The sequence below is a fragment of the Callorhinus ursinus genome, unplaced genomic scaffold (assembly GCF_003265705.2).
Source record: "Callorhinus ursinus isolate GAN/ISIS: 27379988/994484 unplaced genomic scaffold, GSC_fseal_2.0 scaffold109, whole genome shotgun sequence".
Lineage (NCBI taxonomy): Eukaryota > Metazoa > Chordata > Mammalia > Carnivora > Otariidae > Callorhinus > Callorhinus ursinus.
Window position 1 is genome coordinate 523,669 of NW_027397171.1, and position 64,797 is coordinate 588,465.

General features: G+C 44.4%; 1 protein-coding gene and 7 non-coding genes across 11 annotated transcripts in view; 3 read left to right on the top strand and 5 right to left on the bottom strand.

Annotated features, from left to right (window-relative positions):
- Positions 1 to 2,363, bottom strand: part of SCAND3 (SCAN domain containing 3) — a 17,401-nt gene extending 15,038 nt beyond the window's left edge. Inside the window, exon 1 of one of the 4 annotated variants that reach the window (XM_073889545.1) lies at positions 1,652 to 2,329. In XM_073889545.1, coding sequence (XP_073745646.1) covers positions 1,652 to 2,071 — 420 coding nt within the window. In that variant the 5' untranslated portion in view covers positions 2,072 to 2,329. Of the gene's footprint in view, positions 1 to 1,651 lie in introns of all 4 variants that reach the window. The other 3 variants (XM_073889546.1, XM_025858561.2, XM_073889547.1) reach the window with 3 other exon arrangements.
- LOC112813519 (U2 spliceosomal RNA) lies at positions 736 to 918 on the top strand. The gene has a single exon (XR_003205541.1). It is a non-coding gene; the product is annotated as a U2 spliceosomal RNA (small nuclear RNA).
- A 6,280-nt stretch (positions 2,364 to 8,643) lies between the features above and the next one.
- Positions 8,644 to 8,725, bottom strand: TRNAS-GCU (transfer RNA serine (anticodon GCU)). Its single transcript has one exon. It is a non-coding gene; the product is annotated as a tRNA-Ser (tRNA).
- Positions 8,726 to 19,156: 10,431 nt separating this feature from the next.
- TRNAA-AGC (transfer RNA alanine (anticodon AGC)) lies at positions 19,157 to 19,228 on the top strand. The gene has a single exon. It is a non-coding gene; the product is annotated as a tRNA-Ala (tRNA).
- Positions 19,229 to 28,400: 9,172 nt separating this feature from the next.
- On the bottom strand, positions 28,401 to 28,472 carry TRNAA-UGC (transfer RNA alanine (anticodon UGC)). Its single transcript has one exon. It is a non-coding gene; the product is annotated as a tRNA-Ala (tRNA).
- A 4,545-nt stretch (positions 28,473 to 33,017) lies between these two features.
- On the top strand, positions 33,018 to 33,089 carry TRNAA-UGC (transfer RNA alanine (anticodon UGC)). Its single transcript has one exon. It is a non-coding gene; the product is annotated as a tRNA-Ala (tRNA).
- Positions 33,090 to 48,855: 15,766 nt separating this feature from the next.
- On the bottom strand, positions 48,856 to 48,929 carry TRNAT-CGU (transfer RNA threonine (anticodon CGU)). The gene has a single exon. It is a non-coding gene; the product is annotated as a tRNA-Thr (tRNA).
- A 10,725-nt stretch (positions 48,930 to 59,654) lies between these two features.
- Positions 59,655 to 59,726, bottom strand: TRNAA-AGC (transfer RNA alanine (anticodon AGC)). Its single transcript has one exon. It is a non-coding gene; the product is annotated as a tRNA-Ala (tRNA).
- Between the last annotated feature and the right edge of the window lie 5,071 nt (positions 59,727 to 64,797).

Here is a 64,797-nt window from a genome sequence, read left to right on the forward strand (position 1 = left end):
CTTCATCAGTCAAATTTCTTAACACTGGGGGAACTGTCTACACTTCTCTCATCTGCACTCACAGCTTCACGAGAGTGAAGTGAACATTGCGGAAGGCATGGTGGTTCTTGAAGTCACGGAACAGACACTACCCCTAAATAAAGGCACATCTGCAGGATCTCCAGCTTTTTTCTTAAGGTCTTCATGTCCTGCTAAGACCTTCTCTTTATTCTGAGAAAGGCTGCCTCTGATTGCTTCTGTGTTTGGTATTCAATCCACACACTTGACAGATGTGCCATTTCTTCCATTTCCTCACGCCTTGTTCTAACAAACTTTGTAGCACTGATTCCAGCAAGGTAACTTTCTTTCATTTTCCCAGCAGTCTCTGACTCCTTTATGCCAGGTGCACAATTAGTGTCATAGGTTCTTCCATTTTTTTTGAAGCATTTTCTAATTTCGAGCTTTTCTTCAATTGTTAAAGCTTTTCTTCTTTTATGCTTACTAGCAGAAATTTTATCACCAGCACATTCCTGTGGCACTTGTAAACCCGTGCTTGCTCATTTTCTGGAATACACAAAAGTTTAACAAAAAATGCACAAAGATGGGAGGGAACCATACAGATAAGCATTTCCAAAACACAGAGTGTGGCCAAGAGAGCCCAGAGGAAGGGTGTGGAGGTGAATAGGCATTTGGCACAGTACTGTATGTCTTCACAACGTGCCGCCTCCACTATTTGCATTCAGCTGCTCTTACCTGATCGCTTCTTGGCCTTTTGGCTAAGATCAAGTGCAGCTGCTCTTACCTGGTGGCCCAAAACATGTACGTGCTGGTAAAATTCATGTATGAGTCAGCACAATTGCAGCATTATATGGACTCATGTGCCTATTTATCAGTCTCATAGGAAACACATGCATTTCAGAAAAATGTGTTTTAATAGATCAGACTGTATACATATAATGTTCCTATTTAAAGGGTTCAGATAAATGTATGGATAGTGTCATTATAGAAATGTAAGAGTGTTTGGCAATATCCATCACAGTCTAAAATTACTGTCCTAGAAGGCAAGTATACTCCCTTAAAAATAATCTCTAGTGCGATGGTGAAAGACCAAATACTGAGCTCGACACACTTCCCATACCAACAACTCCAAGTAATGGAAAGTATCTAGAAAATGATGCAATGAATCTCTTTGTTGTACTGATGAAGACATTAAAGCTGAGGGAAGGTGTGATATGTCCAAGGTTACACAGCTCGTTGGTGACAGAGCCTACTATGGAATCCAAATCTCATCACTCACCGTTTCCGGTATTTCTATTACAGTTGGCTACTTCTCTATTTGTCTCTCCTAGATGGTATTCCTTATATTCTCACACCAATTTGTTTTCATACATGGTTACCGTAGTGGGTACCATAAGAAGAGACAGCTACTTTAATTTCACAGTCACTAAATAAGATATAATTCTTACTGGTAAGCAACAGATCAAGGTTTCCCACGTGGTTAAATCATCTACTTATTTGGGTCAGCTATCACTCACATCAACAGTCATCCCACAATTATGAATGTGTTCCAACAATAACGCAGCTACCCGCGGGAAGTTGATGATGGCACGTACTCCACCTTGGACCCACGCACTCAAATTCTCCAGGGAAGCTGGCACCTGCCATCTCTCACCTGCTGTCGAGGCTCATCCAGCTCCCTCTCCAGATCCTCCAGCACAGTCACCGCCTCCTCCCCGCTCTCCGGGTGCTGCTCCCGCACCCAGGCCTGCAGCTCCTCGGGCAGGATGGTCAGGAACTGCTCCAGCACCAGCAGCTCCACGATCTGCTCCTTGCTGTGCGTCTCGGGCCGCAGCCACTGACGGCACAGCTCCCGGAGCCGGCTCAGCGCCTCGCGGGGCCCAGGAGTTTCCTGGTAGCAGAACTGCCGGAAGCGCTGGCGACAGAGCTCCCGGGTGGGAGCCACATTCTTCTGTAGGCAGGGCTCCTGATCCCAAACGTGGTCTTCTTCTTTAACCTTCACCCTGATAATCTCCGCCTGTTCCCCCGCAGCCTGGCCAGCCGGGGCCGGGAAGACGCCGGAGGCCGCGGCCATCCTGAGCTCCGACAGCTCCGACCCGGGTCCGGGCAGGTGCGCGGTCGGCCTCGTGCGCCGCCCCCCCCCGCTGGGCGGGAAGTTCTCGTGAACACAGGGCGGCGGCCGCGGCGCAGGACTTGCGTCCGAGACAACACAGGGCACTACTGGAGCGAGTCCCTGGGACGGGAAGCCAGGCTCCGCGCGCACCGCAACGGCGAGCACAGGACCGCGCGCCGCGCAGCACGGGCCCCGCCACGCCGAAACCCGACGTGACCGAGGCCGCTTCGGGCCTCCTGACGCCCGGGAGCCGGGCGGCCACGGCGCGGGCAAGGTCACTCCGGAGCCGAGCCCGGCGGCCAGCACAGCGGCCGCTTGCACACCCGCTGCCCTCAGCCGCAGCTCCCGCCTCCGAGGAGCGCAGGTCGGCCGCGCGACGCCCCAGCCGCGGGCCCAGGGCCACCCTCCCGGCCAGCCGGGCTCCCCGACGCGCCCGCCGCCGCCCGCGCGCGCGCGCACTTCCGGTCCGCTCTAGGACTCCGGGCGGTGCGAGCTCTCGGTGGTCGTGGCCGCGGGCGGCTGCGCCGCGGGCCTAGGGCCACCCTCCCGGCCGGCTGGGTCTCCGACGCGACGGCTGCCACCCGCACGTCCCCGCCGGCCGGGCGCGCACTTCCGGTCCGCTCTAGGACTCCGGGCGGTGCGAGCTCTCGGTGGTCGTGGCCGCGGGCGGCTGCGCCCCGGAGCGAGCGCTGAGGAAAGCGGGCGCCGGCGCCGTCCGCGGGGCGTTCCACCGGCTCCAGGCGGCTCCGGGTTTTCTTGGCAGTCGGACGCGGGTGCGAGGGCACCCCTGCGGCGCACGGCACGGCCGCGAATTTGCGGGCTGCACCCCCGTCCCTCCCCGGTCGCCGCAAGCTTGAGAAGGCACTGGAACACCCCGCGTCATCTCTCCGTTTTACGGGTGCGGAAGCCGCGCGACCCACAGACACGGCGCTTCCCCCGGCGGCGGCGGGTCCGCCCTGAGCCGACGCCCGAGCCACCGTGCGCGTTCCCAGAGCGCGGGACGTCCCGCCCGCCGCGTGCTCCCTCGGGCCGCGCGCTCCGCGGCCACGGCGTCGGCAGGTGCGCGCAACGGCGCGGCTGGAGGAAGGCCGGGCGAGCGCGCGGCGCCAGGTCCGGGAGCAGCCGCAGCACCGCCCGCACCGCGGTGCCCGCCCCGGTGGCGCTGCCTCCTCCGCGCCCAGCCGGCCGGGCCAGCAGCCGCGGCGCATGATACACCGCGAGGGGAGTTTGTTGGACGGCTGCATGGCTCCCTCTCCCGGTTCTCGCTTCCCTTCTACTTCGGTCCCTATTGATGATTCACATTTTGGCATTTCCGATTCAAGAGGCTTTGAAGAATCAGGACATTTCTTTTGGAAATCTCTAAACTAAAAATTGTTGGTCTTGGGTGAGTCGCTAAATCCGGTGAAATTGTATATAAATTTTTTGCTGTGTGCCCTCGTCAGTGGATCTTCAAAGGAGCCTCCCAGGTTCCTCCCGCTGTGAACGCGCGGCATTTATCTTCGGTGGTTTTCCCCGCGCCGATGGCTCCCCTCTGCAGTCACGGGTCCATCTTCTATCCCTTTCGTCTTCTGAGGGCTCTGATCGCGGCCGCGCTGCGCACAGGACGCGGCCAACATGGACTAAACAGGACTTCTAAGTCCTCTCTGGAAGGCTGTTAATTTCTTGGTAGATTGTCACTTTTAGTATCAAAAGTGATAGCACCTGTAAACAAAAGAAAAATTGTATCGCAAAGGTGAACATGGCAAAAAAATGAAAAACTCCTTTATTCCCGAATTCCATTTCTCAGAAAAATTCAGACCGAGTTCGGTGTATATTCCTCAAATCTGTTTAAAAATGAATATATAAACTCACAAATTAAGACATAAAAATTACATCATGCTATATTACAATTGAGAAATTGCTGGGTTTTGTTTGTTTTAAAGTAAATCCTCTCCCAAAACTGCCAAGCCAACATGTCAGTACCTACCTCTATTCCAGTCTTTTTAGTAGCAGCTATTATTTCCGTTAAGTGGATGGGCACATTGTCAAATTTCTGATACTGCAAACTGTTACAATGAACATTCTTAAGTATTTTTATTTTTAATTTTTTGTACTTAAAGGAAAAAATTGTTGAGGGAGATTATTTTGAAAGATATTGCCAAACAGCCTCTCAGAGAAGTATTTATCATGACCCCTCACTTGCACACGCTCTTTGCAAGACCCTGGAAGGGGTAGCCCTGTATGAAACATGTTTTGTAAAAGTGCCAAAGTATATTATAATGGAAATTAGTTAAGACTGCTGTCTCTTGGGCGCCTGGGTGGCTCAGTTGGTTAAGCGACTGCCTTCAGCTCAGGTCATGATCCTGGAGTCCCGGGATCGAGTCCCACATCGGGCTCCCTGCTCGGCGGGGAGTCTGCTTCTCCCTCTGACCCTCTTCCCTCTCGTGCTCTCTATCTCTCATTCTCTCTCTCTCAAATAAATAAATAAAATCTTTAAAAAAAAAAAGACTGCTGTCTCTTTCATCAAAATGAATATAACCTAGGAATAGGTGTTTGATTAGAAAATGCAACTTACTGTGTTATTAGGGGTGTTAAGAAAGTCTTATTCTTTACTTTTTTGATTGTCATCATCTGTGCAAATCCTGAAAACCACTAACTTTCTCAAACTTAATATCTGAAAGTCTCATAAAATCAACCTAAATAATTACCTTATTAAGACAATTTATGAAACTTTAATAGGGTCTTACAGTGCCAAGGGTGTGTATTATTGTGAAAGTAAAGCCTCACAAAGCTAAATAAATTTTTTTCCATACCTTGAAAAAAAAAATTAAGACTGCTGCCTCTTTCTACGGCATCTTATCCTCAGATACATCATATACACCTTAGAATGGCTGTATCTAATTTTGTGTTGATAACGTCTATTCTTTTTCTTAAACAGGACCGGCTAAGTTGTGTAGGCTGCAGACCTCACAAAATCTGGATAGCAACAGAAGCGGGGTGGAGAGTGGCCCAACTGCCTTGACTTAAATTTTGCTCATCACCTCTTCAGCAACAACACAGCGTCAGATTTCATTATCAGCTTGGTCCCATGGAAGCCTGACCGACCTCTGGGTTGGAGCTACTGCATTTACTCTGAGGAGATACTTAACCACGACTATGGATAGGTGTCTGTCCCAACTAGAATCAAACAGAAGAACCAGGGACTTAAATTCCATTTTCAAAAGTTCACCTTCCCTGGGGCACCCATCACCTTCAACATCTCCAAGTACAAAGGTGTCCCCCGGAGCTCTCAGCCTGTGCCCTGCATAGAGGCAGAGACGCCAAGCCCCGCACCCAGGGAATTTCTCACTCTCGCAGCTAGGAACACTCATCCACCCTCTCTGCTTCCTCCTCATTCCCACCACCTACCCCACATTCCTGGAGGGCAGCCTGGAGGTGGCAGGACACTCCGCACTGGTGCCCCAGTCTGACACAGGCAGCACAGGGTGGGGTGTCCTCGCACCAACAAACATGACAACTGAACCATCCTAGCTGAGACTCAGAGACAGAAAATGTGCTCGAGGAACATTATTCTCACTGTGTAGACAGGATAGAGTTGGAAGTAAGGATCAAACCTAGAAAGTCCGTATACTCATTTTACCTTTAGGATGAAGACAGAAACAGGCCACAGGAAGAAAAGATTTCCTTCCAACAAGACAAGAGCTAAATTAGGAAGAGAGAGGTATTAAAAAAAAAAAAAAGGAAAAGACAGATATCTGTTTTGTACAGGTGAATCTCTTCTATGTCATAAGGGGCAACCTTTAAATCCAGTGACCTATTTTCAGATTCCTTTTTATTTCAACATTTTAATGTTCTCCTAACAAAGTCAAGCCCTACTCTCCCCAACTCCGGTGATTCGTTAGACTACAAATATTTATCAGCTCCTATGATGAATTACCATTGGTTACACAGAAATTATATAACAAATGAAGGCTACTAAGCTTATGAGAACATCATTTTGGTTCCCGCTGGGGGTGCTTGATGGCACCTCCACTTACGTGGTCTGTGATAATGCTATCTGCAAAGGGAAATAACCTCTCTGCTCGGGCTGCTGCCACAGCAGGTGTGGCCCTGCCTTCTTTCCACCTTGTGGATGCTAGTGTGATGAGACCTCCCCCAAAGTGTCTTCTCTCTTGTGAAATGGCCCGAAGGCCTTCCCCGTCTGGGAAGTCTGTACCTGCAGTCCCTCTCCGAACCAGCACCACCGCCAGCCTGTGGTGTCTCAGCCATGCAGCACCGACATCCTCACCAAAACACACTCAATAGCACAAACAGACCCCAGACTTCCGACTGCCCTCCTGGAACTTTATGAGTGACAGGAACAGAAGGAAGAAATACTTCTTAAATATTGAAAGAGAATTTAATGACATAATCATTGTGATCATATCCAGCATCACGGACCCACTTGTCTTAGCTCAAATCCATGAATTCAGACTTTATTCCAATCCTCTAAATTCAGGTAATGGAAGAGGCCTGGGTGGAGGGGTGTCTGCGCCTGAGTGACCCAGGCCTGGGGAGAAGGCCCCGGAGCAAGTGCCACAGGGAGGCAGAACCGGCCAGACACACAAGAGAGGCTGGGAGGGCATGTGGATACTTAGGCTGGTACCTCACAGGTTCCGTGGCTCTCCTGTGCCTTTAGGAAGCTGAGGGAACCTCTAGGGGTGTTGACAAGGACTCCCTCCTTGACCAAACAAGTGAGGTTCTTCTGAGCCTTCTTCTGAAAGAGGCTCGCTCCACCCTTGGCTGTCAAGTCCAGGTTAATAAAGAATCCTATGGAGTCCAGTTTGTGCAAGAATCCTGCTAAACCAGTTTAGGTGGGAAACCCCTACACTTGATATCAAATCAAGTTCCATCTACTCCACTAAATATTTAATCAAGTTTTTTTGTTTTTTTAGCAATTTTCCATCCAGTGACTCTCTGTCCCTGCCCACTGGCTGTTAAGAACCTAGCTGCCCCAGTTGTATTCCAAGTTGAGTTCAATCTCTGTCTTCTATTGCAATAGTCTTAACTTAAGCCTGTTTAACTCCATCTGGTGCAATTTTTCTTTGATAATTCCCTCAAAGAACTTACAGACACATCCTGGGAAAATGTGTTTTCCAGAGAAGAGACCTAACTCAGGATTTGAGGATGCAATCAGCTATGTAGAGGTGTGTCCAGAGTAGAGTGAATGAATTAACGGTGGCCAGTCATCTGAGGATATGAAAACAGCTTTTAAAATCTGAACAAAATAGGAGAGATGTGGCTGGAAAGACGGAAGATAGGAGCAGCTTTCCTGGGCTGAACATTTACAGAAATAGAATTCTGGGTGGTTAGATGTAACATGTGGACACCTAAGCCAGATACAAGGCTTTAAGGTCAACAGAAAAAACATCTGAATGCTTTATTAAATCACAGATTTGAAAGCACACTCCCGGAGATCATAATTTTTTTTAATTTTTTTATTGTTATGTTAATCACCATATATTACATAATTTATTTTGGTGTAGTGTTCCATGATTCATTGTTTGTTCATAACACCCAGTGCTCCATGTAGAATGTGCCCTCTTTAATACCCATCACCAGGCTAACCCATCCCCCTACCCTCCTCCCCTCTAGAACCCTCAGTTTGTTTTTCAGAGTCCATCATCCCGGAGATCATAATTTAATAGATCAAGAGTGAGGCCCAGAATTCTTCATTCACAACAAGGACTTGAAGCAGCCCAGAGATCATACTTCAAATATTGCTCTCAGCTCAAATACATAAATAAATAAATAAAAATTCAGATGAATTAAAACAAAAACAATTCTATATTTTTTATAAATGTGAGAGGTATTCTGACATAATAAGTGAAATGGGAGTTAAATTGTACTGTAATATCACTTTCACCTACTAAATGAACAGACAACTGAAAGTTGACAACATACCATATTGGGGAAGGTGAGCGGACAAAGACTTCACTCATTATTGGTTGGGAGTGTAGACTAATAAAATTCCTTTGGTGGGCAATTTGGCACTATGTCGAAATATTTCAAATGCATATATCCTAGGACGCAGCAAACTCATTTCTAAAAACATGTTCAACGTTTTACAGATAAACACATTCAAAATTACATGTTGGGGGCGAGGGGACACTTTAAATTAGCAAACCTGTTGAAATTGCAGTACAGTTAAAATCTGGCTGAAAATATCGTGCAAAATACAGTGTAAGCAATTTATTTTTTTACCTATCTCTGTGGATGACTTTATCATTTAAGTTAGGCAATGTTTTTCTATCGCCTTCAGTTAAGTATCCAGCTGCTTCTTCAGAAGACCTGGGGACTCCTGGGTGAGTGTGAATCTCTCTCCCGCCCTCCAGAAGCTCGGAAGTAAAGACAAGCGACCCGCTGAGATAGCCGTGGTGCTGTGCTGCTGGGAGGACTGGCTATGCAGGGAAACTCCGCCGCCGCCAACCACTCACGCGGGTGAGGGGCGAACCGGGAACGAATACCGGCGGCTCTCCCGGAGCCACCCCGCCCGGAGAGCGAGGAAAACCTCTCGACGAGGGTGGGATTCGAACCCACGCGTGCAGAGCACAATGGATTAGCAGTCCATCGCCTTAACCACTCGGCCACCTCGTCGGGCGCAGGCCGGGCGCGCTCAGACTCTTCACCCCGCGGTCGGTTCTGCAGTGATCCGCGAGACTGCGTTTCCTCTGGCCTGGTGCGGACTTGATCCTCACGACCGTACCCCCGGTCAGGTGTTTCCAGGTCCCTTCACGGCACCCGGCGGGCTGAGGGGAGCTGTGCGTGCACCTGTCGGCCGCCCCGCCTGCGCGCCGCTGCGCCCTCCGCTCCGGGAAGGGCTGGGACCCCCTAGGATGTGCCCCAAACGCGTGAGCGGGCGCGCCGCGCCTGCCTGTCTCTCCTGTTCGCTTCCTGGGGCTTGGCACCTGCACGGGACAAGTCGCCTGCAGCAAAAGCTGAGCGCAAGCGCCCGGACGAGCCCGCGCTGGCGCCGGAGTGAACCGGGATCCTAGCGAGGCTGACTCCGCGTGGCCGCCTCCGCACCGGGGACGGCGGGGGTCGGAGACCCGGGATCCGGGGTGCAGCGTGCCCCGGGCGGGTGCCCCATCCCGCTCCCCGGGGGCTTCGGGAGGCCACCTCGCCGGCTCCCTCTCCAGCGCTCTCCCCACCTCCGTGGTGTTTCTTCCCAAGGGAAACTTGACAACTCCGGTAAACCCAGCATCAAGAAACCCCTTTCACTCACCAGGCTTCTGTGCTTTTCTGTATGTCGTGCAGGATTCTGGAGAGAAATGGGAAGATGAGATTCTTACTTGCCAAGATGCTCTCTTCCTTCCCATGAAGCCTCTACCTCTATTCTTAGCTTTGGCACAGGAGACCCTCTTCTCTCCCTGTCATGTTCCTTTACTGAATTTCATAAACTCACCTCCAGCATACACCATCCATCATGGGAAACTCACCTACAATCCACAGATTAGAGCACTAAGGATTTATTCATTTAGTGAGTCAAACAACCATATTATCGGTTGTTATGATTTTCCTTAAGCCTTGAGTTAGGACTCCCGTTTTGTTCAAATCAATTAGGTTCACTTCTTGTGTGTCCCTCTTTATAGTTCCCAGGAAACCCAATTTATACCGGTGACTTCAGAACTATTTCTCAATACAAATTTTGAGTCGGAAATTTCCCTGTTAGATTAACAAAGGTTATTTATTTATTTATTTATTTTTTACTGTTTTCCCTCCGATGCTCCCCAGGGGGCAGGGATCATAGTTCATTATTCATCACATTACATCCGGAGAGTAGTAGGCACAGACAATAGCTATTCTTGAGTGAATGAATGAAACAAATCTGTATTTTAATAAAAAAACTACTAAACATCAAAAAGCAAGGTACACAGAGAGACTGTTTTCAATTATTTCAGTTTGTTGGACTCATAAGTAACACTGCAGGGCTGCTGTAAGGATTGAATGAATATGCAAAGTGCTTTAAAATGCCTGGCACTTGGAATCACCATTGGTTGACAAAGCTTTGCATTATCATTATTATCCCTAAGAAAAGAGAACCAGCAGAGAAAAAAACGAACCAGTAATATATGCAGGCAATCCACAGAAGTAGGAAACAACCAGACAATAAACATCCTTAAATTTCATATACATGATTTCATATACATGAAATTAACCACTTCATGTATATTTAAAGTATGCTAATTAAAATAGTAATAAATTCTCCCTTCCATCAGATTGACAAATATTTATAAAATTAATAATAACAAATCTGGGCCAGATGTTGGAAAGCATGTTTTGAAATGCTGCGGTGAGAATATAAACTGGCAGAAACACATTAAAAAATAATCTTATAAGTCCTATTAAAATTTAAAAACTTACATCCTTATTCCCTTCTTAAAACCCAACTATCAAATGGAGGTGGGAGGGATGCAAGTTCAAGTGTAGTATGCACAGTCTTGTTATTATTATTATTTTAAATACATATGAAGGTAGATCAATAAATAGTTTTAGATAATATCAGTGAGGCCCATTTAGCCTCAGCCTCAATTGCACGAAGGCTCAAATTCAGACTTTTCTTGATACCTCCAAAGTACATGATACATACAATTATTGTATATTTATTTGGTGTTAACGGAGTTCATCTTTCAGTATAATTATTTCAAATATATCCCAATTTTTAGAATCTTCCTTTTGTATTTATTTTGATGTGCTGTAAGACTAAAAAAAGTGGAAATTGCCCTGGGCCTTTTACAACTTTGGAAAACCATGATGGGCACTGACATCAAAAATACCTGCAAGAAATGACATATCAGATAAAGGGCTAGTATCCAAGATCTATAAAGAACTTATCAAATTCAACACCCAAAGAACAAATGATCCAGTCAGGAAATGGGCAGAAGACATGAACAGACATTTTTCCAAAGAAGAAATCCAAATGGCCAACAGACACATGAAACAGTGCTCAACATCACTCAGCATCAGGGAAATTCAAATCAAAACCTCAATGAGATACCACCTCACACCAGTCAGAATGGCTAAAGTTAACAAGTCAGGAAACGACAGATGTTGGCGAGGATGCAGAGAAAGGGGAACCCTCCACTGTTGGTGGGAATGCAAGCTGGTGCAACCACTCTGGAAAACAGTATGGAGGTTCCTCAAGATGTTAAAATAGAGCTACCCTACAACCCAGCAATTGTACTACTGGGTATTTACCCCAAAGATACAGATGCGGTGACCCAAAGGGGTACATGCACCCTGATGTTTATAGCAGCAGTGTCCACAAGAGCCAAACTATGGAAAGAGCTGAGATGTCCATCGACAGATGAATGTATAAAGAAGATGTGGTATATACATATAATGGAATATTACTCAGCCAACAGAAAAGATGAATACTTATCATTACATCCATGTGGATGGAACTGGAGGGTATTATGCTAAGTGAAATAAGTCAATCAGAGAAAGACAATTATCATATTATCTCACTCATATGTGGAATTTAAGAAACAAAATGAGGATCATAGGGAAAGGGAAGGAAAAATAAAATAAGATAAAAACAGGGAGGCAAACCATAAGAGACTCTTAATCACAGGAAACAAACTGAGGGTTGCTGGAGGGGGGCGGATGGGGTAACTGGGTGATGGACATTAAGGAAGGCACGTGATGTAATGATAATGAGTACCGGATGTTATATACAACTGATAAATCACTGAACTCTATCTCTGAAACTAATAATACACAATACGTTAATTGAATTGAAACAAAATTAAAAAAAATCTGCAAGAAGTACATCATTTAGACGTTATTTTAATGTCATTTACCTTGCCTTTGTAAAGATATCCAATAAATGATTAAGAAAAGTTACCATTTGTAGAATATTTATAAATAAAAATGCAAAAGAAATGCTTTAAAAAATCATCATTTTAGGGGCACGTGGGTGGTTCAGCCATTAAGCGGCTGCCTTCAGCTCAGGTCATGATCCCAGGGTCCTGGGATCAAGCTCCGCATTGGGTTCCCTGCTCAGCAGGAAGCCTGCTTCTCCCTCTCCCACTCCCCCTGCTTGTGTTCCTGCTCTCGCTAACTCTCTCTGTCAAATAAATAAATAATCTTTAAAAAAAATCATTTTACAACTGTTAATACATAATGAATGTAGGAAGTAATAATCAATGGTTGAAGAAACCACTGGGTGGAAGGCAAAGGGGTGGACCAGCTGATAATATTGAACCCAGTGAACAATCTTAGCATAATTAGAAGTGGAAAAACCTAAGTTATATGCCACCTGATATGATACTAGAGGAAATACATAGTGAAACTTTTTTTTTAAAGATTTTATTTGAGGGATGCCTGGGTGGCTCAGTCGGTTAAGCGGCTGCCTTCGGCTCAGGTCATGATCCCAGGGTCCTGGAGTCAAGCCCCACGTCGGGCTCCTTGCTCAGTGGGGAGCCTGCTTCTCCCTCTCTCTCCCTCTGCTTGTGCTCTCTCTGTCAAATAAAATAATAAAAAAAAAGATTTTATTTGAGAGAGGGAGTGAGCATGAGCAGGGGGAGGGACGGGGGAGAGGGAGAAGCGGACTCTCCACTGAGCAGGGAGCAGGACCTAAGCCCAGGACCCCAGGATCATGACCCAAGCCAAGGGCAGATGTTTAGCCAACTGAGCCACCCAGGCACCCCTTACATAGTGAAACTTGTAATGAATTCTAGCTGAGAACAACTGAATGTGAATCCAACAAAACTTCCATGTGTAATGACCAGTTTATAAGAGATATGGAGAGTAGAAAACACATTGATACCACAAGGATAAAATCAACCAAACTTGGAACATAAGAGATTCTACAGGACAGATCACCCAGTTACATAAACAAGTGAATGGCACTAAAAAAATAAAAGAGGCAATGTTACACGGTGAGAATTTTAAGAGATTTTATCAACCATAAGCAATGTGCGGACCTTATTTGGATTATGAATCAAATCAACTATAAAAAGGCATCTTTACAAAACTGAGAAAATCGAACTTGGATTGAGTATTAGTATTAAGAATTTTAGTTAGGGGTGCCTGGGTGGCTCAGTTGGTTAAGTGTTGGATTCTTGAATTTGGCTCATGTCATGATCTCAGGGTTGTGAGATTGAGCCCCACATTGGGCTTCAAGCTGGGTGTGGAGTCTGCCCGAGATTCTCTCTCCCTCTGCCCCTCCGTAAAAAAAGAAACATTAGAAAAAAAAGAATTTGAGTTAAATTTTTTAGATGTGGTAAAGTTATTGAAATTACTTTTTTAATGTCTATCTATTAGAGGTATATACTGAAATATTTAAAAGATCAAACTGCATGATGCTTGAAAATAGCTTGAAATACTTCAGAAAAAAATGGGGAGGGATGAATGAAATAAGAATAGTGTGTGTTAATCATTGCTGAACCAGGCTGAGATGGACGTGGACATTCAGTATACTATTCTCTCTAACTTTATGCAAGTTTGAAAGTTTTAATAATACAAATTAAAAGAATTTGTTTGATGCAGGTCTTTTGGTTGTCAACTCCTGGTTTTTATTTGTAACTGTGGTCAGGGCACCTGGTGGCTCAGTTGGTTGAGCATCAAACTCTTGATTTCAGCTCAGGGTGTGATTTCAGGGTTGTGAGAGGGAGCCCCACCCCAGCTCTGCTTGCTCGGAATAGAGTCTGCTTGGAGTTCTCTCTCTCCCCCTGCCCCTCCCACCCCGCTCCCTCTCTTAAATAAATAAATATTTGTAAACGGTGGTAAAAAGCTCCCATTCTTAAAGGTTAGTTTGATGAGTGCACAACTCTAGACTGACAATTTTTATTTCAATACTTCTAAAATAGATTTCCCTTTTCCTGGATTGTATAATGAAATTAAGGTTCTTGTTAACATTTTAATTGTTCCTCCTTTGCAGGAGATCTGCCCACTTTCTCTGGCTGATTTCAGATCTCTTTGGTGTAACATACTTTCAATAGGAGGTGTGAAGATATAGTTGTTCACTTTACCTTGCTCGTGATGCACTGTGCTTTCTGAATCTTTTATGCATGAAAATTCCTCTCCAGTTCTGGGAAATCCTCAGCTATTATGTTTTCAAATATTACCTCGTCTACATTTTTCTCTTTTATTCCTGGCTCTCATTATATATACTTCAGAATTTATTACTTGATCCTACATCTCTACTGTGTTATTTTATCCATCTTCTGTGGCTGTGTTATAAACTACCCCAAAACTCGGGGGCTTAAAACAACACCCCACTTATTTTCTCACAGTTCTATGGGGTGGGTAGGGCTCAAGTGGGCTGTATCATCCCTTCTCTCTGCATCATCACTTCATTGTACTCCACTGGTCAGAGCAGCTCAGATTCTAGGTTTAGAGGAATAAATTAGACTCCACCCCCTGATGGGAAGAGGTGCAAATGACCTGTGGTCAGGTTCATCTGTTACAGCTTGCTTTGAATGTTCCATGTTCTTAACTATTTTTGCTGTATTCTGGATCAGCATTTTGGCTTTATCTCTCAATGTAGTAATTCTTTCTTCGGCTGTAGCTAATATGCTGTTTAGTCTTACCTATTCAGAATTTTTAATTTCAACTATTGTATCTTTATTTCTTGAGTTCTAAATGTTGTATCATTCTATTCATTCTTCTTGCATACTCTGTATCCTTAATTTATTGATACATATCCTACATAGCTATTCTTTATCTTGTATCTTAAAATTTCAACATCTGCAGTTCCTTAGGTCTATCTATATATGTCACATTTTGTATCTGCTGAACCATAGGCATCGTGGTTTATCTTCTTGTGTGTGTAGTCATCCTTACTGTTGAGCTGGTTGTGTGATCTTTTTTTTTTAAGATTTTATTTGTTTATTTGACAGAGAGAGACACAGCGAGAGAGGGAACACAAGCAGGGGGAGTGGGAGAGGGAGAAGCAAGCATCCGCGGAGCAGGGAGCCCGATGCGGGGCTCAATCTGGAGACCCTGGGATCAGGACCTGAGCCAAAGGCAGACGCTTAACAACTGAGCCACCCAGGTGCCCCCTGGTTGTGTGATCTTAATATGAATGAGTCCTGCAGGCCTAATTTGGGGAAGTTTTCTGTCAAAGAGGGTATGTTTCTACTTCTTCCCAGAACTGGGGACAAAGCTGACCCTGAGCCATCTGCGTCCCACTGTAGGTTTCAGCTCATAACAAGCGTCAGGCTCTGCTCTTCCACATCCCCAGTCTTATGACATGAAATCACTCATCCCTACAGTTCCGTCAGCACCTGGCTTCAGGATAACCTGCTCCTGGACTGACCCAGGTGTGTTTCCTATACTGCTTGTTCCCAGCTGCTCTGACTCCCAGGCACTCCGAGCAGGGCTCCCACATCTAAAGCTTGGATCACTAATTGCCCTGACCTGGGCTCCAGGTGCTCCCGAATTACTGTAGAGCCAGATAACATTTATTTGTTTTCAGTGACCCCTTAGAGAATTCTCCAACTCTTTGTGAGACTGGAAATGTCACAATGGATGTACTATTCAAGGACTAATGGTTGGGAAGTAGGACTTTCTAATCAGTCATAATTGGCGAAGATTAAAAAGAAAAAAAAAAAAACAAGAACCAAAAGGCACAACCAAATCATTGAAAATGGACAGCCCTGTCATGAGAAGCGATGGTTTTCAATCAATAAAGAACGCCACAGATGAAATTCGTGAACATATAATAGACTGGAAGGAGATGTTTTGCAACTAAGACTGACAAGAAATTAATATATACTATATAAAAGACCCCTTGCAAAAGAGCAATTAAAAAACAAAAATTTAAAAATAAAAAATACCACCTGGCTGTCTCAGTTGCTAAAGCACGCGACTCTTGATCTCAGGGTGGTAAGTTCAAGCCCCACGTTGGCTGTAGAGATTGCTTTAAAAAAAAAAATCTTATTAAAAAAATAAAATACCACCAGAAAAAGAGGCAACACAAAAGAAAAATGGGACAAGGAAATGAATCAGAAAAGTAATGCCTAAATGACTTATAATATTAAGAGATGTTGAACCTCACTAGAAATCAGAGAAATGCAAATCAGGAAGAGTAACACAAAATCCTGCCTACATAGGAATGGCGCAGACCATAAAGGTGGAGAACAGCAGGTGTTGTTAAAGATGCTGGGAAATGGAAACTTCTATGTGCTTCTGGCAGGAGGGAAATCACCACAGCTGTCCTCCAATGCCAACTTGCAAAACCTAGTGCATGGGAATGCAAACTGGTGCAACCACTCTGGAAAACAGTATGGAGGTTCTTCAAAAAGTTGAAAATAGAGCTACCATACAATCCAGCAGTTGCACTACTGGGTATTTACCCCAAAGATACAAATGTAGGGATCCGAAGGGGTACGTGCACCCCAATGTTTATAGCAGCAATGTCCACAATAGCCAAACTGTGGAAAGAGCCAAGATGTCCATCGACAGATGAATGGATAAAGAAGCTGTGGTATATATATACAATGGAATATTATGCAGCCATCAAAAGGAATGAGGCCTTGCCATTTGCAACGATGTGGATGGAACTGAAGGGTGTTATGCTGAGTGAAATAAGTCAATCAGAGAAAGACATGTATCATACGACCTCACTGATATGAGGAATTCTTAATCTCAGGAAACAAACTGAGGGTTGCTGGAGTGGTGGGGGGTGGGAGAGATGGGGTGGCTGGGTGATAGGCATTGGGGAGGGTATGTGCTATGGTGAGCGCTGTGAATTGTGCAAGACTGTTGAATCACAGATCTGTACCTCTGAAACAAATAATGCAATATATGTTAAGAAAAAAAAGAAGATAGCAGGAGGGGAAGAATGAAGGGGGGTAAATCGGAGGGGGAGACGAACCATGAGAGACGATGGACTCTGAAAAACAAACTGAGGGTTCTAGAGGGGAGGGGGTGGGAGGATGGGTTAGCCTGGTGATGGGTATTAAAGAGGGTACGTTCTGCATGGAGCACTGGGTTGTTATGCACAAACAATGAATCATGGAACACTACGTCAAAAACTAATGATGTAACATATGGTGATTAACAGAACAATAAAAATTTAAAGAAAAAAAAACCTAGTGCAATCAAGTATCACATGGCCGCTGTAACAAATTACCACAAACTCTGGGTGGCATACAGCAATACACACTTATTCTCTTACACTTTTAGAGGTGTTGGTGGGGCTGCACTCCTTCCAGAGGCTGCAGGGAAGAATCTGTTTTGTTTAATTTTCCAGTTTTTAGAGCTGCACTGTTTTCATTTCTGAGCCCGCGGTTGCTTACTGTGCATTCAAAGCCGCAGGGCAGCGTCCACCTTCAGTATACACACTGTCTTCTTCTTTGCCTTCCCCTCATGGAAGGACAGGGGTGATTACATTCAGGGCCCATCCAGAGAACCCAGGATGACTTTCCCAGCGCAGAACCCCTACCTCCATCACGTCTGCATTCTCTTGCTGTCCGAGCCAACACTCACAGGCTCCAGGGACTGAGATCTGCATGCATTTGAGGGCTGTGTGATCTCGTTGACCACAGCATGTGTATTTTTGGACCCTGGGTGTATCTCCCAGCGCAATTCTCCCTCAAATCTTCAGGGAAAACTTTACAAAGATGCTTTCTGTAAGCAGGCATGGCGTCTAATTATAAGCCTTTAAATCTGGTCCTTATCCCTCTTCTTTTCTGGTCTCTGCTGTTTTCATTCTAAATACTATGAACGAGTGAGTTCTCCCACTAAACACCAGAGTATTTGGGCACGGTGCTGTCACTCATCCATGCGAGGCAGTCTCCAGATATGATCATTACACAACACCAGCTACGAAGTATTCAGCTGGAAATGCACGACCTGAAACTAATCATGAGAAAACTAGTCACACCCAAAACGTTCTATTAAAAAAAAAAAAAAAAAAAGTTGTGGAAATGTTCCAGATTAAAGAAAACTACAAGAGGCCTACTAAATGCAATGCCTGACCTCAGACTAGACGCTGTACCAGAAGGAAATCGGGTCAGTTGGTCAAATTAGCATGCCGACTGTAGATGAAACACAGCCACTGTGTCAAGTGTTAAATTCCCCGCCGTTCCTCACAGCACCTGGTTACGGAGCAAAGCACGTGAGGATAACTGAACAGGACGGACTGCAGCTTACTCTCGAATCAGAGAAAGGGGAAGCAAAGGTTCAAGCAAATGGAGTAAAATATAATATATTATATCACAATGGATAAATCTGTGTTAAAGGCATACGGGCATTTTTGTACTATTTTTATTTTTTATTTTTCAATTTTTTAATAAGTTTGAAATTGTTTCAGAGGCAGAGAGAGACTGCACCGGATGCTCCAGAGACATCGGCGGCTGGGAGCTTGGGCTGGACCGGGCCAACTCTTTAAAGTAGAAGCCCCCCCCCCATGTCCCCACAAACCATCCAAGGAACCAGTGATTCTTCATGACTGCCGAGGTCCCCACGGGCTGGTCGTGGGGAAGCAGGAGCCAGGGCTGTCTGGCTTGCTCACCTGACACCGAAGCAACAGTCCCACCCATCCCCCCCACGAGCCCCGCACAGCGCGGGCCGCCAGGGGTTGCGGACAGGGACACCTGTCACCCGGGCTCGCGTTCCCAGCTTGTCCTTGTGATCAATGCAGGACACCGTGAGCCCGCGGGGACGTTCCCTGCCACCAGCACGGGGCGTTCAGTGGCCGTTTTCGGCTCCCGGAAACGGAGATGGCGTGAGGGTCTCGGTCCCGGGAGGCGCGGGGGGCGCGGGCCCCCTCCGCTCCACCCCGCTGCGCCACCACCTGCCGCGGCTTCCCGGGGCTTCTCCGCGCAGAAAGCAGGAAATGCGGCTGGAAAGCGCGAGGCCACACACTGTCTCTTCAGCCTCCTTCCTCTGAAATCTCATTCTGTGGCTTTTTGGGTTTTTTGTTTTGTTTTGCTTTTTTCGAAGCCAGTGCGCAGCCTGTTTCGCACATGAGGAAGTCTGCGTTCACATTTTCTCTGCAATTCACCAGATCTTTCAGAGGCGAAGAAATAATGATTATAAATCACGAAAGGAATCCAAAGTACCGGAGGCGCAGTCGGGGGTGTAGCTCAGTGGTAGAGCGCGTGCTTAGCATGTACGAGGTCCCGGGTTCAATCCCCGGCACCTCCACCAGTTTTGAGAGGATGCGCTTGTCACCGTCACACACCCCCCCCCCTCGTTTCTCCCGCCAAACCTGCCGCCTTCTCTCCTTCCGTTTTCCACCTGTAGTGACACCCAATGTCTGTACCGAGAACGCTGCCACCACCACAGCGGTCCTGGACCCTGTGCAACAGAAAACACCAGACCCTCGGCCTCGTTGACTTTCTTCTGAATTTGAAAAGCTCTCGGGCAAAGAACACCCTGGAGGTGGAACAGCAGAAGAAGATCGCATTGATTTTTTTTTCCTTCTGAACTTGCGAACTACTTTACCCTTTTGAGTCACCAGACATGGACCGAGCAAGCCCCAGTCATAACTGTGGGATTTTACGCACACGAGGGACAATGAAGTGCTGTCACCGTATGCGGCGCCTTCCGAGCCCAGACTGCATGATCGAGACTGAATGAAGATTGTCGGCTGAAGGGACCCAGAGTCTCTGCCTCTTAAATAAATATCTCTTCAGTCAAAATAAATGACATGTCAGGCTCATTTTAGAAATCACTAGAGGGCAATTTCCACTGCCCCCAAACCAACAAGCAGCCCACAAGTAACACCTGCATATCCTAGCCAATTCAAAAATCAAAGCTGATTTGCCAGTCTGCAATATTACTTGAATATATACTATGAGAGAGAGCCATCACTTTAAATTTATTAATTTCTAGGGATTATTTCTTATTCTGGAAGATAATTCTGTGTAATATATATTGTTAGGAGACTTTTGCGATCTCTACCACCTATTTAAGTCTCTTTAAGGTATTTTGTGTCAAACGGATTTAAAATTCTTTATGACAAGACAAGGATGTCTATTATCTTCATTACTATTTAATGCTGTGATGGAAGTATTTCTTTTTCTTTCTTTCTTTCTTTCTTTTTTTTGGGGGGGGGAGAGAGGTGGGGAAAGGGGCAGAAGGAGAGGGGGAGGGAGAGTTTTAAGCAGGCTCCACACCCAGAGCTGCGCCAGATGTGGGGCTCCATGCCTGGCTCAATCTCAGGACCCTGAGATCAAGACCCTGAGATCATGATCAAAGCCAAAATCAAGAGTCTGAACCTTAACCGAATGAGCCACCCAGGTAGGTGCCTCTGTGATGGAGGTATTAATCAAGGCATTCAGACATGAAAAAATAGAGGATTAAGTATTGGATAGTAAGTGATAAAGCTATCTCCATATATCTTGGTAGGATTATACATCTGTAAATCATCTCTCAAAGTGGAAAAGCTACTACAAATAGAGAATTTGGAGGATCTAGTTGTAAAACCAACACAGACTCACACGCAATAGTCCAACCTTTGGAGGTTTTTGGATAGCAACTCATTATTTTGAAAGCTGACCAATGAAGGAAACAAATCAAGTGTTTATCCTATATGAATAATATGGGATTTTTAAAAAAGATTTTATGGATTTATTTGAGAGAGAGGGACAGCATGAGAGGGGGGAGGGGCAGAGGGAGAAGGAGAGGCAGACTCCCTGCCCCAACAGGGAGCCAGACAGGGTGCTCGATCCCGGAACTCCAGGCTCACAACCCCAGCTGAAGGCAGGTGCCTAACTGACTGAGCCACCCAGGCGCCCCTGGACTGTTTTTAAGATAAACATATAGTTGATAAGACAAAGATTTTCTCCAAAGAAGAGTCACAGCTGATAAATGCAGGAGGAATAATTAAAATTAGAGTCAACATTTTACAGCAGATATAATGCATCCAGGTCACAATCATCAATGGTGGCTACAACCATGAGGAGAAATTGGATGGGGAACTCTGGAATGGACGGAATATGTTGACATCACCTAAAACCAACGATTAATGCCATGACACTATAAGTAAGAGAACTACACATCATGTGCGTCCGGATGCAGTGAAATAGAACATACCCAACCCCACCAATGAAACACCTGAGTTAAAAAATTAATGCTTTATCCAGTCAAACCAATGGAGCCATCTATTGACAGTAAGTATTGGGAATACAAGAATCTGTTTAATAACACATGCAATCAGCCAGATACAGGGTGTGAAAAATTCTCCTGGGTAAACTGACCATCAGGGGGGAAAAGGAGGTAGAACTGATACAGATGAAATGACATACAAGGAGATTAAATGCAACATGTTTGGATCTGGATTCAAACAAAATAAATGGAAAATGAAACAACTGAACATGAACTGAGCATCAGATTATATTAAGAAGTTTCTTTAATTCTGCTGGGTGTGATACTATTATGGTAATGTTTTTAAAAGTTATCCATGTGAAAATATTTATGGTTGACATTAATATAATGTTTGGAATTTGGTTTGTTTTCCAGGGGGAAGCAAAAATAAAAAGTGAAAGATGGTAAAAATTGAACAAGAACAACAAAGTGATGGTTAAATGCTGAAACTGTGTGACTGAATGCAGCTGTATTCATTATAGTATAAGCTCTATTTTAAAATGTCTGAAACAGAGGTGCCTGACTGGCTCAGTTGTATGACTCTTGGTCTTGGGATTGTGAGTTCAAGCCCCCACATTGGGGGTAGAGATTATATATATATATATATAAAAAATCTTAAAAATAAAATAAAATGTCCAAAACAGAAAGTTAAAAATCAAAAAAATATATTACATTTAATATTTATGTTATTTACATTATAAATCTAAATGTATTTTTAATTTAATTTTCATTTTTCTCAAAGAAATGGGCAGAAGACATGAACAGACACTTCTCCAAAGAAGACATCCAAATGGCCAACAGACACATGAAAAAGTGCTCAACATCACTCATCCTCAGGGAAATACAAATCAAAACCACAATGAGATACCACCTCACACCAGTCAAAATGGCTAAAATTAACAAGTCAGGAAACGACAGATGTTGGCAGGGATGCGGAGAAAGGGGAACCCTCCTATACTGTTGGTGGGAATGGAAGCTGGTGCAACCACTCTGGAAAACCTATGGAACCTATGGAGGTTCCTCACACAGTTGAAAATAGAGCTACCATACGATCCAGCAATTGCACTACTGGGTATTTACCCCAAAGATCCAAGTATAGGGATCTGAAGGGGTACGTGCACCCCACTGTTTATAGCAGCAATGTCCGTAATAGCCAAACTGTGGAAAAAGCCCAGATGTCCATCAACAGATGAATGGATAAAGAAGATGTGGTACACACACACACACACACACACACACACACACACACACACACACACTGGAATATTACTCAGCCATAAAAAATGATTTGCAAATCATGTGGATGGAACTAGAGGGATTTATGCTAAGTGAAATAAGTCAATCAGAACAAGGCAATTATCAGATGATCTCACTGATATGTGGAATTCGAGAAACAAGACAGAGGACCATAGGGGAAGGGAGGGAAAAATGAAACAAGACGAAACCAGAGAGGGAGACAAACCGTAAGAGACTCTTAATCTCAGGAAACAAACTGAGGGCTGCTGGAGTGGAGGGGGGTGGGAGGGATGGGGTGACTGGGTGATGGACATTGGGGAGGGTATGTGCTATGGTGAGCGCTGTGAATTGTGTAAGACTGATGAATCACAGACCTGTACCTCTGAAACAAATAACACATTATATTTATATGTTAATTAAAAAAAATTTTTTTAAATGTCCAAAACAGAAAGTTAAAAATGTTTGCATTTAATATTTATGTTATTTATATTATACATTTAAATATATTTTAAATTTAATTTTCATTTTTCTCAAAGAATGGCTTCTGTTTCTTGAAAATCATTGCAGTGTAGTTTTTTAATTAGGCATAATTTACAAATAAAAATTGTAATACATTTAAAATGGGGGTATAGGTGGCTCAGTCAGTTGTGGAGCCAACTCTTGACTTTGACTCAGGTCATGATCTCAGGTTTGTAAGATCAGGCTCCATTCTCTGTGGGGAGTCCGCTTGAGATTCTCTCCCTCTCCCTCTGCCCTTCCCCCACCCCTCTCTCAAATAAATAAATAGTTCTTTAAAAATGTACAATGTGGTGATATATGTACAACGTAAATCAAAACTACAATGAGATACCATGTCGCACCTGTTAGGATGGCTATTATTTTTAAAAAGATAACAAACGTTGGTGAGAATGTGGAGAAATTAGAACCCTTGTGTACTGTCTGTGAGAATGTAATGGAAAACAGTAGGGATGCTCCTCAGAAAAAGGAAAAACAAAACTCCAAAATGATCCAGCAATCCCTCTTTTGGATACATATTCCAAAGAACTGAAAACAGGATTTTGAAAAGACATCTGATAGTCAAGATACGGAAATCACCAAAGCATCCACTGACAGATGAATGGATAAAGAAACTCTGGCGCATACACAAAAATATTGTTCACCCTTAAAAAAAAAAAAAAAAAGGAAATCCTGCCATTTGTGACAACAGGGATGGACCTGGAAGACGCTGCTAAAGGAAATAAGCCATCCTGAAGGACAATTCCTGCATGAGGCAGCTGTGGGCAACAGTCAAACTCATGGAAGCAGAGAATGTGGTCGGGACTTCCAGGACCTGTGGAGGGGAGGAGAGAGCGAGCTACTGCTCGGTGAGTGTAAGGTTTCAGCTGTGCTAGATGAATATGACAGAAGTCGGCCCACAGTTAGCAAGAAGGTATCCTGCACTTCAGAGTTTAAGAGGGTAGGTCTCTCTCTCACACACACTCAAAAAACAAAAGGACACAAAGAAACGTTGGGAGGTAGTGCATATGTTGCAACCTTGTGTGTGGTGATGGTATAATGGGTATTTGCTTATGTCCAAACTCATCACACTACACACATCGAGTATGTGTAGCTCTTTGTCCATCAAATATACCTCAATGTAGGCGTTAAATCTGAGTAATGTCAAGAGCTGACAGGTTTATTATTGATTTGTGGTTGTTCTTTGAATATTCTAGAAATTATTTCACTTTTTAATGAAATTTTAATTATTGCAAGTAACTTCTCCCACTCCGTTGTTGTATTAGGTTAGGTGGTGCTCATATATATGTGGTGTAGTGTGATGGCCTGACGGATGAAGGGGGATGATAGAGGTTCTGGCTCCAGGCTGATCGCCTGAGACCAGGAGCCCTGAAGGCAGGAGCTCAATGTCCCAGCTCCCACAGTCAGGCAGAGAGGAGGTGAACCCAACCTTCTGCCTTTTGGTTCGAGTCTGGCCTTCAACAGATTGGATTATGCCCAGCCATATCAGGGAGGGCTATCTGCTTTACTCAGTCTACCAATTCCAACGGGAATCTCTCCTGGAAGCAGGCACAGGCACACCCAGAGATGTTTAATCGGACATCTGGGCGCTGATGGCCCAGTGAAGTTGTCAGAAAAGCCAATCATCACAGTCATCGATGTGTTCATTTTTGCTAAGGTATCCTGAGTCTTTAACAATCTTTAGTTTCTTTATAACTAAAGAATACACTTAAACTAAATGTTTAGTTTTGATGTATTATAATTTATCTATCACATCGTTCAACCTCCCCGACTGTACCTGAGTCTTTTTTTTTTTTTAAGATTCTATTTTTCTACTTATTTGACAGAAACAGAGAGAGCAAGCACAAGCAGGGGGAACAGAGGCAGAGAGAGAAGCAGATTCCCCTCAAGGCAGGGAGCCCAATGCGGGGCTCCGTCCCAGGACCCTGGGATCACGACTCCAGCCAAAGGCAGACGCTCAACCACTGAGCCACCCAGGCGCCTGCTGTGCGTGAGTCTCGTGCGCTGACACATGCGATGGTAATGAAATTATCGTGATGATGGGGCAGCTAATTCACTGTGTACTTAATAGGGAAGAAGGAGGTCTTGGATTGCTCTCATTAAAACTGGGTCACGTTGGTAATTACTATGAAAGAACAGAACCCAAATATCAGCCATAAAAACATGATAATAACTTCTTTGCCTGCTGGAAGGGCAACCGGAGTGGAGCAAATAGGAAGAGCAAGTTTATGCATCCAGCCCCCTCTTGCTTGAGACACCTTTTCCCTTCAGAACGGGTTCTTGTGATTGAGGAAGCCCTGCTCTACCCTCCACTGGGAATCCAACCTACCAGAGCTGATGTATGCCCTGTGGTACATATTATTTACAAGCAGTTGGCTTCAAAGGAAACTGGGAAGAAGGGAAACTAGAATGAAGGCCCCCCTGCAGCAGAGATCAAAGTGTTACTGCAAGATAAATGACCGAGTGGGGTTTACACCCATGCATTATTCTGCCCTCCCAGCACAGCTGGTGCATCCACATCCAAGGTCCTAGCATGGGAGGCAGTGTGGCTTCCCTTCAGCATCTACACTTCTTCTTCAGACTGGATGAAGAAAGGCGTTTAAGTTACGTGTAAATGTTCACTGTCATATGTCACAGAACACAAGAACAGCCATGAGCGTAGATGGCCCGTGTGGCATCAGTCTTCAGCTCGTTCAGTGATACTCCTCTCAGGTCAACAGCTGTTACACCAGAGCAGCTGTAGTCTATCGAAAAGAAAATTATGGGAGAGTAATTGAAAGCAGATTTTTTTTCCTCAGCCAAAAGGGAGAAAACTTTCATCATGTGATGGCAGACAGGACCTAGAGTAAACAGACGCTGAAGACTCATGCGAAAGGATAAATTAAATACACGGAGGCCCTTGCAGGGATCAGAAGCCTACTCGGTCGGTATCCACATCTAGCCTGCTGACCAGCTAATGGGTGGAATGATACATCGATAATCAATAAATATGCAGGCATGTAAGTCTGTATTTAACTGCCTGTACTTCTATTTCAGAGTTGCCAAGGGGACAAAGCCTAAAGCCTTGTTTTGTTTACAGAATTCAGGTCATGCCTTGACCTTCGAAGGGGCCAATGGAAAAAGGAACTGCTGGGGGGGGTCCTGTCCAATTTGGGTCCTCCAAAAGGATGCCTTCACTCCAAGACTAACCACATCCCCCTGATAGGTATTCCTGAATCTTCTGATCGTTGACAAAAAATGCCAACAAAATGGCATCTTTCTATAGCTTCTTAGAGATAAACTGTGCCTGGAAGTGGGAAGGAAGCTTGAAAGTGAAAACTAGCAAGGACTTGACAAGGGGAAGGAAATAAGCCATGAACGAACAGACAGATGAGCAGCTAGAAGTTTTGCCGCCCCTTATCCCTTGGTGGGGGAGACATAAAGTAGAGATAACAAAGATAGAACTGGGATCCCATCCACGCACATTATAAACTCTCCCACCTATTAGATCCCCTCAACTACGTCTGTTCTCTCTCCAATCTTTGGTCAAAGAAAAACAAGTTTTAAACAGATTTGCATAGCTCCTTGTTCAAGACTGTGTCTTATTCAGTAAGCAGCTGAAAATTTGGCTTACAATAGGTTGTTATGTATGACAGTCAAAAAAAAAGTAGCATCTTGGTACAAGACCAGCATAAAAAGAAAAGGTATTTTAAAGTAAGTTGCTCAGACAGTTCCTGATATAAAGCTCAGAGTCTAACTGTTAAGAGAGGATGATCCAAATAGGCAAGAAAAGAGGGTAGGCTCATCTTCAGTGGTACTGCAGAGAATTCTATTTCTGGTCTCGAGCCATCACCTCCAGTCAACTGATATCTGCCTCCATGTAAACCCCATTCAGAGACTTGTTTTACAGGAAGGTTTTATAATCATTTTGTTTGTAATGAGATTTAAAGATGTTCTAAAGTATTTTTTTATGATTCTATTTTTTAAATTTTTTATCTAATTCAATTAATTAACATATAGTGTATTAGTTTCAGAGGTGGAATTCCGTGATTCATCAGTCTCATATAACACCCAGTGCTCATCACATCACCCAGTTACCGCATCCCCCCACCACTCTCCCCTCCTGCAACCCTCAGCTTGTTTCCTAGAGTTAAGAGTATCCTATGGGGGGGCGCCTGGGGGGCTTAGTCAGTTAAACAGCGGCCTTCGGCTCAGGTCATGATCCCAGGGTCCTGGCTCTCTTTTCAGCAGGAAGTCAGCTTCTCTCTCTCCCTCTGCCTGTCACTCCTCCTGCTTGTGCTCTTGCCCTCTCTCTCTGTCAAATAAATAAACAAAATCTTAAAAAGAAAAATGCTGTGTCATTAAAAAAAAGAAGAATGTCTTATGGTTTGTCTCCCTCTCTGATTTCCTCTAATTTTTCCTTCCCTTCCCCATGATCTTCTGTTTGTTTCTTAAATTCCATATGAGTGAGATCGTATGATAATTGTCTTTCTCCGATTGATTTCTTCGCTTAGCATAATACCCTCTAGTTCCATCCACATTGTTGCAAATGGCAAGGTTTCATTTTTTTGATGGCTGAGTAGTATTCCATGCTCTAAAGTATTTTCATGATTTTGATATAGTAGCTTTATAATTTTTTTAAAGATTTTATCCATTTATTTGAGAGAGAGAGAGAGAGAATGAGATAGAGAGAGCACGAGAGGGAAGAGGGTCAGAGGGAGAAGCAGACTCCCCGCCGAGCAGGGAGCCCGATGTGGGACTCGATCCAGTGACTCGATCCAGGGACTCCAGGATCATGACCCGAACGGAAGGCAGTTGCTCAACCAACTGAGCCACCCAGGCGCCCTTAGTAGCTTTATAATTTTTATTAAGTGGAGGAATTTGGCAATATTTGAACTTCCCCAGTAATTTAGTACACCTAACTTTAAACGCCCCCAATAGCTTATTTATTTAAGTACTGTAGAGCTCAGGGCAGCCTGTCCCAAAATGGACTCTATGGCATAATAATTATTTTTAACAGAAGCTACTCCGGGGAAACAGCAGGTGCAAGGACGTCTCACCCTCCTCTGGCTCCTGAAAGCAGGAAACAAATCTCTCATTTGAAAGATCCCCTCTTATCACCAGAGATAGGAAATTTAAAATAGAGACAACTGTAGAAATAAAACTTGTTACTTTTTTACTAAATCTACCTCAGCGCAAATTCCACTTAAAATCCCTCATTAATCAAGGCTCCCAAGCATCTGTTTTCTTTATCCTGTCAAGTCCTCACAAATTTATTTTGTCCAAAATAGGTCTCAATTTTATTATTGGGCCTCTGTGCGCAGGTCATAAAACTCCCTTTGTTCGCCCTGTTAATCTGTCTCAAATCAATGTAACTCTGAGCCTAGTAAGAACTTTAGCTGGAGGAAAATTTCTTTCTCAGTAACTTTAATAATTGAAGAAAGGCCTGCCAAAGGTTAAATAAGAAGCGAGAACTCTCGCTCCGACTTTCTGAAAGTGGAGATGCCGGGGATCGAACCCGGGGCCTCATACATGCAAAGCATGCGCTCTTCCGCTGAGCTACATCCCCACGGCCGAGGTACCCTTTTTTTCCCCTCAATTGTCGACCAATAGTTCTGGCTTACTGGTAAGGCGTGCGGCTAGGATTCCGCGGGTTTCTTCAATCCGCATCCACAGAAACACAATCAGTCGACTTAACAAACGCGCATTAAGTAACACCTTCCACAGTTCCCTGTACCTCCCTTTAACGTCCCTTAGCACGGCTTGTATTTGCAGATTTATGCCACTGGGTTGAATCCGCTTCATTCTCGAGTCGGGTGATTTTAGAAGGGCTGAAGCGGCGGCTGTGTCCCTCCTCATTCTACCCCAAGCCGGCAGCACAGAGCCTGCTGCCACGCAGTAAAGAGCGGTGAGGACACACCAGAGGCGCGCTCCGTTCAGGAGAGCTATGGCTGCGCAGAGAATCTCGCAGGGAAGGGTGTGGGGGCAGGAGGATTGAGAACCACATAAACAGGGAAGTTCAAGACAGTAGGACGAGTGCTCTGGCAAAGATGGCGCAGCAGACAAAAAGTATCCGCATCCTTGATCAGAAGTTGGTGGCTCCAGCAGTCTTGAAATCAGCACTTGGCCACGTGAATAAAGGACCATTTGGTGCTTGCAGCGATGGGCGGTGACGCTTCTCGGATTGCGGCCGAAGTTCTGCGCGAAGGTGGCGCGCGGACACCCCAGAGAGGTTCCCCGCACGGATTTGTTCTGCGTCGCTGGTTGTCCCGAGTTTATGCTCGCCAAGCTCGTCGCTGGGCGGGAGTGCTCGGGCCCCGGGTATCACTGTGCTCGACCCTCCCCGGGGCGGAAGATCACTGCGCTCGGGAGCCGACCGCTGAGTGTTTTCAGGACCGTTCACAGTCCCCGACGCCAACATCTGCGCCACTCTTCAGCGACCGAAGCGTGGTCCTTGCCCCGCGCTCGCGGGGTCTTCATTTCGGCGTCAGGTCCTCGGGAGGAGGGCGGACTAACGTGCCCCGCAGGCCCGGCCTGGTCTCGGCCGTAGGCGAGGCTCAGCGCGGGATGCTGCGAGGACTCCCCCTGTCGCTCCCAGCGCTCGGAGCCAGGCCACAGCTTCAACTTGTGCCTCGCTCTGCCTCAGTTTCTCGCCCTCACTCCGGCTTTTTCCTCCGGGCGGAGTCCCTGGCCTCACCGGGTTTACCTCCCGCCGAGGCCGCTCCTCTGTGGTTGGAGCAAGCCTTGCTCTGTTACCAGGCCGGCTGTTCCCGGGGCCTCGGAAGCACTGGACTGTCCCAGAAAATGCCCAGAGCAGCAACGGTGCCCTGCCGGTCTGAAAAATTCCCCTGGGCACTGCCGTGTCGCAAAGGGGTTAGGACGGTAGACCCTCCTAAGGGGAGACGTTTGGAACCGAGTAAGGGAGACACAAACAATTATGTAAATGTCTACAAATAAGCAATAAAGAGGTGGTTCTATCCTCCCGCGAGGCGCGAGACGATTGGCTAAGATGTGCGTCTCACCGAAAGCCCCCCCGCCACGTGAGCGGGGGCGAGTACGCCTGGATCTAGCGGCGCAAACCTCCCACGACCCTACTTCACTGCCGCGTGAGGTCGATGGAAGCGCACAGTGTCCCCTCGAGTCTCCAGGTCCCTGCCGGAGTGCACCGGCCCACTCCACACCTGCCGCCTCCCCCGCCGCGCGAGGCCGTCCCGCTGGAGGGGAGCCCGGCGGGCCTGACCCGGCGCGCCAGCCCCAGTTGGCCGAAGGACGCGCTGGTCACCTAGTGGTCCCCGTCTACCGCGAAGGCCTGTGTGTTGTGGGGTGAACGTGCCCGGGTCCAGCGGTGGCCCAGATGGCAGCCGCCCCCCTGCAGCAAGCTAGCAAGCCGATGGGCAGACTGGTGCGGGGTGTGCGCTCCTGAGCAAGCTGCGCGCTCCGCGGGGAGAGTGGGCCCGGTCAATCGATGGCTGCCACTTCGCCTTGGCCCCAATTCCCTCCTCTCTTTCCAGCCAGGGTAGGGCACGCATCACTGACACGCAGGGAGTGAAGGAACGCCCGAGCGGGAAGTCTCTTCGCTCCCTGGCTTTGTGGTCGCTTTTCTCCGGTGGTGGGAAGGGCACCTGCGGACGCGGAGTTTGTCCCGGGAATGCAGTCTTCCGTCCAGTGGAGCCACCGCCTCCCTCCCTGGTTCTCACCCGCCCTAGTCCCTGTCCCCGCCTGGTCCTTGGAGCGAGTCGCCGGCCATTCTGCACGGAGGTCTCTCGGGGTCGCGCGCTCGAGGTCGCTGGGCTCAGGTGTCGGGTAGCGGCTGCGCTTGGGAAGTGTTGCGAGGGTTGCGCCCCATCAGCGAGGTTTGGGTTTAGGTCCTGAGCGCAGGACCTGTCCCCCCACCCGGCCCGGGGAGGATCCCTCTGTAGCCCCGCCGCTGAGGCCGCCTCTGGGTCGTGCGTTTGCAGAGGTGCCAAACGTTCTCCCGGCGCCTTCGTCCGTGGGGCTCCTTTGAACCCCGGGCCAACTGTCACGCGTGTCCCCTCCCCTTACACCTGCCAGTGAGAGTCCTCACCTGGTTTGCTCTCTCAGGGCACAGGCTTGTCTCTGAGATGCCGCCGCGCTCCGTCCCTACTCAGATCGCTGCATTTATTCCCGAACTAAAACCTCCTGACGGTGGTGCGTGCGGCCGAGGACGCGAGGGTCGTCGTCGCTGTCATCCTTGTCTGTTTTCCCAGAGGAAATCTGCTTGGCTGATAACCCGAAGCTGATGAGCGGGGTCGCGCGCACCTTCCGAGACCGCAGGAAGGCCCCCAGCACCGCTCCCCTTACCCATTTGCGTCGGTGAGATTTTAAACGTCACAAAGCCTCCGTGCGGGAGAAGGAGCCTGGGACCCCGGCCGCCGCGTGTAAGGCGGGCGGCGGGCGCGCGAATGGCCAGCGTCCACCCGCGCAGGAGCCTGCGGCGCGGGCCGGGGCCGGGCGCGCACGGAAGCTCCCTCCGATCCGTGACTAGCGCCGCCAGGCGGTTCTCAGCGGTGGGGCGGGGGTTCGGGTGCACCCAGGTAAGGAATGAGCCGCTTACGTGATCCCTGAACGGTCCCCGTTACCAAATTCTTGAGACAATCAGCCCGCGGAGTTTGAGCCCCGCGGGGTCTCCAAGCCTTCCGACGCTCAGCCCGCGACCCACCGCCCCACAGGGCAGGCGGTAATCTTTGCTCCCTTGAATCCCGTTCGTGACGGGAATCAGGGGTTGCGAATGTTCCCCACGAACGAGGAATTTTTTGTAATTTTCCTCATAGACGTCCTTAGACCGTGCCCCTCGTGCGGGCTGCTGCTGGCCGCGGGGTGGCTGAGCGAAGTCCGAGCCGCGCGGTCCCTCTTCCTTCCCCGCCTCGCTCCCGCCGACGTGACGGCGACGCGGGCGCTCTCATGCGTGGGGTCCTCGGCCGACCCTCCGCATTGCCCGGCTGTGTCCAACAGCAGGACCGCTATCTGCTTTATTTCGGCGTTTTGCTCTTCGGCTGTTTTTACTCATCTTTATCTTCCTCTTCTCTTCGAATGGCTCGCGGAAAGAGTATCTAATATTCAAGGGCTTCCGAGTATCAAGAGATACACCTGCTGCTGGTTGTGCGTTCGTGTTTTAAAAATGAACATTTTAGTTATTCATATACTATTTTTCACAGTATATTTAAAAACTAAATTCAAAAATCAGATTTCCCTCACGCACTTACATATTTATTAAAATTCAGGCCTAATATGTTATTTTATCTTTAAACGTTGGAAACACCTTAGTTTTGTGTCGTTAGAGAATGATGTAGTAATGTGTTCGCGTATCCCAGTGGTTCCGGAGTGTAGTATTAGCATCACCTCCGGGGTCTTACCAGAACACAGATGGCTGCACCCCCACGCCCAGAGTTCCTGACTCATCCGTCCGTGCTGGGGCCCGAGAATTTGTATTTTTTGCAAGATCTCAGGTGATGCTGATGCTGGGTAGTCCAAATGCCTGACAGAACCAATGCCTGACACTGAAACTTGTTTTTAAACTGTAAAAACCTGGATTTATATTTGAATCATCAGCATTTTTCTTACACTTTTTATTCCACGGGATACAGGTTTACTCACCCAATCTACGGAGTGGGCTTTTCCTTCTTTGGCTAGGCTGAGATTGGGGACAATGCCAGGCCTGGAACCTGAGACTGAATGTACCCTGCAAGATGAGTCTACCCCAGACCTTTACCCGGCTGGAGAGGCTCCTCCAGTGGGATTTTGTACTCTACACCATAACATGTTCCAGTGGTTTGCTGTAGCCATCTATGGTTCTATTTTTTCTGATACCGGCCTGTCCAAGAGGCTTTTGATCTGAATGAGTTGTATTCGCAGTGATTTTGCTAGGATAAAAGCCAGTTTTGCCCCTGCTTGTTCTGAGCAGGGCCTGGGCAGATTCAAATGAATCTAAAGCCTTTAGTGATATTAATTTACAAACACCTTCTTTCCAACATTCAAGACCGATTAAATTCATATTATTCTTGCACATTAAAGTATAACAAAATACATTTTAGGGAAAAGTTGATGTATATTCCTAAAGAAAGGTATTTTTACACCACAGAGTGTGGGGAGCCCTGGGGATGTAGCTCAGTGGTAGAGCACATGCTTTGCATGTATGAGGCCCTGGGTTCAATCCCCAGCATCTCCAGTTTCTTGCTGCCCATTGGGTACATTTTTGAAACGCTACATCTTAAACCAGACATACTTGGTTTTTAGGACTTTTGGTATTTCCAAGCAATTTACATTTTAAACAAATAAATCACACTTCATTCTAGTTAGAAAGTCAAATATGCTGCTGAAAAAAAAAAACACTTTGCTACCACTGCCAAGAGCACTCAGACGGGTGCTCTATCCTGTTTTGGAGGACAATTAAGAGACATGAGGGGGAGACCATGGACTGGTTTGTTTCCACTCCTGCAGCTATGCTTTTTCAACAATTCCTTGACCCTGGTCACAAGTGCTTCTACCTTACTGAGCCATAAAAAATGCTTTTTCTCATTCCTTCTATTTTAGAAGAGTTCATATTTGAAGTCAACCACTGAATAGAAAGTGCACCACTGGTTTACATGGGTGAAAGCATGACTAATTTCTAATTAGTTGGCTGCTGAGAATGTGCCTAGGAGAAATTGTAGGCAAAGAACAGTCTTCAGGTATAAGAGGGAAAAGAGACATGGTTAGAAATCTAAGGCAGAGAGGGAGGGGGTTTTATTAGCTTTTCCTTGGTTCTTTTTGTAAAGTAGACAAAACTGCTTTTATCAATTGTCATCAGGGACACAGGCTAAAGAACAGTGTTGTCTAAAAACATAGGCTGAGAAAGTTTGTTCTTGGAAATCCTATCAGTAAAAATAGAGTATCCCGGTCATCTGAGTGATGTGGCTCAAGTGACGGAGGCTTTAACAAAAACTCTGCTATGACTTTGACATAGAAACTCAGACTCGACTTCCAACCACTTCCCAGAGTTTAATAAGGATTCAGGAACATTTTTTAAAATTTCTCATAACTCTGTGGGTTTAAGAAAACAGGATGCTGCCACTTTACTCACAGTCCTGCTTTGCTTTGATTCTATAAAACTCTGCTTCAATTAAATGAAATCAAATGATATTAAATCAAAAAGTTAAACTTCACCCCCACCCCTACCCCCAAATTCTATAACTCTGCCTCTTGCTTTGTTTGGTCAAAGCCTGTACTTCTATTTGCATTGCCTCCCCCTTGCCTGAGCAACAATTAAGTTCATCTTTTATGTGTTAAGACTGAGCAATTGTAGTTTATTTAACATTTTTTAATATGGAAGATAAAAATAGATATTGTGAGGTTAAGAAACAGAAACGGTCTCTCAATAAAATTGAAATTAAAGTTCCTGAACTTTCTATAGGGAAAGCCTTCTTAAGACACACAAAAAAACCCCCCCAAAACCTTACATAAATAAAAATATTGATTCACTTGCCTGGATCAAATTTAAAATGAACCTTGTGACAAACTGATAAACCAGGGATAAACTGTTAAGTATATTTACTTATGCTAGATATGATGAAAGTTGTTATTAAAACCAAATAAGAAGCTTGTACAAATCAATTTCTAAAGGAAACCAATTAGAAAATAAGCAAATTTATGGGTGTCTGGGTGGCTCGGTTGGTTGGGCGACTGCCTTCAGCTCAGGTCATGATCCTGGAGTCCCGGGATCGAGTCCCGCATCGAGTCCCGCATCGAGTCCCGCGTCGGGCTCCCTGCTCGGTGGGGAGTCTGCTTCGCCCTCTGACCCTCTCCCCTCTCATGCTCTCTATCTCATTCTCTCTCTCAAATAAATAAATGAATAATCTTAAAAAAAAGAAAATAAGCAAATTTATTCTTTATCTACCCAACAATTGGGACAAAGGTAGAACCTGTACTGAGGCAACCTTGACTGTTGACTATGTTAATCGATGACATATATAATTCGGTGTGTGTGGCAGATAGTGTTTCAATCTAAAATGAACTGCAAGTGCCATTTCATGTCTTTTGATTTAACAATATTTTGAACAGATGTTAATATCTTGTCTGAAACTCTCATTAGCCAATGAGCACTTGTTTTGAATTCAATCAGACAAATTATAATAATATATTAATAACTTTGTACTTCTAGTTAAAGAAAGAAAGAGAAAGAAGGAATTGACAGTTATGTCTCAAACCTCAGATACAGAGAAGACACGTTCTTTCTCTAAGTCTGTCAGGCTCCCTGCTCTCCAACTGTGAGTTACATAGTCAGTGCTTTACACTGTCTTGTCCACCAGGAACTATAAGGAACACCTTCGTCCCCTCCTGGGTTTCTCCTCTACTCTTACACGACAACCACACTCACAACACTTCTGACACCTCGTTAAGCATCTGCCTTCGGCGCAGGTCATGATCCCAGGGTCCTGGGATCCAGCCCCGCATCGGGCTCCCTGCTCCGCGGGAAGCCTGCTTCTCCTTCTCCCACTCCCCCTGCTTGTGTTCCTGCTCTTGCTTTCTCTCTGTGTCAAATAAATAAATAAAATCTTTAAAAAAAAAACACATCTGACACCAGATGTGGCTGGGGTTTTCCCATATTAAGCAATTCTGTGACACGAGCTGGTGTCTTACAATTTAACTCAATTCTGACAGATATAGTTAGATCCTGCAGGTTAAGGGCACAGTCCCACGAGACTGTCTCCTACTTCAGATGCCAGATGCAAAAACTGGGGGGTCCCAGGTTCCCCACAGCTTGTGTGACTTGGCTTTACAAATCACAGGTTCCCGTGACCTCCTGATTATTTGTTAGAACAGTTCACAGAACTCAGGGAAACACATTTACCAGTTTATTCAAGGATATGATAAAGGACAAAGATTAACAGCCAGATGAAGAGATACACAGGGTGAGCAAGGTCTGGGAGAATCCTGAGCATGGGAGCTTCTGTCCCCTTAGGGTTGGGGTGTGTCACCCTCCCTGACTGGATGTGTTCAACAGCCTGGAAACTCCCCCAAGCCCCACATTTTGGGGATTTTATGGAGGCTCCCTCATGTAGGTATGATCAGTTATTAACTCAGTTTGCAGCCCCTCTGTCTGGAAAATGGAAGGTGGGAGGCAGGGGTGAGGAAAATCCCAAGCTTCTAATCTAAGCTTAGTCTTTCTTTCTTTCTTTCTTTCTTTTTTAAAGATTTTATTTATTTATTTGAGAGAGAATGAGATAGAGAGCACGAGAGGGAAGAGGGTCAGAGGGTCAGAGGGTCAGAGGGTCAGAGGGTCAGAGGGAGAAGCAGACTCCCTGCCGAGCAGGGAGCCCAACAGGGGACTCGATCCCGGGACTCCAGGACCACAACCTGAGCCGAAGGCAGTCGCTTAACCAACTGAGCCACCCAGGCGCCCTAAGCTTAGTCTTTCTGATGACAAGGCCCCATCCAGGAGCCATACAGAGTGGCCTCATTAGAACAACAGATGCTCCTAGTGCTCTTATCACTTAAAATTTGTAAGTCGGGGGGTGCCTGGGTGGGTCAGTCAGTTAAGCAGCCGACTCTTGATTTCAGCTCAGGTCCTGATGATCTCAGGGTCATGGGACCAAGCCCTGCGTCGGGCTCTGCACTCGCACTCTCTAAAACAAGTGAATCTTTAAGAAGATTTTTAAAAAAGGGGGGAGATTTTATAAGCGTTTTAGAAACTCTGTGCCAGGAATAGGAGGATCAAATATATATTTCTTATTATGAATCACAGTATCACAGAAACTCTAAGTGATGTTTCACTCAGTCATTGAAGCATTCTTAAGTTGTGGCCTGAAACATAATTCTACCTTTCCAGTTTGCTAATATTTTATTGGAATTATTAGACATTTTAGCTCAAATCCCTATCGAAAGTTTCTGAGGAAGGATGGAAGGAAGAGTAAATAAATTAGTAAGATAGTGAGTAAATGAGCAAATGAAAGAAACTTGTTTGAAGAAAATTCCATGCGTGCTTAATCCTTGTTATGGGCTGAACGTCTCTCCCAAATTCAAATGTTGAAGTCCTACCCTCCAGTACCGCAGAGTGTGACTGTCCTTAGAGATAGGCTCTTTAAAGATGTAATTCGGTTAAAGGCGAAAGATTTACGCGATCGGAAGAAAAGATGTAATTAGGTTAAAGTTAGCTCAGGAGGGTGGGCCTTAATCCAATATAACTGGGGTCCTTATGAAAAGAAGAGATTACCATACAGACACCCTAAGGCAAGACTGCACACAGATGCTGGAAGAGGGTGACCATCCAGGAGCCAAGGAGACAAGGAGACAAGCCTTCGCGATGACCCAGCCAAAACCTGCAGACTACGATCCTTAAGAATTGTGCCGAGAAAATAAATATGTTGTTTCAGCCATCCTGTCTGAGGGACTTTCTTATGGCAGCCCAAGAAACTGATGCAATTCTAAATGCTATCCAGGAAGCACTTTCTAAAAATAACACGTTATTGTTACTCTCTTCACATCTTCCCTTTGGAAAGAGAAGAAAGTAATGGCAGCGTTATAGAGAAAGCAGTCTCCTAACCTGAACCTCGTGTTCCCCATACTGCAGGGGCAGTGGCATGTTCGGGGCCTCGGCAGTGTTACCACTAGCTTGCCTTGTAGATGACGTCTATGCGTGGATACTTTTTAGATCAGGGGAGAGCACTAACAGGGACCCATAGGTATTGTTTGGAGTCATACTTAAAGTCTGGGCTAAAGTCTGTTTCTCAATCACTTCTGCTGATTTTGTACTAACCACCAACTTACTGCTGTAGTATCCAACTTACTGTTTTTAAATCCTTCCCGCTTAAAACATTCCGAGTGCTTCCTGTTTCCTACATTGAACTCTGAATTGTGCTTCAGATTAAGAAATATCAAAATAAATACTGATAGTAATGGGTTATAACTTATTGAATACAATAACAACCTATGAAGGAGTCCATACAAATAAACAAGTCAATGAAGAAGAAAGAAATATTCTTCTTCTTATAATAAGAAGTCAAATGATAAATGTAGAAAGAATGATGGATTTAGAAAATCACCACTTGGAAATCATGACATTAATAATTGATTTAGGCAAGGATCATCAATGAGTGATAAATGGGTCAAAGTTGAATGAGAACACGATATTTACATAGTCTTCTCATAAGATACTTACTAACTGCAATAATAATAATAATAAAAGAATTATGGAGAAACCTGGCAGACATCATCATAAGCAAATGATCAAAATTAACATCACCAGTAATGGGTCAACTGACATTTTATGTCCACTGATATGATGCACTGAAAAAGACACAATATCAGTTGTCTTGTATTCCCACCCAAAATACACACCCTGAATTAATTGTGAGGAGACAGCAGACTAACCCAAATTATGGAATATTTTACAAAATAACTGGTCTGTACTCCTCAAAAATGCCAATGTCGTAAAAGAAAAACAAAGCATACAGATGAAAAGAGAGGAAAGAGAATGAAAGCTGAATTCAGCACATAATCAAAGATTTTCTTTTGCTAAAAAGGCATTGTAGGGGGAGGGAGACTAACATCAGCAATATGGCACAGTAAGAAGCCCTGGAACCTCCTTCCCTCCACAAATGCACTATTCAGCAATCATTCATGGACAGATTCCCTTTCTGAGAAATCGGAAACTAATAGAAAGACTCCTGCACCCCAGGGGACTATAAAACCAGCCTCACTGAAGCTGGTTGGGAGATTCAGAATATCCTCTCACCAGACACCCTGCCCCTGGTTTAGTGCCAAACAATCAGGAAAACACCCCTTAACTCCCAGCTTCATACAAGGGGAGGAAAAGTTAATTTGTGCATTCAGAACCCCAACTTTTCCAGGGGGCTCCCCAGAGAATTGGTTTTTGTCTTGTTAGCCTTGGAGCTGTGACACATCTCACACAGTTTATCCATCTGGGGGAGAACTGAGGCAGCAGCTTGGGCTGGTAGGTGTCATCAATCCTCCCTCCTGCTCAACATAGAGTGCTAGCAGACAGAAAAAAAATCCCAGCTCTCAGGTTGCCCCTGGGGAGGAAAAGAGTGATTCATGGGCCCAGAGCCCCAACTTTTTGGGCTTCCCAAATAACTAGCATCTATGTCACCAGTCCCGTTACTCTGATGGATCTGGTACAGTCTAGGCACCCACAGGAGAATGGACACAGAGGCGTGGGCAGGTAGAAGCAATAACTCCCCACCCACCCCTAGCACAGAGCAAGCAGACGAAAACCAAACTGCCTACTTCTCCCTCGGGAAGGAGTTGTAGAGGCACCCAGAATCTCTGGCCGAGCTGATCAGTAGAGGTCTTCTCCCACATTAGGCCATAAAGACTGAGAGAGGTTAGTGCTTTGTCTAATGTGCAAATACCAACCCAGAGAGTCAAGGAAAATGGAGAACCAAATAAAGATGTTCCAAACAAAGGAACAGTAAATCTCCAGTAACTGACACTAATGAAGTAGAATTACATGATTTACCTGTCAAAGAATTAAAAATAACTCTAATAATGAGGCTCCTGAAGGCCAAGAGAACAATGCATGAACAAAGAGAGAGAAAATGTTAGGAAGTACCGAACATAAATCATAGATTTGAAGAACACAATAACTGGACCGAAAAATTCACTAGAAGGGTTCAACAGCAGCTGGATCAGCAGAAGAAAGGATAAGATAACGTGAAAAGGTCACTGGAAGGAACTGAATCAGAGATGGAAAAAGAAAAAAGAATGAAAAAAAGTGAAGAAAGCTTAAGAAAATTATGGTACACCATCAAGCAGAACAATACACACACCATGGGAACACAAGGCGGACAGAGAAAGGAACAGAAAATTTATTCAAACAAATAATGGCTGAAAACTTCCAAATCTGGATAAGGAAAGGGACATCCAGATCCAAGAAGCCCCAAGAACACAAAATAAGAGAAACGTAAAGAAATCTACACCTAGACACATAATTAAGTTGTCCAAAGTCAAAGACAAAGAATTTTGAAGGCAGAAAGAGAAGAGTGCCCCCATAAGACTCAAAGTATTTTTCAGTAGAAACCTTGCAGATGGGAAGGGAGTGGGATGATATATTCAAAGTGCAGAAAGAAAAATACTACCAACAAAAACTACTATCCCTAGCAAAACTCTCCGTCAAAAATGAAGAAATGAAGATTTTCCAAGATAAACAAAAACTGAAGGAGTCCATCACCATTAGACCTGCCTTACAAGAAATGCTAAAGATGGCTCTTGAAGTTGAAATGAAAGGATGCTAAATAGCAACACAACATAAAGTATGAAACTCATAGGTAAAAGTAAATGCATAGGCAAATACAGAATACTGTATGTCTGTAATGATGGTAAACAAGTCATTTTTAATTCCACCATAACAGTTAAAAGTCAAAATTATCAAAAATAACTATAATAAAAATATGTTTAAAAGATACCCAATATGGACAAATGTAAATTGTAACAACAATAACATAGTGTGTGGGAGGAGCTCCTGGCTGCCTCACTTGGAAAAGCTTGTGACCCTCAATCTCAGGGTCATGAGCCCGAGCCCCACGTCGGGTGTAGAGATTACTTAAAAATAAAAAAATCTTTAAAAAAAAGTGTGTGGGAGAAGTTAGTGTCGAGTTTTTGTATGCAATTGAATGTACATTGTTTTTAGCTTAAAACAGACTGTTACAACTATAAGATATTTTATGTAAGCCCCAAGATAACCACACATACACAAAAATACCTAAAGAAGTGACACAAAAGAAAAAGACAAAGGAATAAAAGCATATCAATTTTAGAAAGCAACGAAACATAAAGGAAGGCAGCAAGAGAGAATAAGAGACCAAATGATTACAAGATTAATAGGAAACAACTAACAAAATGGCAATAGTAAAATTCTTCCTATCAACAATTACTTTCTTTCTTTTTTAATTCAGTAACTTTTTTTTCTTAAATGCCTATAAGATTTTGCAATTTGAAATAACCCGGTAACAGAGCAACCCTACAACCCTCAAGCCAAGCCGCCCCACCAGCCCATACTCGCCCCTAGCAGCTCTGCGCTTGCGCAGACCTCCCCCTGGGGACTCTGCCCAGCTCCAACAATTACTTTCAATGTAAATGGTTTAAACTCCCCAAACAAAAAATACAGAAAGACTAAATGGCTAAAAAACAAGACCCAACTGGGGCACCTGGGTGGCTTGGTCTTTTAAGCAACCGACTGTTGATATCAGCTCAGGTCATGATCTCAGGATCATGAGATCAAGTCCTATGTTGGACTCCATTCTGAGCGTGGAGCTTGCTTAGGATTCTTTCTCCCCCTGCCCCTTTCCCCACATTCTTTCTCCCAAAATAAAACAAAAAAACCCCCAACTATATACTGTCTACAAGAAACTGACTTTAGATAGCACACATAGGCTGCAAGTGAAGGGATGGAAAAAGATACTCCGTGCAAATGGTAACCAAGAGAGAGCAGAGATGGCAATACTTATATGAGTAAGTATTATATTTAATATAATATTAGAGAAAGAAAGTCAAAATGCCACAAGAGACAGAGAAGGACATTTTATAATGATAAAAGGATCAATCCACAAGGATGATATAACAATTATAAATATATATGCACCCAATATCAGATAATCTAAATATATATAAAGGAAACGTTGGTAGAACTGAAGAAAGAAATAGATAGCAATACAAGAGCATCCAGAAAGTATGTCAATCAAAGTATATCAGTAAGGAAACAGAGGTCTTGAATAACACTACAGACCTAATAGACCTAACGGTCATATAAAAAGTACTTCACTCAACAGCATCAGAATACATTCTTCTCAAATACACAAGGATTTTTCTCCAGGATAGATCATATGTTAAGTCACAAAACCAGTCCTAACAAATTTAAGAAGATTGAATTCATACCAAGAACCTTTTCTCACTACCATGGAATAGAATTAGAAATCAAATGCAGAAGGAAAACTGGAAAATTCATAAATATGTAGAAATTAAATAACACACTATTGAACAACCACTGAGTTAAAGAAAATATCAAAACAGAAATGAGAAAAAAAACCTTGAGAAACAAAAACAAAAATACAGATACCCAAACTTATGGGATGCAGCAAAAGTGGTACTAAGAGAGAAGTTCATGGCAATAAATGCTTACATTAAAAAAGAAGAAATACTTAAACAATTTAACTTTATACTCCAAGGAATCAAAAAAAAAAAAAGAAAGAAAAACAAAGTAAGCCCAAAGTTAGCAGAAGGAAGGAAATACTAAAAAATAGAGCAGAAATAAATGAAATAGAGAACTAGGAAAACAATAGAAAAAAATCAACAAAACTAAGAGTTGGTTTTGAAAAGATAAATATTGATGAACACTGGCTAAACTAATGAGTCAAAAAGGAGAGAGACTCAAATAAAATCAGAAATGAAAGAAGAGATGCGACAACTGGTACCACAGGGACAAAGAGGGTCATCAGAGCTAACTATGAACAATTAATGCCACCAACTGGACAACCTAGAAGTGGATAAGTTCTTAGACACACATTACCTGCCAAGACTAAATCATGAAAAAATAGAAAGTCTGAACAGACCTACAAACATTATGGAGATTGAATTAAAACTCTCCCAACAAAGTAAAGCCCAGGACCAGATGGCTTCACAGGTGAATCCTACCAAACATTTAAAAAACAATGAATGTAAATCCTTCTCAAACTCTTCCAAAGGCTGAAGAGTAGGAAATACGTCTAAACTCATTTTATGAGGTCAGCATTTCCCCACTATCAAAACCAGACAAATACATCACAAGAAAAGAACTACAGGCCAATATCCCTGATGAATATAGATGCAGAAAATTTAAACAAAGTCTAGCAAACTGAATCCAACAATACATTAAAAGGATTATATATCATGACCAGAGGAATTCATTCCTGGGATGCAAGGATGGTTCAATACCCACAAATCAATCAATGTGATACACAACATTAATAAAATGAAGGATAAAAATCATATGATTATCTCAAAAGACAGAGAAAAAGCATTTGACAAAATTCAACACCTTTTCATGATAAAAGCTCCCAACAAACTAGGAATAGAAGGAGAGCCCCCTCAATATAATAAAGTCTGTATATGAAAAGCCCACAGCTAATATCATACTAAACAGTGAAAAATTGAAACCTTTTCCTCTAAGAGCAGGTACAAGGCAAGGATGCCCATTCTGACCACTTCCATTCAACATAGTAGTGGAAGTTCTAGCCAGAGCAATTAGGCAAGAAAAAAGAAATAAAAGGCATCCAAAAAATAAGTCATAAAGCATCCAGAAAGTAAGAAAAAAGAATTGTAAACCCTAAAGACTTCATTTAAACTGTTAGAATTAATCGATAAATTCAGTTTAGTTGCAGAATACAAAATTAACATACAAAAGTTAGTTATGTTTCTATACACTAACAATGAGCTATCTGAAAAGGAAATTACGAGAAAAATCCCATTCATAATAGCTCCAAAAGAGTAAAATACCTAGGAATAAACTTAACTGAGGAAGTGGAAGGAAGACTTGTATACAGAAAACTATAACACTGATGAAAGATATTAAACAAGACACAAACAGAAAGATGTCCCATGTTCACGGGTTGGCAGATTTAACACTGTTTAAATGTCCATACTACCCAAAGCAATCTAAAGATCAATGCAATCCCTATCAAAATCCCAATGGTATTTTTTACAGAAATAGAAACATTATTATAAGTTTCACATCGAACCACAAAAGACCACTTATAGTCAAATCAATCTTGAGAAGAACAAAGCTGAAAGCATCACACTTCCTCATTTCAAAACATATCACAAAGCCACAGTATTAAAACAATATGGTACTGGCATAAAGACAGACATATAAACCAATGGGACAGAATAGTGGGCCCAGAAATAAATTCAGGCATATATGGTACTGATCTTTGACAAGGGTGCCAAGAATACCAGTGGGGAAAGGATAGTATCTTCAATATATAGTGCTGGGAAAACTGGATATTCACATGCAAAAGAATAAAATTGCATCCTTAAATCAACACAAAATGAATTAAAGACTTAAATGTAAGACCTGAAACTGTAAAATCCTAGATAAAAAGCTAGTGAAAAGCTTCATGACATTGGTCTTAGCAATGATTTTATGAATATGACACCAAAAGCATAGGCAACAAAAACAAAAGCAAGTGGGACTACATCAAACTGAAAGTCTTCTGCATAACAGAAAGAAAAAAATTAGTGGAAACAAATCTCTTGGTAGACTGAAAAAGCAACTTAACACAATGGGAGAAATTATTTGCAAACCATGTGTCTGACAAAGGATTAATCTCCAAAATAGATAAGAAATTCCTACAACTCAAAAAAACACAAAAAAACAAACAAACAAAAAACTAATCACCTGATTTAAAAATGGGCTAAGGACTTGAATAGACATTTCTCTGATGAAAACATACAAATAGTCAACAGGTATATAAAAGATGCACAACATCACTAATAATGAGGGAAAAGCAAATTAAACTATGATGAGATATTCCACCTGTCAGGATGGTTATTATAAAAAAATAAAATACAACAAGTACTGGCAAGGATGTGGACAAATTGCAACTCTTGCACACTATTGGTTGGAATGCAAAATGGTGCATCAGCTATAGGAAACAGAATGGAGCTTCCTTAAAAAATTAAAAATAGAACTAGCATATAATCCCACAATCCCACTTCTGGGTATTTATCTAAAATAATTGAAATCTGGATCCAGAAGAGATATTAGTACTCTTTTCATCATCACTGCAGAACTATTCACAGTAGCTAATATGTGAGACATACCTAAATGTCTATAGATCAATAGATAAAGAAAATGTGATATGGGCATACACTGGAATACTATTCAGCCTTTAAAAAGAAGGAAATTTTATAATATGTAAAACATGGATGAACTTTGATAACATGATGCTAAGTAAAATAAGTTAGTCACAAAAAGCTGCATGATTCCACTTACATGAGGTGTCTACTATAGTCAAATTCATAGAATCAGAGTGGAATGGAGGTTACCAGGGGTTGAGGAGAGGGGGGAAAAGGGGAGTTACTAATCAAGGGGCATAAGGTTTCAGTCAAACAAGATGAACAAACTCTAAAGATCTCCTGTAAAACATTGTACCTACAGTCAACAATAATGTATGGTATACTTAAAAATTGGTTAAGATAGGGGTGCCTGGCTGGTTCAGTCTCTAGAGTGTGTGACTCTTGATGTTGGAGCGGTGAGTTCCAGCCCCACACTGGTGGTAGGGTCTACTTAAAATAAAAGATTGGTTAAGAGAAGAGATCTCATGGTCAAGTGTTTTTACCAAAATAGAATAAGAAAGTTTCTAAAAGGACATTACAGGGACAATTAACAGTCTGAATAAGCCCTCTTTATTAGATAATGGTATTATATCAATGTTAATTTCTGATTTTGGTAATTATGCTGCAGTTATGTAAATGAATATTATTATTAGGAAACATACACTGAAGTATTTACAGGTAAAGGATCATCATGGTCTACAACTTCCTCTCCAAAGAGCCATCAAAAATTTTCTATATATATATAATAGGGTAAACTAAATGAGATAAAATGTTCATATTTGGGAAATCTGGATGATGGGTAAGTAGGAATTCTTTGTTCTATTCTTGTAACTTTTCTGTAAAAATAAAATTACTTTAAAAGTAATAGTTAAAAGAAAAGTAAAAGAATGAAATATAAACTAGAATAGTCAAGTCATCTAACAACGTTCCACATTTGGTTAATGGCAGATCTGGACATGCTATGCCTTTGTCACCCCAAACTCTGTGCTCCCTTCCTTCTGTGCTCAGTCACTTAAATACTAGCCTTTTCTCTGCACTTATGGGAACACAGATTTTATTTTTTACAACAAAAATTTGATCCATTCAGTGAATACTGCTTTCCCCAGAGAGAGGAAAACATCTCTGGACTGAATTCACTTGTTAATTTATGCCCAATGCAGAATCTTACAAAGTTTGCATTATGAAGAAACCGATTCAACTTTTGGCTGAGTTTGAGGAGACAGCAAAGCTCCATTAAGGCACCTTAGATAACCCCTTTCTGAGCTCAGAACCAAAACAAAGGAAGACGAAACAAAGCCAAAACAAAAAACAAAAAAAACTTAGAAGACCTGACCTCCAAATTCTCTTACATCAAATAGTTAGGAACATCCAATAAGAAACAGAATGGAGAGTGAATTTCCAAAGAGAACTCCCCATTAGCACAAATGAATGCTCAGGAATACATCAGTGAGTTCACCTATTAAGTAGAAAGAGGATAGGATTGTTCCTTACTGCTCTACAATTAAGCAGAAGGAATGGATGTATCTGCTTTTTTTTCTGCCAAAGATCATTCTAAAAGCGTCTTGAAAAGGAGTCATTTTCGAGCAATAGCTCCCTGGGAGCTGTAGAAATACGCTTCCTCAATCTGGGGAATTATTTCCCTAAAACTTGATGCCAATTCCCTTTAATTAAGTCTTAGATTTATGCTTTCTGCACCTCCGTTAGGTTACTTAAAATATTTTTTGAAATTTTAAATCTATCTTCCAAAAAGAAAACAATAAATAACTTAAGAAAATAAATCCGAAATTTCACATTTTTTGTCTTGGTTGTCGTTTTCCAGAATGATTATGCGTTCACAGTAACTCCCACATACACTGCAGTTGCTCTTAGTATAAAGGAAAAACACCCCAACATGGCGGATAAAAGCCTGTCATGGGTTAGCCCTACCCTTTCCAGCCTCATTTCTCACTTGCTTCTGTGCATCCCTCAGTCCTCTGCGCCTTGCCTGGGTTCCTCTGCCTGGATGACTCTATGCTCTACCTCTCTTTCCTACATAATTCTTCCTTTTCTTTGCAACTCAAGTCTCTCCTTCTCTGACTTCCCTGATTAAGTGAAATGTCTTGCGTATGTTCTCCTAAATCTTAGTCATTATTTTTGTGCATTTATCATAGTCATGACATTTTCTTTCTCTTGGTGATCATGTAATTGATTTCCATCTCCTCCTCCTTCCCGCTAAGCTCTTACCTCCTTTGAGGTGGAGCCCAGAACTGCCAAGCTTACCTTTCCATATTTTGGAGGAGTAGGCATACAATACATAATCCTTTAAATAATTGAGGGAACGAATGAACTTCATAACTGTCAGCTAAAAGAGATGAAGGTAGATCCACATCTTGGGACCGGCTACTAGAGTTGTTTGTGCATGCAGAATTCCTCCAGAACTCATTTCAGTGGTCTCAGATCCAGAAGTATAACGTCTTGAAATTGGCATGCTGGCCCAGAGTCATGACAACTCTAACCAGATGTCTGCCTGTGGTGTCCTAATTTAAGTCTACATAGAAGAGGGATTAAGAATCCTATAAAATATAACATCAAGAAGTAAAATATCTCCCCATAATACCTTATGTTTCCTTAATGCCAATTTTTATTTAATCTATTACTTTATAAAAGTCAAAGACTTTTTTCAGTGGTTCACAGGCACCCAAGAACCTAGGAGGTCAATGAACATCTTTATTCAATTAATTAACATATAATGTATTATTTGTTTCGGGGGTACAGGTCTGTGATTCTACAGTCTTACACAATTCAGAGTGCTCACCGTAGCACATACCCTCCCCAACATCCATCACCCAGCCACCCCCTCCCCCCCACCCCCCACCACTCCAGCAACCCTCAGTTGGTTTCCTGAGATTAAAAGTGTCTTACGGTTTGTCTCCCTCTCCGGTTTCATCTTGTTTCATTTTTTTCCTCCCTTCCCCTATGATCCTCTCTTGTTTCTCAAATTCGTCATATAAGTGAGCTCATGATACTTGTCTTTCTCTGATTGACTTACTTCCCTTAGCATAATACCCTCTAGTTCCATCCATGTCATTGCAAATGGCAAGCTCTCATTCCTTTTGATGGCTGCATAATATTCCATTGAATATATATACCACATCTTCTTTATCCATTCATCTGTCGATGGACATCTGGGCTCTTTCCATAGTTTGGCTATTGTGGACATTGCTGCTATAAACACTGGGGTGCAGCGGCCCCTTCAGATCACTACATTTATGTCTTTGGGGTAAATACCCAGTAGTACAATTGCTGGGTCATAGGGTCGCTCTATTTTCAACTTTTTGAGGAACCTCCATACTGTTTTCCAGAGTGGCTGCACCAGCTTGCATTCCCAGGTCAGTGAACATCTTGAAAGAATATACAAAATTTATCCACATGTCTGTGGCTTTTTGCTTTTCTTTTTGGTGGTAGTTATAAGCCAGTTTTCATCAGATAATCTAATGAGTTCATGTGCCATACAATTTTAAGAACTATTATTCTAAACCATACGGACATTGTTTGATTTTATAAATAAAATTATTTGAAATGCAAGACCATGACTTTAAACTAAGAAATACTAGGTTAAGACCCTAGCTTGATTATTTATTTACTAGCTGTGATTTGGGCAAGTTACCTCGCTTCTCTCTGATTCTGTTTTCTCATCCATAAAATGCATAATAATGCTTACTTTTATGAGTATTTTTAGCGATTTAAAGGTATGTGAGAAAATACACAAAGTGAAACATAGTAAGTGTTCAGTAAATTGCAACCATTTTTCATCTATGTATGATTAAGTAAGATGGCTTGAGTTTAGAAAACCAGCAGAATCTATTTTTAAATAGCTTGAATTAAAAATTTTCCAATTTTATTTTAGAAATTCTGTCTACGATTGATCTTGAACATCCACGTAGTTAAATCCACAGAACCATATGATAAATCACCAGTTGAGAGGCAGAGAATCATTGAGAATGCAGGTGTAATGAGAGGTTGCAGAGATCAGAGCTCCCAAGCAGTAGATCTGATATTGAGCTTAAGCTGATTTCAGACTAAAAGGTTTAAATAAATTAACCAAAAAAAAAAAAAAAAAAAAAAAAAAAGACCAAAAAAACCTCCCTAGGCCCCGCTGGGAGTCGAACCCAGGATCTCCTGTTTACGAGACAGGCGCTTTAGCCAACTAAGCCACAGAGCCAGCCGGGCGGCAGGTGAAGGTACTTTTCTGATCAAACTCTCCTGCATTAGGCGAAAGGCCGCGCGGCCCACCGGCTCCAGCGCGCAGGAACGGCCTCCCGGCCGGAGCGGGAGGCAGACGGTGGAGACACGGGAGCTCCGACCCCCGTCCGCACGGCCGCAAGGCAGCACGCATGCGCGCGCCCTGCGCCTCGCGCAATTCCGGGCACCGGCGCGGAACGGAAAAGGGAGGCCCGCGCAGCTCTTCCATCCCGCCCGACTGCAGCACTGCGAGTCATCGACCCAGCGGGCTTCTCAGGGTGAGTGACGGGCAGCTCTAGCAAACTCGGTCACTTACAACTCTTACCAAGTGAACGGCGCTTCCGGCTGTTAGAAGAGCGCACACGTGTGCCCTGAAAACCAAAGCAAACCCAAACCGCCCGACTCCTAGCGCCGTCCAGCCGGCTCGGCCTGAGGACGCAGCGGCATCAGCGGCAGGCGCTCGCTCCGGGCTCACTGACCCGCCCGCTGCTTCAGCCCCCGGGCCCTGGCAGCGACGGGACGGAGCCCACCCGCGCCCCAGAGGGTGACGAAGGTGCAGGTGGACACGCGGCTCGCGGCGGCTGCCGAGCAAATGCCTCGCTCGCCACTCTTCGTCTTGCTGTTTGCAGAGGCTGCTCTCCTGTATTTTCCCCATGGAGCCTCAACTTGGGGGAGCTAAATACACATCACCTGATTGTCCAGTCCCTACGAAAAGCATTCATTCTTCAATGATTGCACCCAAGTTTTCTGCCTTCTCCTGGCTCACAGGGAGGGACGTGAGCTCACCAAAACTAGTAAGTCCCACTGCCCGTCAACGTGGCTCCCGCTGCCTGGTTACAATGCAACAGCGAGGAATTCTGTGTTTACCCACACGAGGCTACAAGGGGCTCTGGGATGCTGAGGCCTTTGAATCGCAGAGTCTTTTTTAACTCCTTTCTTGAGCCAAATATTCTGGCGTTCCTATTTTCCATCCAACTCCGAATGTTTTTGTAGTGAGTATAAGCTTGGTTTCTTGCAAACCAGGATGGTCACTTTTAAATTTATGTTAGCAATCCTCTATGACTAGGACGACACTGCCACTCCATTTACTGTGTATTTACCGAGTGTGGAAAGCAGCACGCCCAAATCATAATGGACCAGGGATCATGGCATTTCTGCATTCTAATTAGCTGCACCGTTTATGATAAGGACTGCGTAAATTTCAGTCCCAAAAGTGCAGCTGGGATGCCAACATGTACAGTGAAGCATTGCCCAACAGGAGTGCTACTTTTTAAATTTTTATTTATTTATTTGACAGAGAGAGAGGGAACAGAAGCAGGGGGAGTGGGAGAGGGAGAAGCAGACTCCCCGCTGAGCAGTGGGCCCCATGCCTGCGCAGAGCCCAGTGCTGGCGGGATCCCAGGACCCTGAGATCATGACCTGAGCCAAAGGCGGACTTAACGGCTGAGCCACCCAGGCAACCCAAGAGGGGTACTCTTGAGAGCCTACTACGTGTCAGGTGCTGACAGGAGTTCTATGCATACAACTAGGTAGAAGATGGCCACAGATGATAGAAAATGAAACAAATTTTAATAAAGTTTGTAAATGTTACAATAAAAAATACAAGATAATAGATGAACACTTAATACGGGCTGGTAATATGGTTATGTACTCCGTACTATGTGCATGGCTCAGTACATTTTTTGGGCATTTCCCTTTATTAGATTTTTCCTAGAAAAATGTCATATAACACACAAACTATACAAGCAGCACTTGAAAACATCTTTGAGGGGCGCCTGGGTGGCTCAGTCGTTAGGCGTCTGCCTTCGGCTCAGGTCAGATCGAGACCCGCATCAGGATTCCCTGCTCGGTGGGAGGCCTGCTTCTCCCTCTCCCTCTGCCCCTGCCTGTGTTCCCTCTCTCGCTGTGTCTCTGTCAAATAAATAAATAAGATCTTTAAAAAAAAAAAAAAGAAATTTCCTTAAAAAAAGACAATATTTGATACTTTCAAGTTAATTCCAGGTGTTTAACCAAAACAGGAATCTGTGCCAAGGTGTAATGAAATAAATCTGACCAAGGCCCAATAGTAGGAAGGTCTGGAAGGCACTTTAAAAAGAGGCAGAACCAGTGGAACCTAGTCTAATGAGGACCTCCCAGAAATAGACTTGCACTTGGATGTGTGAGTGAATTGAAAGAGCAAATTTAACACGAGACCGCAGAGCAATATGATGTAAAATTGTTGGATTAACATTAGACCCAAAATAGCTAAATGAGGGACATGAGTATGGGTACTGGAACATGGAGATTTTTCGTAATTGCAATGATTTCTCATGACCCTCAGTGAATACTTCTTCTGTTGAGAATAGGGTGAGTCAACATACTATAGCTAATAGGTGTAATCTATGAATTTTGTCCCCCTGAACATTCATATGTTGACATCCTAACCCCCAGTCCTTCAGAATGGGATACAGGTAGTTAAGATCAAGCTTCTCTGAAACATTATATATATACTATGTATCTATATATATTCATGTCCTTGGAAGAGGGGGACATTTGGAGACAGACACGCACACATATGAACGTGAAGGCAGGCATCTGGGTGATGCATCTACAAGCCAAAGAACACCAAACATTGCCAGTGAACCACCAAAGCTTGGGGAGAGGCATGGAGCAGAAGAAACAGCCCTGCTGACTCCCTGATCTTAGACTAGTAGCCTCCAGAACTGTGAGATAATACACTCCCGTTCTTTACGCCTAGTAGTTTGCCTTACTTGGTCATGGCCAGCCTAGGCATCATCTTCTGAGGAAAAACTATGTTTTTTCCTACATTTTGCCCCAAACTTAACGGAAATAAATGTATTTTAAAAGGGAACTCGTGAATAGGGGGTGATGGGAGGAACGCATGAAAGGTTTCTATACCCTAACCAAAAAGCTGAGCAACAATTAAAGTGCAAAGACAGAAAAGGAAAGTAAAAAGGGAAGGAAGGAAGGGAGGGGAGGAGAAAAAGCAAAAGAAGTACACGTCTGATCAGCGATCCAGGTCCAAAGTTCCTGGAAACAACCAGAGGTGGGGAACGAGTGGAAATAAATAAGGGCCACTCAGAATTGGAATACCTGACATATGTGCGGGAAGGAGAGAGCTACAGCCTGGGGAGGAAAAGTTAGGGACTGGGTAGCATGGAAGCTGGGGAGGATTGAGGAATCAAACAGGAGTAACAAGGTAAGGGACCGTTACAGGGGGAGTAAAAGCAAAGACTGAGCTAGGAGCACACAGCAGCCCGAGCCTCAGAGGGGGCTGGAGACGCGGAGGTGAGAGATTGGGGAAAGCGGGAAGGTGGGTGAGTGAGATCTGAGGCCGGGGTGGCTGGTAATTCAGCAGCGGGAATGAGGGATGCAGGAGGCACTCTGCAGAGGGATGCAGCCAGGAGAGGTGCGGCTCTGGCCACAGAGGGGAAAGTGGGCTCAGCTACTGGGTCAGTAAAACAGGCCTTCAGGATAGGGAAACTGTGAAGATATATTTGCTTTGACGTGTTTTTCACCCCTTTTCTTCTTACTGGCAAACACTAGCCTCTTACAAACTTTGCTCATACTTTATGGGAGAATCCCATAATTCTGACCTTGTTTTTCCTTAATTTAAGATGAGTTACTTTAGGATAAAAGAAATCATCATTACACTTACAGTGGATTTCTCATCAGCGCTAGAAACTAAAAAAAGAGAAACAACAGACAAATGATGGAATAACATGATTATGGCACTGAGGGAAGATAACTCTGAGATTAAAATTCTTTATCTAGCTAAACTATTCAAGAATAAGAATAAAATCAAGACCTTTAAAAATGTGTCTTTAACTAAGATCTTAGTTGAGATCAATGTGAAGTAATTAATTCGAGGGAAAAGGGAATTGAGCAAGAAGTAGTGAGATGTGAAAAGCAATGGTGAGCTAAATAAACAGGAAGTTTGTAGCTAAGTTTTTCAGAAGCATTTACTTGAATTATAATAGTCAGTAACATTTGGAGACTTTAGGAAGAACAAGGTGTCTCTGTGAGAGCTGGGTTGCACTCTGACCTACAGAACCATAAGATAATAAATTTGTGGTGTGTTAAGACTAAAACAAAAAAAAAGAACAAGGTAGAACCAAACTGTTTGCAACAATGTCAGGGAAATTTGTAGGGCAATAGTCATAATTACAACATTTTAAAATCCTTGTATTGCTCAAGAAGAGAAGTGGAATACTGGTCATGTTGAGTAGGTGTGATATACCTCTTGTGAATGAGCACCAGAGAGACACCAACATTCACCAGGCTAATGACAAACCGAAGGGGTAACTGTGTACTGAGTTTCAGGTGGTAGAGCAGTGCACAATTTAGGACTAAGAGGCATTCATTCATCACTTAGCAAACTAATGAGGCAGAATGCAAATATAGAAGTTGACAATCGGTAGAAATTTGGACAAAGGATATAAAGACTCAGCTCCCAGGGGCACCTGGGTGGCTCAGTGTTAAGCATCTGCCTTCGGCTCAGGTCGTGGTCCCAGGGTCCTGGGATCGAGCCCCGCATCGGGCTCCCTGCTCCGCGGGGAGCCTGCTTCTCCCTCTCCCACTCCCCCTGCTTGTGTTCCCTCTCGCGCTGTGTCTCTCTCCAGCTCCCAGATGAAGAAACATAAAAAGCCAACAAATATATGAAATATGCTGAACCTCACCAGTAATTTAACAAATGCAAATTTGGAGACTACTTTTACTTTCATCTATTGGCAGAACTTTTCAAGTTCAATAATGCCAAGGCTTGGTAGAGGGTGGGAGGTATTATCATTGGTTGTTGCTGAGAATATAAATTTTGCACAAGCAGTATGGCAATATCTAGAAAAGCCAGAGATGTCCTAACTTTATAATTCGGCAATCCCACTTCCAGATACAGGATTCAGCAACTCTTTACAAACTTGTCCAAGGAGACATGTACAGTGATGTTCTTTGTGGCACTGGTTGGGAAGCAAATATTGGACATAAAGCTGTATCTTCTCCAACAGATTAACTACACAACAATTAAAGTTTAAATGTGATGTGTCTCCTTCTATCATAGGGAATTTGTGTGAAATAGATAATAGTGAACAAAAACAACATTGTAATAAATATGTACAGTGGGACAGGTAAATAGTGTAAAATTTATATAGGCATACATGTGGTGAAATGTATATTAAAATGTACACTGGAAGGGTACACATGGAGAAAGGAAGGGAAATGAAAAGTGATGGGTGAATTATTTTCTTAGAAAAAGAAAGATTTGGGGGCACCTGGTGGCTCAGTCGGTTAAGCAGCCCAGGGTCCTGGGATCAAGCCCCGCATCGGGCTCCCTGCTCAGCAGAGAGCCTGCTTCTCCCTCCCCCTCTGCCTGCTGCTCTGCCTACTTGTGGCTCTCTCTCTGTGTCAAATAAATAAATAAATCTTTAAAAAAAAAGGAAACAAAGATTTGGATAATGGGTTTATGAGGCCTGTTGTAATATTCTTCATATTTATACTTTATTCCATCATTAATTTTATTTTTTATAAAGATTTTATTTATTTGAGAGAGAGAGAATGAGAGAGAGAGAGCACATGAGAGGGGGGAGGGTCAGAGGGCGAAGCAGACTCCCCGCCGAGCAGGGAGCCCGATGCGGGACTCGATCCCGGGACTCCAGGGTCATGACCTGAGCCGAGGGCAGTCACCCAACCTACTGAGCCACCCAGGTGCCCCTCATCATTAATTCCGATTTTAATAAAAGAAAGTGGCATAAACTTTCACATTATCACATTAGAAAAATAATACAGAATAAAGCGAGAGTCCAGTGCACTTGCAAATTCCAAGTATTAGCTTATTTGCCACACATGCAGTAGAGCCTCATCCATTCATCAAATATCGCTAGAATTTCTAGACTTTCAAAGCTATGAATTAAATGCCTGAGGGAAATAACAAAGGGAAGAGAAATAGTCTTTGTCCTTTTACATGGCTAAAATGTTAACTGACAAAACAAAATGTATCTGTGGTAATGATACTGTAAATTTCTCTAGAACACATGTTCTGTTCCTTCTTAAAGTGATTCTTATTTCTTCATAAATGCAGGAATCATTGCTTCCCTAGAGAATCGGCACTCTTTTGTTAGATAAAAATTTACACAAGAGAACTGCAGGATCTAAGAACAAAGTGTGACAATTTATTTTTTTGTGTCAACTCAGCTAGGCTATGGTGCCCAGTTCTTTGGTCAAAACCCAGTCTAGTTGTTGTGAAGGTATTTTGTTTAGATGTGATTAACATTTAAATCAGTAGACTTTGAGTGAAGCAGATGACCCTCCATAATGTGGGTCGGCTCCATCCAATCAGCTGAAGGCCTCAAGAGAATATACAGGGTACCCCCAAGGAGGAAGAAATTCTGCTTCCAGATTACATTTGGATTCAAGACTACAACATCACCTCTTACCAGACTTGCCAGACTGCCCTGCAAATTTCAGGCCGTTGTGTGAGCCAATTCCTTAAAATAGATCTCTCCCTTTCTCTGTGTCTCTTTCTACACACACACAGTATTGGTATGCTTCTCTAGAGAACCCTGACTAGCACACAAAGTAAGAAGATGCTCAGTGGCTAAGAGAAGAATTCACGTGCTATAAATCCCAGGAGAAGACCAGCACAAACTGAGGGTTCAAGGAACTCCTAGACTCCTAAACCTTACCCTAATTCTCAACATCACTCTTTCCCCATCAGGCCCCTAAATTTCACGTATAAGACCTGGAGAACTTATAAACTTCACTGATTTAACAATTCAGCTATAGCTGAAGTTGGACAAATATCTACAGTTGAAGCTATCGATGATAATCAGCGACCTCATAATCCCTCACAAACATTATTCTATTACTACAGACACAGAAAGTCTGAGGCTTCCGCTGATGCTTTGAGCTGACCATTAGGATATTTAAGAACATTTTTTCCATTAGCATATTCAATGGATAAGGTATAACCACACCCCCTTGCCTCTCACTCACCCTTCACATTATTGTAGGGCAGAGCACCTCAGTCCCTAAAGTCTTCTTTTCAGTAGGCTGTTCATTCCAGGTGACCGGAGGTGGTAACTTCCTTGTGTTTCAGAGATTATCCAAGCATTGTCAGATTTCCTTCCTTGAGTCTTTGAACTCTCCCAGATTTGCTGCATTTTGCTGAGATCCTTTGGCTTGGAATGCACTCTGGTCATATGCAAATGTCTTAGTGAGACGTGTGATTGGCTTCTTTCTTCCGATCTGGTTTGTCCTCTCTTTGTACCTGAAGACCCAATATAGACAAGAAAGAAGAGAAATTTTTAGCCTTCTATGCTATCTATGTACCTGGACATATTTTATTGTAAATCACCAAGAGATCAGTGGTTTAAAATTAAACTGTGCCAGGACTGCCCCAATACTCCAATGTAGGTCTGTTCTGTCTCATTCTCCCTGAAATGAGAAGAGTAAGGTGTATATTTTCATGAGATGACCTAGGTTCACCTCTAATTTTCTCTAGCCAGAAGGCTTTGTAGAAACTACTAAATGCAGTGAAACTCCGTGTAGGCTCAGAAAAGTTTCATTGTTGCTAAATAAAAGGAGTCTATAGGGGCACGTGGGTGGCTCAGTGTTAAGCGACTGCCTTCGGCTCAGGTCCTGACTCCAGGGTCCTGGGATCGAGCCCCTCACCGGGCTCCCTGCTTCTCCCTCTCCCTCTGCCCCTGCTTGTGCTCCCTCTCTCGCTGTCCCTCTAATACATAAAATCTTTTTTAAAAAAAGGAGTCTTTAGCCTTTTCTTCAATGCTAAGGAATAAAGATCAGCAAGTAGAATTTTCTTTTTCTTTTTTTTTTTAAGATCTTATTTATTTATTTGACAGAGAGAGACACAGTGAGAGCAGGAACACAAGCAGGGGGAGTGGGAGAGGGAGAAGCAGGCTTCCTGCCGAGCAGGGAGCCCGATGCGGGGCTCGCTCGATCCCAGGACGCTGGGATCACGACCTGAGCCGAAGGCAGACGCCCAACAACTAAGCCCCCCAGGAGCCCCGGCAAGTAGGGTTCCCCCCATGTCAGCTCTCTGCTCATTTCTTAGAAAATAACCCCTTTTCTTTCTATCCTTGCCCCTCCTAATATTCTTTGGGCAGAAAAACTACAGCAAATAAGATCTGGCTTCATCTAATTAAAATAGTCATCTGGTGAAATGTTGTTAAAAACATTATTAATTTTCGGGACTCCTGGGTGGCTCAGTCGGTTGGGCGGCTGCCTTCAACTCAGGTCATGGTCCCAGGGTCCTGGGATCGAGCCCTGAGTCGGGCTCCTTGCTCAGCGGGAGGCCTGCTTCTCCCTCTCTCCCCCTCTGCTTGTGCTGTCCAATGAATAAAATCTTAAAAAAAAAACATTATTAATTTTCTATCAAGGAGCCAGAACCACATGATACATTAAAACAAGCCCTCCCTTACAAAGACTTAGCCTCAAGTTTCCAATATCAACTCCCCTTTTCTAGGAGATAATTTTATTTCAGGAAACTTAAAAGTCTAGGTCAGAGTCTCTCAGATCGCTGAGAGTACCTCCAAATTTAAATCTGGGAGAGCAGGATTTAGGGTATATCCTTTCTGTCCCAGAAGGCCCTGAATTATTAAGTGATCTGCTTTCTTCCCAATGACCAGCTTTGCAACTAGGGATCTCAGGGGTAGAGAGGGGAGGGGGAAGGGAGGAGGAGGAGAGAGGGAGAGGGAGAGAAAGGGGAAGGGGGGAGAGCGGGGGGGAGAGGGAGGGATGGGGTGAGAGGGAGGGATAGGTAGAGAGAGGGAGGGGGAGAGGAGAGAGAGCATTCTTCTACTTAGCAGAACTGAAAACGTGGACAAGGTGAGCTCCATCCCACTGACGGCCTCCATCTGCCCCTGACTTGGTCTGCAGACTGCTCACATTATCTATGACTATCCGAGTGGTCAGTGGTGTCTGTAGATAAATGAACCTGCAGATGACCTCTCTTATGCCTCGTCCCCACTTTGTGAATATTTGGAGATAATTTCAACAGAGAGTGTCTAGGCCAGTGGTTCTCAATCTTGACTGCTTATTCTAGTCACCTAGGGAGCTTCTAAAAATGCCCGTGTCCATGCCACATTATAGACAAGTTAAACTAGAACCTCAGAGTGGGATCCAGACGTCAGAAAATGGGAGAGCCGTCAGGGTGACCCCAGTGTGCAGCCACGCTGGAGAACCACTGCATTAGCTCTAAAGACATTCAGAGCTCAGGGAACCCTAATGACTTCTATCCTTCCCCATCCCTCCCAATGCCGCCCGCACAGTGTATTCAACAAATAAAATACTTTAGGGGGGAGACCGTTTCTGAACTGTCCCTAACATTTTTATTGGTTGAACTAAAGGAGAGTCTGTGTGGTTTGGAACAGAGGAATCCAAAAAAACAATCTTTGGCCAAGTTGATCACAATCAGGTGACCCCACGTGACGACAGAAGACAAGATGGAATAATCGCAACAAAAACGTATTACTGTTGCTCCGTAGGGCTCTCCTGATCCCACAGCGGCGGCCTCGGCTGTGGGCAACATGCCACACGGAAAAGTCCGTGGACTCTCCCCTCAGCGACCCCTCAGCTGGTAGATGCCACGCTACTAGTTTTAATCAGCTCAAAGTGTGGCAGTATCGTTAGGGCCTGCATACATACTGGCAAGAGCAAGTGCGCTTGGCTCCGAAGCTAACGTGGTGGGAGCTGCAGGGCACCGCACGGCCATAGGCCCATCCCAAGGCCTACACCTTCATTTTGTGGGGTTTTTTCCTTAAGGACTTGGGCAGCACAAGCAAAGCGTTAAAGAGTCTGACGCAAAGGATAGTCATTGTCACTGTTTAGACCGGGCTTCCTGCACCTGCAAGGAATTCGGGACATTCCCCGGGTCGCGTCCGCGGTCCCTGGGGCTCTAGAGCGGCCAGAGGCCTGCCCGGGGGAAAACCCGAAACCACGGAAAACCGTTTCCTCAGTTCCTGCGCTTGTTCGTGCGCCCGGGTGTCCCGAGTGGAGAGGCGGGGGGTGAAGCACGAGAGACGAGACGCCGCGTTCCGAGAGCGAGCAGCGCTCCAAGCAGGAATACCGAGGAGCCGCTACAGACCGTCCTCACCCGCAGCAGCCGGGTCCGCGCGCAGCGGATTCTCGGGCAGGGTCGAGGCGGCCGCGCTGACGCCGCGCCGACAGTCGGCCGACTGCAAACCGGCTCCCGCCGCGCGCGCGCACCCAGCGCGGAGCGCACTCCGGGCGAAGCGCGCCTCCCCCGCTCGCGGAGCTGGACCTCGGCGCGAAGGTCACGTTCGGGAGCGGGGTCCACCCCGCGTGTCCGCAGCGGGTCCGCAGAAGAAATCCTCCTCTCTCGTGCTGAGCCTCAACGTGGAAACCCCCGGCGGCCCCCGCCCCGAAATTAAGCGAAGATACGAACCCGTCCCCAAACCTTCTAATTCAGAGTTTACATGGATGAATCGCGTTTTTTCTGGAGCCGGGAGGGACCAAAGCGGCTCCGGATTCGCTTGGTGCGCGAGCACAGGCAATGGCTGCGGGCGCGAGGTGGATGCAGAGTTCACAGCGGAGAGGTCATGCGCACACCCAACCCAACTGCAAGTGCTGGGGAGCAAGACGATTAATTTTCGGATCCTGCGGGAACGGGCTGGGCCCGGCAGCAAGAAGGCTATTTATTTCCCAGCAAGGGGACAAAAGGGGACAAAAAGAATGGAGATGCTGGGGATCGAACCCGGGACCTCATGCATGCTAAGCATGCGCTCTACCACTGAGCTACATCCCCACTACAGGCGCAAGCCCTTCCTAAACTGTCTTCATGAAATGGAGCAAATTTATGCCCCCCCCCCTCCTTTTTTTACGTTTTAAGTAAATCTGTCTTGTTCTTTGGTAAAGGAGAATTCGAATTTCCCCCTTTCCTCTAGAAACCCACTGGGAAGGCATTCTGACTAACCCGCAGACTGCCGGCATTCAGGACCCGCGAAGAACACACTGGAGTGGGAAATCTCAGTAAGAAACACTCCCATACCCTAACTGTCTGAGTGCTCTTCTCGTTTTTCAAAAGGTCTGTGGGTCAAAGGAAAGATACTTCCAGGGAAGAGAAAAACGGTTTCCCCATGACTGTCTTTAACTATGGAACACAGCAAAGTAGTCCCCAATTCTCCTCCGCATTTTTGCACCGCGTTCCCGGGCTCCAGAAACCGCTGTGACCTTTTCTAGAGAAACAAGGAGGCGGCGGCGGAAATTGTTAACAAAAACAATCTTTCACTGTCAACTTGGAGGGCTAAAGGGGAGAGATGCTGGATTGCGGCCTGCGGGCTTCCGACCCTCGTTTTTCAAAAAATGCAAATCAAATCCAGAGAATAGAAATCCTCAGACCCCGCTCTGATGCTTTGGAACAAAGAGCCCGGAAAGAAGTGAGAAACAAGTTAACTTGTAAGATCGAGGAGAAACATCAGCTTCCGTGGTGCTTTATTCGCTGCAGAGGGAGTGGTTCTCCCGCCATCCAGGCGCCCTCCTCCCCAAGGGCTGCAAACCGAGGATTCAAGCCTGCCTAGCACGGTGACCTGTGAGCCAGTCTGCAAGAATGGAGGGGATGCCAAGGAGAAAGGAGGGGAAGCTGAGGCTGCCGCGCGCAGAGGCGCGGACGTGCGTGTGGCTCAGGGCCGCAGCTCCGGAGGGCGCGCTGGCGGGACCCCGAGGAGACCTGGCCGCAGACGCCGGCGCGACCCGAGCACTCCAGCATACCTCATCCTTTCGCCTTGCCTAGAGAGCCTACAGGTTGTTCCTGCAGTAGGGATGGGGGGCCCACACCGTTTGCGGAAATCACGCGTTGTCTAAAATAATTATGGCCTATCCCTTTCTTTTTGCCAGTGACTGCTGCAGTGGAAGGTACGTGACCCTCTGGTGGCCCTCTGGTGGCTGACCGACTAGCCAGTCTGCCTAAAGACTTCAGGTTTTTGTCAGGATAAAAAGGGAAACAGGAGAAGACAACCACAGGTCTTCGTTTAGCTTTCCAAGTCGATTTTCAAGGAATATGGTTTCTGATAATAGTCTGGTAGCTTGAGAGAAACAGATAAAGATTATTTTTGTAAATCATGATTATTTACCAAAGAGAAAATTTTTTTAAGGCTTGCTGTGAATATTAGTTATCTACTGCTGAGTAATACTCCAAATTTTAATGGGTTAAGAACATAAATGTTTATTATCTTGCAGATTGTGTGGGTCAGGAACTCCAGAGCAGCTTGGCTGGGTTCTGGCCCCACGTGTCTTGTGAAGTAGAACTCAGGTGTCTACAGGGCAAGTGCCCTCTGAGGTCTGACTCTACAAGATCTGCTTTCAAGAGGTTGGGAGGAGGCCTCAGTCCCTCCTGATCTATGTCTCCCAGACTGATTTAAGTGGGAGGGAACTGCCCAAGGGTGTGTAATCAGGAGGTAAGGATCTCAGCGGGCCTTCTTGAAGGTTACCTAAGACACTGTGTTATCCTTAATTGGATATACTGGCATAAGTAAATATTTGAATTTTTTAAGAGTGAATGAGTGAATGGATAGAGAGAGATGCTTGTATATATGAATAAACAGAATATTTTCTGTTAGGAGATTCTAAATGAAAAGGCAACCTACTAAAATGGGAAAAAAATATTTGCAAATCATGTATCTGGTTAGTTAGCTGATAAGGGGTTAATATCTGAAATATATAAAGAACTCCTACAACTCAATAGCAAAATCTAATAATCCAATTTAAAAATGGGCAGAGGAACTGAACATTTTTCCAAAGACACACAAATGACCAACAGGTATGTGAAAAGGTGTTCACCATCACTCATCATCAGAGAAATAGAAATAAAAACCACAATGAGATATCACTTCGCACCTGGCTATCAGCAAAAAGACAAGATTGTAGGCAAGGATGTGGAGAAAAGAGAACCCTTCTGCACTGTTGGTGGGAATGACATTTGCGATGCCACTAGGGAAAATATAGAGGTTCCTCAAAAATTCATTAAAAACAGAACTACTATGTGATCCAGCAATTCTACTTCTGGGTGTGTATTGACATGGGTTAGGGTTTGAAGCCAACAGTCAAGAAAATTCTTGAGACATCTTTGGTGCAAGAAGGTGGTTTTATTAAAGCACGGGACAGGACCCGTGGGCAGAAAGAGCTGCACCGGGGTCGTGAGGAGTGGCCCCTTACGTACTTTCTAGTTGGGAGGGGGTAGGGACAGCACAGGCCTCCAAGGTATTTTGGAAACAAGGTTTCCAGGATCCTGAGGGGGCTAGCTACTGTTAGGAAAGTTCATTTATTACTGTTTAGTAAGAACTCAGTCATGCGACCCTTCAGATGTGTATCAGTGGGTCATCTGCTTGGGGGATGGTTGCTACCATACATTTTGGGCGGTAGAGATAAAGGAAGTTTCCAAAGGAGTTTCTATATATTAAAGTAGACTCACAGGACCCTGGGGTTAAGGTTGCCTTTTGCCCTCAGCAAAGTGTCCACATCCAGGCAGCTGAGCTCCCAGAGGAAGGTCACTCTGCCTGTTTCAAGGACTTGTGAGTGGGCTATAAGTAGTAAGGAAATTTAATTTTTCTTTTGCTTTCGTTTCCCACATCATGTATATCTGTGATGTTGTGATTTTTAACAAGAAGTCTCTATTTTGTTTTCATCCTGTTGCTGGCATAGAGCTCCTAAAGCCCACAGAATTTCCTAAATCATTACAGCAACAAAGGTGTCTTTCATTATGTTAATAGTGACTGCACCTCAGTTTGGGGGCTGGTTGCCAGGAGAACCAGCCCCAAGATTAAAGGTTGGAACTTTCAGTCCTACCTCTCTGACCTTCGAGGGGAAAGGACTGGAGGTTGAATCAATTGCCAATGGGCAATGATTTAATCAATCGTGCCTGTGTAGTCATGCCTAGGTATGGAGACTTCTCCACATAAAACCCCCAAAGAGGATGTGGAGTGCTTCTGGGTTTGTGATCACGTACAGATTTGGTGTGAGTGGTGCACTTGCAGAGCACGGAAACTCCATGCCTTTTCCTGCGCATCTCTTCTGGCTGTTTGAGCTACATCCTTTTAATCTGTAAGTAAAATGTTTTTTTTTTTTCCTCTGAGTAATGTGAGCTGTTCTAGCAAATTAATCAAACCCAAGGAGGGTGGGTCATGGAAACCTCTGATTTCTAGCCAGTCAGTGAGAAGTACAGGTAATGACTCCAGCCTGTGCTGGTGTCTGAAGCAGGGGCAGCAAGTGGGAGAGAAGCCGTTCTTTGCTGGATCGAGCCCTTAATCTATGGGATCTGATTCTGTCTCCAGGTAAATAGTGTCAGAATTTAGCTGAATGCTAGGACACTTGGCTGATATACAGAGCATTGCTTACTGGTGTGGGAAAATTCCCCGCACACACACAGTGGAATTTGGTGACTAGAACCACCTTTTAATATTCAAAGGAAATTAAAACAGGTATCGAAAAGGTACCTATGTTCCCATGTTCACTGTAGCATTAATCACAGTAGCAATAACGGAAACAACCTAAGTGTCCAACAGCAGATGAATGGATAACGATGTGGTCCATACATTCAAAGCAGTATTACCCAGCCACGAGAAGGAAGGAAATGCTGCCTTTTGTGACAACATTCATGGACCTTTAGGCGTTATACTAAGTGAAATAACTCAGACAGAGGAAGACAAATCCTACATGGTATCACTTCTATGGGGAAGGGGGGGGGGGGAAAAAGTCAAACTCATAAAAACAGGGTAGAAAAGTGGTTGCCAGAGGCTGGAAAGTGGGGGAAATAGGTTGATAAAAGGTACAAACTTTCACCTCTAAGATGAGTAGGGTCTGAGGATCTCATGTAAAACATGGGGACTGTAGTTGGTAACACTGGATTGTGTAACTGAAATCTGCTAAGAGTAGAACTGACATGTCCACACACACAAGATAAATAAGGAAAACGATGGATGAGGGCGCCTGGGTGGCTCAGTCAGTTAAGCATCCAACTCTTGATTTTGGCTCAGGTCATGATCTCGGGGTCCTGAAAGTGAGCTCCCTGCTCAGTGGGGAGTCTGCTGCAGATTCTATCCCTCTCCCTCTGCCCCTCCCCCTGCTTGTGCATGCTCTCTCTAAAATAAATAAATTTTTAAAAAGGTGATGGATGCATTAACTAACTAGAGGGGGAAATCCTTTCCCAACGTGTATGTGCACGTGAGCATATGTGTGCGTATGTATGCATGAGTGTGTGTGTGTATCAAATCACCCACAGTGTGCACTATAAATATCTTACAATTTTATGTTAATTATACCCTTTGTGATCTATGCCTGACCCACACTACTTGCCCAGAAAACATTTCTGGCAGAACGTCCTGAGATATGTAGAAATTGCCAAGGAAAAAGCCTTAGTAGCCAATAGTTCTAAGGAAACAACAGAATGTAGGAACAGCCGCTATCGGACCAGATCACCCAATCCTATCAGAGACTGCTAAAACTCCCAGTGCTGAATCAAAAGTAAAGACTGCCCAAAGCACTTTCTTTTTTTTTTAATTTTTTATTGTTATGTTAATCACCATATATTACATCATTTGTTTTGGTGTAGTGTTCCATGATTCATTGTTTGTTCATAACACCCAGTGCTCCATGCAGAATGTGCCCTCTTTAATACCCATCACCAGGCTAACCCATCCCCCTACGCTCCTCCCCTCTAGAACCCTCAGTTTGTTTTTCAGAGTCCATCATCTCTCATGGTTCGTCTCCCCCTCTAACTTACTCCCCTTCATTCTTCCTCTCCTGCTATCTTCTTCTTTTTCTTTTTTCTTAAAATATGTTGCGTTATTTGTTTCAGAAGTACAGATCTGTGATTCAACAGTCTT